Source organism: Phymastichus coffea, unplaced genomic scaffold, assembly GCF_024137745.1.
Source record: "Phymastichus coffea isolate CEN01 unplaced genomic scaffold, Cenicafe_Pcof_1.1 PCOF00005, whole genome shotgun sequence".
Taxonomy (NCBI): domain Eukaryota; kingdom Metazoa; phylum Arthropoda; class Insecta; order Hymenoptera; family Eulophidae; genus Phymastichus; species Phymastichus coffea.
The window spans coordinates 4,594,617-4,666,705 of NW_026706816.1; the positions used below are offsets into that span (position 1 = coordinate 4,594,617).

At 37.9% G+C, this 72,089-nt stretch overlaps 1 protein-coding gene across 1 annotated transcript; it reads right to left on the reverse strand.

The window, feature by feature from the left end:
• Positions 1–15,427: 15,427 nt before the first annotated feature.
• LOC131667948 (uncharacterized) lies at positions 15,428–17,455 on the reverse strand. The gene has a single exon (XM_058941729.1). The coding sequence runs from the start codon at positions 17,453–17,455 to the stop codon at positions 15,428–15,430; it is 2,028 nt and encodes a 675-aa protein (XP_058797712.1).
• Positions 17,456–72,089: the final 54,634 nt, after the last annotated feature.

The window sequence follows — 72,089 nt, forward strand, 5'->3', positions numbered from 1 at the left end:
TTTAGTAACTATTCTTTGCCTTTTATAAAAAATTAAAATGGATAGTGTACAAATAATAAGTACAATAAATGCCATGATTACTTTCATGGTTAATGTAAGTATTTTTATCTATATATTCTATTAATTATTTAAGACAGTTTTTATAATAAATTTTTTATTTTTTCAGACTCCTCCGATCCTGCTAGCTAGTTTACCACCTAGCATATTTTATTGCTTAATTATTGCCATTTTAAGAGTGGTAAGTATTTTTTATATAATATTAAATATATTTATTTTTAATCTTTTTATTTTTGCTTTTCAGCTAAATATAATCGTGACGGAGCCGTCGCATAGGCGACATATTCAACAGATATTAACAGTAGTCGTAAAGGTATGTATATAAATAATTATATTTAAATAAGTATTTTTAAATAAGTATATATATATATTGTTTTCTTAGTTACAGAGCGATGTTCAGAGAATAGAAAGGGCTGCAGTCGAGAGAGCTGTGGCTGAAAGAGCTGTGGTCGAAAGAGCTGCGGCCGAAAGAGCTGCAGCCGAAAGAGCTGTAGCCGAAAAAGCTGCAGCCGAAAAAGCTGCAGCCGAAAAAGCTGCAGCCAAAAAAGCTGCAACTAAAAGGGCCGCAAGCGAGAGGGCCGCTGAGCTCGAAAGGGCCGCGGCTGAAAGAACAGCAAAGGCTGCAAAATATGCAGCTGAAAGGGCTGCTAAAGCTGCGGCTGAGAAGACGGCGAGGGCTGCAAAGTCTGCAGCCGAAAAGGTTGCGAGGGCTGCGAACGAAACGACAGCCGTAAAAGCAGCCAAAAAAAGATGTGTAAACGCTGTTCCGTTAGCAGCGTTTACATCTCTTCCACCAGAGAAGAAATTTCTTAAGGTAAGATTATTTATTATAGATAAATACATTTTTTTATTTAATAAACATAACAATACAATGCTTTACAGTGTCAAACACTGAGGCTTCTTACCTGTGTCGCCTGCTCATTTACATTACTTGATGAGTATGCCGTAAAATTGTTGTCTTTGGAAGAAATACCACTGGCATTTAGACAGTAATTTCGGGAAAATGGTTATTTACATATTTATTTATTTACATATTTATTTATATCGTATGGAAATGAATTATGTTTAGTAGAAATAGATCCAAGCAATAAATAAGTATAGATAAAAATAGTGTTTTGCATAGTGAATAATACAATTAATTATAGTAAGTAAAATAAATAAACTTCATTTTTATTTATTGCACCAACTGATCAACAAAAATCCATAGAAATAAAAAAAAATAAAAAAAACGTGATTTGAACCTGCGATCGCAAAATCATACGGACGCCTTAGCTACCGCAGCTACCGTGACAAGACAGCGACGTTGACATGAATATCGTACAAGTTCATCAAGGGAAAAGGGGCTTAAGTTTTAGTAATTATAATTACTTATAATGTCATGCATTCGATCTCAAGCGAATTGTTACACATAAATTTTCATCAATAATCTTTCTTTCAAATAATGATCTCGACTATGCAATTCTCTTTGGGACAGGTCGCGTCGGTAACGCGGTATCTCGCGTGGTCTGGTCACCGAGAGAAGCGCTGGGGGTAGAGGGTCAGTGCTTGGCTGAGGCTCGGGACTAGCCGGAAATTCTTATACATGGCGCTACCTCTCCTTTATACAGTCTCCATGCGCTACCCCCTCTCCAAGGGCTATACGGTGTACGCTGCTAGCAAGCAGCTAGAGATGCTACCCCCTTTCCTAGGACATGCATCTAGTCAGCATGTTTACCGTTGAAGGAGAGTGAGAGAGGAAGGGAGAGAGAGAGAGAGAGAGATATTTTTTTTTTAATTTAAATCAATTTATTTAATTTTATTACATTACATTAAATTTAATTAAATTACAAAAATTTTTTAATTTTCAATTATTTTTCCTACCACATGGTTTGGTAGGTCGTGTTGGTTTCCTGTTAAAACAAGAAAATACACTAGGGTCCTCGATTATTTTAATACATTTTACCTTAGGTACCACTTTCTGCTTGCTCGTGGTAGGTAAAATTATACTGTTGCTGCTGCTGCTGCTGCTGCTGCTGCTGGTAGCGATGACTGCCGGTGGAAGGGCATTTTCGATGCTACTCATAGGGCATCTCGATGGTTCATTTCGATCCACAGCATCAGTAGCAACATTCATCTAAAAAATAATATTTAAAAAAAAATTTAGTTATTAAATAAAAAAATGTATTTATCTATAATAAATAATCTTACCTTAAGAAATTTCTTCTTTGGTGGAAGAGATGTAAACGCTGCTAACGGAACAGCGTTTACACATCTTTTTTTGGCTGCTTTTACGGCTGTCGTTTCGTTCGCAGCCCTCGCAACCTTTTCGGCTGCAGACTTTGCAGCCCTCGCCGTCTTCTCAGCCGCAGCTTTAGCAGCCCTTTCAGCCCTTTCAGCTGCATATTTTGCAGTTCATGCAAGTTCATCAAGGGAAAAGGGGCTTAAGTTTTAGTAATTATAATTACTTATAATGTCATGCATTCGATTTCAAGCGAATTGTTACACATAAATTTTCATCAATAATCTTTCTTTCAAATAATGATCTCGACTATGCAATTCTCTTTGGGACATGTCGCGTCGGTAACTCGGTATCTCGCGTGGTCACCAAGAGAGGCGCTGGGGGTAGAGGGTTAGTGCGGAGATGTGGGTCGTAAACGTTTTACATGGAGGGAATACGGCCGCTACCTCTCCTTTATACAGTCTTCATGGGGTAGCGTCTCTAGCTGCTTGCTAGGAGCGTGCGCCGTATAGCCCTTGAAGAGGGGGGTAGCGTCTCTAGCTTGCTAGACGCATACGCTGTATAGTGTAGGTGCTGCTCTCTCTCGCTCTCTCTCTCTCGCTCTCCTTTAATAGTAGGGTATTTGGGCCCTTGGAGAGAGGGTAGCATATAGCTTGGTAAGCTATATGCTGCTCTCTCTCTCTTTCTCTAAGCAAGCGCTATAGTATTTTCATTAGATTTCGGGAACCTTTCAACCTCGATTATTATTTTATTCGAATATTAATTAATAAAACTTATAGAATTTTCGTTTAATTATTAATTTATTGTTCATTCAACTATACATTGAATATAATACAGTCTGTCTATAATCTTTATTTTCAGTAGTTGACATCGCTATATTGAAATATTGAATTGAATTTTTATATGTAATATTGTCCACTTCATCAATACCTTCCATTTCAGATTGCTTCAGTCTAGCTTTTATCCATGAAAACAATCTTTGTGCATTTGTAACGGCACATACAAAGTTAGCTGGTTTATTATAATGATATGTACATATTGTTTCTAATGGGTAAGGTAATGCGCTCATTGGCGGACATCTCATCTCGCTTTCAAGTTCTAAAATTTTTCTAAAAAAGGAAAAAAATTTTTAATTAATAATGATCTTAATTTCTAACAAAAAAATAAATAAAAATACTTACTTTTCAGGTAAAATTTTTTGTAACCATTGTTTCTTTGTTAATCCTTTTACATAAATATTTCTAGAATTATTTAAATGATTGTTTAGTACACGTGCTAAATTTTTATATGGAATAAGACCGGATCTCCATAATAAACCATGATGACACGTTTCTAAGAAATGATTCACTTTTCGATACTTGATAGGAAGTTGAAACCAATGATATGGTGGTTCGAAGAAAAACACAGTTGGAACAGTATCTATATCTAATGGTAGATATGCGAGTTCTTTACAAACAAAAGTCTCGTTTAAACTTTGAAAGCCTTGAAAATCTATTACGAAATCCATTTGAAAAGATGCTGAAGTTAATGTGAACTCTACTAGTTTCCAAAACCGTTATGAGAGTAGAGGCACGTGTTTGTTCTATATAAAGCCTATACCTCACTATTCGAAAGTAGAGGGCGCCATAGTCACCATACCTCACCAATCGAAAGTATAGGGCGTCATAGACACTATATAGTATGGTTATAGGTAGTTTTTATTAAATTCCAACAATATATATAATTTATTTTCTTTTTTATTGAAAAGCATTGTATACATTGATTACATAATGTCTTGTTAATTTCAAACTAATTTTTTAACATCACCACTAATCGGGTTATATTGTACAATACGATCGTGTAATATTAAGCAGTAGGCTGCAGTATCTTCAGGAAAATCAGTCCGAGTTTCAAATTCTAGGCGAACATCGACTGGCGCGCTTTTTAATGTTTCATTTTGTTTGGAGCAGTCTATAACTATTAGCGGCACTTTATTAATGAAATCTTTTTTATTGAGTAACGGCTCGTTTTCTTTACCATAATAAGCGTTTTGAAAATTAGTATACATATCGTAGAGAACAGCATACTGATTTTGATTGATATTCAAATTGAGAAATCCATACGGATAGCATTGTGAATTGAGGAATAGCTTCACATTACTAATATTACAATGATCAAAATTACTAAAATTAACACTCGCTGAATTTTCACGTTTAGTTTGAAAAGCTCAAATAACAAAGCGAGGCTTTTCCAATTGATTGGAAGTCTTAACACTCCAAACATGCTTTGATGTACGTGGTAATTTTGGATACTCATACATTTCCCAAGTACGACAACTCATTGTAATTGCACGATCTCGTCCGATCTGATTGAGTAATTTGATTTTTTCTTTGTCTGCAACCAACACATATGGCATCAGCCATTCAACCTTAGTTAAAGTAATTTTTGTTTTTTCTGAAGCAGCAGGATTCCCAATTGGAGCAGATAAAATAGCATTCAAATCATCTCTTGATCTTGTGAGAATAATTATATTAGTAATCTTGATCTTATAGGGACGACTCCTAAGATCAAGATTACTAATATAATTATCAAACATCAGGAGTGGAAAAAATTAACAATAATTTATACTTGTGAGAATAAGTTCATGCTTGACATTGACTACAATTTTCCGATAATCTTCAGCAAAGCCCATCAACATACTGAGAGGTATAGTCACATCAAAAAAACCTTGAGCGTTACATATTAAAACTTCATTATTATCACCATTCCATCCGGCATTTTCAGCGATAGAGCTCTGACATGGATTGAGTGAAAGCCAATTTTTCATGAGAGTTGTTAAGCCTACATTTTTCACTTTATCAATTTTAATAGCATTTATTTCCTCGAACAAATGACAGAGGTCGTTGTTGACTAATAAAGTGTTCTCCACTGGCGTAGTACCGTCCGGCTTGGTTAACCTACCACAAATATGAATCATACTGCGCGATGGAAGCAGAGATAAATCTTGATGTTGAATTGCTATATGAATTTCATCGCTATTATTGAAATATGATAATGAATAAGGCTGATGCGTATGAACTTCATAATGAGCTATAGACTCATCGAAAGCGACAGCTGAATGAATGTCTAGAATTCCCTCCATATTGTTGTTGTTGTTTTATACAACACACTAATATGCACAATATTTTCTTCCACGATTTTCGACGACTTCTAGTCTCAAGCTTTTCAGGAATTGAATGTTCTGAGGTGTGAGCAGTCTGATAGCTCGCTGTTGACTGATTGCTGTTCGACATTTTTGTCTTTTAATATAGCCTCGGCCGCTCTTTATATTGTAAATGATACCCATTACTAAGATATGGTCTTTATATGCACTCGCACTGTGATGACTTCTCCTCGAAAGTTAACTAGGTTTCCGTCTTGATCAACTATACGAATTTGAAAATGATCAATGCTCCTCACAGCGACTGGAAGGTAAATGACGTGAGAGGGAACTTCTATAATCTTATATCCAGGTGGGACTACTGGGAAAAATTCATGTATAGTATGTACTTTGCGATCGTTTATGTAAGAGCCTGTAGTAATATTACACTCTACACGTAAAGCATTGACTTTGAGTATAGTGACAGGTAAGTCAGAACTATGTGTTTCGTTTTCAACGAGCGTGCGTTTAGTGAAGCCTAAAATTGATCCAATAGAATCTTCTGGTTCAAAATGTATTTTTTGACTGCACCGAATGACACTACGTAAAGTATTATTATTTGGTTTTAGGCTAAGCGATATACCTTTAGGTGCTAACTCGTCTATGAGAAAGTTTTCAATATCTTCTATTTCGTAGCTACCAGTCGGTAAAGTGATAGCTTCTTGACCTTCAATGTAAAATTTATTACAACCAACGTCAATGTTTGGTATTGAATTAAATGTCAATAGCTCAACTAGACCAAGAACGTATTTTTTGTTTGCTATCAATTCGATCGGTGGAAAATAATATGATTCGAGTACGGATGATGTTCCCGAGAGACTCAATGTTAGTGTATTCTCCATGACAGATTCATATCAAATGACAGTCATTCTTTGAATGAGTATTTTATATACTAGTCGTCTTTTCTATAGTTTGTTTAAAAGAAATTTGAGACAAAGATGGCCGCAATTATATGTATTAAAATCTTGATATCTAATATAATTATACATGATTCTATTAACTATGAGATAAAGCAATAGATCTATAGGCGGCTGTAGATTACCAAAACTATTAAAATACATAACCTCATCGCCTTTCTTTTTATATGCTAACCAATGAGTACCTGGCCCCCGTTTATTATCCAAATTTACAATAGCTGTCTCTTGATATCGAGGCCCATCGGTCGGTAGAGCATCATGCATAAAAACACCTCGAAAATTTGCAATTTTTAGTATTTTAGCATATTTTCTTATATCATGATCTGTCAGTGCTCGATTAGGTAAAGTTATTTCGAGCTTTTTTTTTTAAACCTTTTCCACTTGAATATGGTTTCAGATGAAAACCATAACCTTTACGATGTGGTTTCAAATAAAGTCCTTTACCAATAGCAATAGCTTCCATAGTTTTATTGTGTCTATGAGCTTCTTTCAATTCATTTTGAGCGGCCTTAGCACTGTTAACGGTTTTTGCTATTGAAGCAGCTCCTCCAGCTAAAGCTCCAGTGGCGCTCAAAGCGGCAAATAATGTAATTAAAAAAGGAAGAGCTCCACCCACTTTACTAGGAATTGGTAGAATACAAGGAATATTTATTTTTCTTCTTCCTCCAGCCTTCTTCACAGCTTCTTTAGCGCCTTTTATAGCCGAACGAATGACAAAGAGTGATTTATTACTATTTTTTCAATGCAATTTATAGATTTTTACTTTTTACATGTGTCTTTCGTCGCTGTCGTTGTTGTTGGCGATTTTTTAATCCCTTACCTCGTTTCTTTCCTCGTTTTAAAATTTTAACACCCATACCAAGTTTACTTTTAACTTTCATTATGTTGGCTACAGCAAATGCAGCAACTTTCTCACCAAAACTACTATCTTTCGCTTGCACTCTATCCCAGGCTTGTTTAGCTAGAATTTTGTCGGCTTCGTTTCTCGCCTCAATGTTCTCTCGATTTTGAGAATAAGCAATATCGTGATCTTTACAAGCAGCGTCTAGCGGATTTTTTCCAGGATCACCACGAGCAAGTCGTTTTTTCAATTTAGTTCCCGGTCCGCAATACTGATAACCAGGCAAATAAGCTTCGAATGGTAAGTTATTCATGATCTTATTCACTAAGCCAGCACCACCAGTCTTTCTTTTGTAAAAAAATTATCATACCTCATCAGAAGACAAAGTCTTAATGAAACTAAAAATATATAAACAGTCTTTTTATAGTTAGTAGTCTCATTCGTCCTTCGATCGGTGATTAGAAAACAATATGGACTTCAAAGAGCAACCACTTAAGTTGCAAGTCATAAATTTTGATAATGTGGTTGAGACGGAAAAACGAGAAAAAAGACATGGTGAACTACTGCCTGATAGTATACGAGCAGTTTTCTGTGGTCCTAGTAACTGTGGGAAAACTAACTGTTTGCTAACACTAATCACACATCCTAATGGACTTAGATTCGAAAACATTTATGTTTATTCAAAGTCCCTCAATCAACCAAAGTATAAGTTTTTAAAAGATTTATTGGAACCGATTGATGGTATACAGTATTATGCATTCAGCGAGCATGAGGCAGTTGTTTCACCAGATAAAGCTAATCCAAATTCCATCATGATTTTTGACGATATAGCCACTGAAAAGCAGGACAACGTGAGAGCATTCTTCTGTATGGGAAGACATAAAAAGGTAGATAGTTTCTATCTCTGTCAATCATACGCTCGCATACCGACGCATCTCATTCGAGATAATGTGAATTTACTAGTTTTGTTTCGACAAGATGACGTGAATATTAAACATATTTATAACGATCATGTTAACTCAGATATGATTTTTGAGAAGTTTAAAGCAATTTGTTCAAAATGTTGGAGAGACGATAATCATGGATTTATAGTTATTGATAGAGATAGACCAATCAATCATGGACGGTATAGAAAAGGATTCGATTCTTTTGCTATAAATATAACGGAGTGAACGAATGAAGATTATTTAACTTTAGAAATTGTAAGCGTCAACATGGCTAATTTTGAAAAAGAAAAGAAGATGCTCGAGCAATTATCTGAGGCTCGTGATGCCATCAGACGTAAGTATCAACTAATAAAACGTGACAAAGCTGATTTAGAAAATACATTGAATGAAACTTTTAAACCTATGGTTGATCCATTGAAGAAACTTGTGGAGGTAGCTATTGATAAAACTAACGATAATACTGAACAGGAAACGAACAAGGAGAAGAAAATTACGTTCGATAAAGTTTTCAAGTCAAAAACAACAGCTGACACTCCCTATAAATCTCGATATTTCAATAGTACTGTTAATGACTTAAATTCAACATTACATCCGCTTGATTCTACATTTGAATCCGGTATGTCTATTACTGATGATGGTGATGAAGACGAATTTAGTAAGACTAGTGAATCAACACTTGATAGAACCGCAATAAATTTAGACAATGTTAGTTCAAAACAACAAAAACAGCTTTTGGATGACTCGATTGTAGGAAACTATATTCGACTATTGCATGAACCGCAACAGAAAAGTAATTTAGACAAGACATTTGGCGTTCGCTTGCATGAAAATACATATGTCATAGGCAATTCTCCAATTTCTTTCCAAAACGATAATGTGATTGTGAATGATAAAGCATTCAGCAAGACGCCTGGATTAATGGAACTTCTCTTTCGTAAAGAACCTAATTCTAAATTAATCAGTTCATCGGATATTGAAAATTATATAAAAATTCTTGAAATCACTAACGCTCATCGTAAGAGATATGAAACTGATGGAGAATATCGCAATAAGCATGTAAATAAATTCAAAAAGTATATTGGTCCAAATTTATCTTTAAGTGGTAGTGCTAAGAAGCGAAAATTGACTATTGATGAAAGAGGTCTTTTTCCTAACTATAAAATAGCAAGAAAAGGAACATTATTTGATTATGTATATTGGGATGATCCAAACGAGCTCGTTGATCGATTGAGATTGCTTATCGCCGAACAAACCGCTGGTAATCCTAGTCATATTAATGAAATTCATTCAATCATTGAAGAATTACGTGAAGCTGGCTATAATAATATATATTAAGACAATTCTAAATATTCCTCAGTAATAAAATAAGTGTTGATGTGTTTGGACGTACATTGAAAAAAAAGGAGGGTAATCAAGGTCCTCCTGGTATAGGGTATAATATCACTAAAGACGGACAATACGACGCGAATGACAAAAGAATTTGTTATATAGCCTCAGAAGAGTAACGATGCTGTAAACTTACGAACGTTGCAAAAAACTATTATAGCTAACGTTACTACGCTTACGAGTATGATAAATGATCTCTCAAAATCATTGGATACAATAAGATTAGAATTAGTAAAGCATCAACTAATTCTTACTCAGTTAGAAAAAGATAATATTAGTAATCATAAAGAGAAAGAGAAAGAGAAAGAGAAAGAGAAAGAAAAAACTATTGGACCGTTTGACATTTTAAAAACTATTGGACCGTTTGAAATTAAAAAAAAAAAACTTTAAAATGAAACATCAAAGAGTGGTGGATGAGTTACACAAACCAGCACGTCGAAACTATCCTCGTCGAAAAGTCGATATACGCGGAATAGATGAGACGTGGCAAGCTGATCTTGTTGAGATGCAAAACTATTCTAGAGAGAATAAAGGTTTTCGCCATCTATTAACTATTATAGATACGTTCTCTAAATATGCTTGGGGAGTTCCAGTAAAACAGAAAACTGCTACAGATGTCACTAACGCAATGGAGTCTGTATTAAAAAAGGGACGCATTCCTAAAACTCTCCAAGTGGATAGAGGCAAAGAGTTCTACAATACAAATTTTCAAAGTTTAATGAAAAAATATAAAATAAACCTTTATTCTACTTATAGCAATCTTAAAGCATCAATTTGTGAACGTTTCAATCGAACACTAAAAAATATTATGTGGAAAAAATTCAGTTTAATAGGAAATTATAAGTGGATTGACTTTCTCCCCAGTTTAATAGAATGTTATAATAATCAAAAACATCGTACAATAAATATGAAGCCTAAAGACGTGACTAAAGAAAATGAAATGCAGGTCTTGACACGATTCTCTTACGATCATCGTCTTTTCAAAAAACCGAAATTCCAGGTAGGAGATAAAGTGCGAGTAAGCAAGTCTAAACACGTTTTTGAAAAAGGATATACGCCTAATTGGTCTACAGAAATTTTTACTATTCATCGTATTTCGAGAACTAAACCTGTAACATATCACCTACTAGATTATCAAGAAAATCCCATTGTTGGAGGTTTTTATGAGCAAAAACTACAGAAAGTTATGTATCCTGATATTTATCTTGTAGAAAAAATTCTCAGAAGACGGGGTAATGAAGTCTATGTAAAATGGCTTGGCTTTGATAATACTCGTAATTCTTGGATAAATAACCTTATATTAATATTAATAAATATACCTTCAACCTCTCCAAAAAAAAAGGATTTGAAGGAATAATTAAATTAGGATTAAAGAGATAATTAAAATTTTAAATATAAATTTATTTACTATTTATACATTTACATATTATAACGAGTGAGATTGCCAACCCGTTATATCTCTCTCTCCCTAGTAATGATATGTAAATATAACATATTTCTCCGAACTTATCCTATATATATTTATGAATTTATTATGTTTATATTCATTTATTATTAATATTTGTATATGTAATTACTTTTCGGCTCGAATATAAGGTAAGAGAGAGAGAGAGATGCGAGTACGCAGGGATACTTCCGCGCGCGACCGCGAGGCGCGGAGAGAGAGAGAGAGAGACATAGTCGCGCTTTAGCGAGTGACCGCGAACACTAATCGACGAGACGCAGAGCAGAAAGAAATCGAGAGCCGAGCAGGCAACACGCTAGGGAGTTGCTATCGTGCAGATTTGTCAGCGGGCAGGTAGATTCCTTCGTCTCAACGACTTCCCCTGCTCGCATCTTCGTGGTGACCTGGTGTTTCCCTCTTCTTCGATCTCGGAGTTGTGGCCTTTATCCGGAGAAGAGTTGCGACATCGCCCGGCCCTGTAGAGGATCTACGCTTGCGTGCTGTAGCTGTTAGAGCGGGAGTTCGTCAGCAGGAAACGAGCCGCGGAGTGCACGTGGTGCCCGATAATTTGTGCGTGTGCGTTGACGCAAACTGTGCGACTCGTTTGCGTATCTAGAGGACGAGCACCGTCATTGTAAGTACCTGCTAGTTGGTTTACTCTCTCTCTATCCGTTTTCTCAGCGTACTCTCTCCCTCCTTCCGACCGCTTTTGTTAACTTATACTGATTAAAAATACTGTTTACCGTTAGTCTCTTTTATTTAATCGTACCCCGACGCCTACACCCGCTTTCGAATCTTCGGCTTTTGCGTTCTTCAGCCAACACTACGAATCTGCGCGGATTCGTCTGTCCTGCCACCGGCGTGACGAACACCGGACCTGAGAAGACGGACAGTCCAGGAGGCTTCAGACTTCGCTCGGACATTCCTCATTTAACTTTAGTTACTTCCTTTTTTTATATTTACGGGGCTAACCGGGCTAAATCCCCGTTATAATATTATGCTAGATTAATTTTTAAATTCAAAATTCGAGCCTTCTCGATGGTAAATAAACAACTCCTTTCTTTCCATGGTCTCGAATAATTTTTTCAGCATATCTTCATCTTTTTCTAATGCTAAGCTTACTTGCTTAGGTAGAAATATTTCGAATTCGTCGTCTACTGTTATAACTACACTAAATCCATAACGAGTATTAAGCCATCTTAATCTCGTTATCATGTAGGTACAGTTATTTTCTAATTGTGCCATCGTTTTTCTTGGTAAAAATGCCGATTTGGCAATTTTATTAATTGATGAAAAGTCCATTCTACAATAACAAAAAATCAATCAATAATTAATACTACTAGGATATATAGTTAGAGAGCTACTAGTATACAAGAAACTTACTTTTAAGAGAAAATTTAGAAGTTTAATAGGAGAACTAGGAAGAGAGACTACTGCTGTTGCTTCAACCTACTGCTGAAGAACTGCGACGGACTGAGGTGTGTTCTCCGTTTTGTACCATGCGTCCCCTCTCGGAGAACTCGAGCCGCCGTAATTTCCCTCTCTTTTTGCCTTATCCCCACTTGAGTAATTTCTCATATGATTCCATTGCCCATACTCCTCAGACTTCAGTCGCCATGTTTGCCGTTGTCCCCCACTCTACCGTTGTCCCCACTCTCTCACTATTCTATCCTTAGTCTTTTCCTAACTGAGCCTTCTTCCTCCCCACTATTACTACTCTGTTTTGAGCGACTTCTGTAGGAGGTTGGAAGAAGCTTACAACTTTCTTGAGGATTTTCTTTCATACTACTCTGTTCTGAGCGACTTCTGTCGGAGGTTAGAGGAAGCTTACAACTTTCTTGAGGATTTTCTTCCATTTCTATGATCTTTCTTTTCCTGCGTTGTTCCGCACTCTTGATTTTAAGCTTTGACGTTTCAATAGTTTTGTAATGACCCCATGGAAGTGTATCAGGATTTTTATCGAATATACATCGTTTATCATCATATGGACTTAGTGCTACTTTCTGCACTCTTTCTGTTCTTACTTGATGTAATACACTTCGTATATTACATTGCTCACGCCTAATAATTTCTAAATCCAATAAACAGTTTCGAAAATCTTCATGATCTATTGTTTTTATGACAGTATGTGTTTTTACGCCTTTTGCCTTCTTTATTGCTTGATGGTTTTCTATTAGTATACTATACATTTTACTTCGAAGTCCAATGAATTCTCTCATAATATTACCATTGCATTCATCTTTCATAATACCGAGAACCTTTTTATTAACTAACGGCATATTAAACTGATTATTTTCTGAGTAATCTGATGTATCAAATTTATTGATATCTTCTTTCATTATTTCATATATATCAACATCTTTAAATTCATATACGAGGCTATCTGTATCAGTATAAAGTAATTTTGCTTTATGAGGTAGTCTTTCTTTTATGTAGCCATAGTGGAAGTGATATACTAATGTTTTTGAGAGATCTAGCACACAAAGTCCAATATATATTGGTTTTTTAATACTAATAGACGTCCATGATAACTGTATTGCTACTAAATTTTCATCAAAGATTGAACTACTATGAAAGTTGGGTTGTGCGATCCGTGCTTCTGCTCCATATCTACCACTCCATGTACTAATTAATTTAACGTCTTTTCGTTTCCTTTCATCCTCCATAGTCTTTCCGTATACTGCATTAATCATGAGTTTATAGAATAACTTTTCAAATTCATTTTTAGCTTGTTTTCTTTTTTCTGTATTCAAATCTACATAAGTTTTAAGCCAAGGCTTTTGATTAAACTGAAGTGCTCTGTGTATTAGTTTTATTTTGAGTCCGTATTTAATAGCCTGCTTTAGCGCTCTATAATGAATGATATACCGTTCTTTATCATACAGTGTTGTTAAAAGTTTTTTTTGTCTTGATCCAGGTGGTGTGTTGTGTTCAGGACAAAGTGGAAGGTCCTTATGTTCGTCGTGTAGTTCTTTTGGATACTCTAGATCAACTTCTAAAATATACCCAACCTCATTGTTATCGGAAACATTGAAAAAATGAGGCTCATCGATGTTAGAGACCCACTTAAAATTTTTATATGGTAATGATTGCGTCATCGCCCATCCATATAAATTGTTAAGGTCAAAGTACATCAAAGTCTTGCTAGGTTCTTTTTCATTATATTCTGAGCCCATATATCGATTATTAGCTTTTGAGTATCTATTACAGCATTGACTAATACCTCCTCGAATGCCTTTTTGGATGAATAAAACCATGTCTATATCGGTTAAAAGTTCTAGCTCAATTTTTGTACACTTTAACATAGCATCCCATGTTAATCCAGGAGTAGTATAATAGTGTGCCGGATCGAGTTGATACGCGTCCATACACGTTTTACGAAAATTTTCAAAAATATCGGCCAAGAGTAATACGTCAGTTTTTAAATATAAATCAGAATACTGTCCTAAATCAATGATGTCAAATGCATTCCCCACTTTTTGAGCATGCTCATAGTCAGCTTCAGAGATGTTGCTATCTATCAATTGACTATGAAAATCTTCGATAGGTGGTAATTGAGTCTGTTTTAATCTTTCAAAACTGTTAACATACTCATATGGAAAAACGCCTTTTCTCTTCAATAATTCTATTTGTGTTTTTGTATATTTATCTATCTTGAATTCATGCTCTACGATATTTAGTTTGGTTAAGTATGAAGACAGTTTTTCGAGAGATGATGGCATAAAACGAAACGAATCAATAAATCGAAAAGAGTGACCCAAAATTTCGCCCGTTTCGTCGACCTCGGGCATTCGATTAAAAAGTGGTCTAAATAATAGCTTATGGCGATACTTTAGAGTGGAACAAATTTCAAGTTGAGCGTAGGTTTTGTTTTGGAGATATGACGAGTCGAACCTGTTAGTTAACCTGTTCACGCCGAGATGAATCAAACATTCTTGACAATCTTGTTCATTATGTTCAAGGTTCTCAAACACGCAAAATATATTCCTATATAAAATCTTCTATTCTTTTCGAATCTGTCATTAGATATTGTTCAAGTGAGGTATAGCCGATTTTACAGAAAAAAAAACAGGATTTTTGCCGAAAATATTCGATCAATCGGTATCTTTATACTATAGAGTTAGCAAATCTTGATAGATAATCCAAAGTATTCGAACGGGAGGCCTTTGAATTAATAAGTAAATGTATATTTCTAAGAAAGATTAGGTTTGGTTATATTACTGAAATGCACATTATTTCAATAATATATAAGCCTCTTCACCACGACACGGTACTAATCCACGAAGAGGTTTGTTTTTTTTGTATTTTTTTTTTGTAATTTTTACTTGTTTTGTTGTTTTTTGTAATTTTTTTTCTTTTTTCTTTTTTTAGCCTTTTTGTATTTTTTTAAAATTCACAAATAAATTAATTTCTGAAGCGAATCTTAATAGCAAGTGTATTTAAGTATGCGAATCTACTTCTTTACGTATAGAAATAGATATGTCACAAATATCTGGATTCGGTATATGAACTCCTTCATACTGTGCGTAACCCAGATACCAAACGATTGTCATAACATGGCTGCAACAACCAACTGTCCGTGAACCACTTTCACAGGTACAGTAGTACTCCAGGATTGAATCTCTTCCAGTCTTTGCTTTATCGACTAGGATAAAAATGTGATGATATTTTCCACTACGATATCGGGATTTCATGTAAGCTTTGATAAGTAAAGGATTTTTGACATCAATCTCATATCTAGCATAGTCTATGGTAGCTGTTCGGTGTCTCGGTGGTGGAGAAAACTTTTGTACTAAGAATATGCCTTCATTTGTATGCTCTGCATAGTAAGAAGCTGCATTTCTTGTTTGATAAGGACCTAAACCTAAGTGGTACAAGTGATCTAAGGTTAGTCTAGGGAATTGCAATCTTTGATTATTCTCTTCATTATCCAATGCGGTGTACTCCATGTCAAGATAGGGAGCTTTAAGTTGAGAAAGATTAAAATCCTGAGCAATAAGTTTCAGACGGTTTGGGACGTTTACTCGTGATTTCATTATTTGAGCAATATCCTGATGAAGCTTGTCACTTAAGACAGGTTTATGAAATAAATTCAAAAGTGCAAAAGCAATTAGTAGATAGCCGAAATCATGATTTAATGTTGCATTATGGGCTGGCAAAGCAAAATATTTGAACTTTTTTTTGAGGCGGCCGAAAACTTGTTCAATAATCCAGCGACATCTTGTGACAAATCTAGACATATTTGCTTCCATCGTCTCAAGTTGGCCAAGTCCAGGGCAATGAACATTTAATTTCTTACTTTCTGTTAAAAAATGCAAAACGTCCCTAAAACCTCTGTCAACCAAAATATGATCACCTTCTGCAATCGTATGCAATTTGTCTGCGAACCTACAGAAACAATCTTCTAAAATAGTTGCATCATTATGTCGTGCGTCAAACGGACCCAGTACAAATAGAATATATCCATCAGGCGCACAAGCCACCATGGGTTTCACTAAAGGCATCTTCTTTTGTTCACTCCAAAGTTGTTTCTGTCCTGCGAAGTTAGATGATTTCTGAACTAGCCGATACGTAGCATCAAAAACAAGACATGCCTTGTCATCTGTTATATCAAATAATATTTTTGCCATTTCAGTGTTATGTGATAATAACACTGAGCGATAATTATTATTTATGAATTGGGGAACTAAGTTCTTTAGAAGATCTTCTCTGGCTAAATTCATATAATTGGCAATAGTTTGATCGCTAACTCCGAAGAGAAATGCTAGTTGATTATTAGAAAGACTTGTACGTAACTTGCACAAGAGAACCGCTATGTGTTTAGGTTGACAAGTTTTAGCATAAGAACAAATTCGTTGAAATTCTATTATACTATAAGCAAACCAATCTTTAAATATTTCATCACCAATACGATCTATTGCGTTGATGTCAAATACAGCTTTTTGAGAGCTTTTCATTTCTTGATAGTATTTGTACATTATATTAGAAACACTTTCTTGTTCCTTTTCACTGACAATTGCAGATATTTGCTTAACAAGTGGCCAATAATTAGGAATACCAATATGTGAACTACACATGCGTGAGTCTGGGAGAATCAAGAATTTGTAGTTCATAAGGAGCTCATGGGAAATCGCTTTCGGTACAGAAATCAAGTTCTGAATATTCTTACAGCCAAATGTACATCTCCCGTGAGAGCTATTGCCTCTACGATAAATTGACAAATCAGGCGTGTGTGATTCAGTTAATTGTGATATTTTCGGTTTTTTGGATATTTCATAACAACTTTTACATAGCTGACCATTTTGCGGCATATCACGTAGAACTTCTAGTTTTCGTTTCTTAGCATTTTGCGTTTGGCGTAAACAATTAATCGTCAATAATGGATTCTCTAAATGACTCATTCCATAAAACTTGTCATTTTTTGAGCGTTTTTGCTCGTTACAACCTAAGCATATTTTGAATGGCATAGTAGATGAAAAAAAAATAATTGTCTCAAAGTATATATATATAGATTTGCGCCTTCCGAGAATTGACACGTCGCAGTTTTCGGTTCAGAGGAGCCGCGAGGCCAAAAGGGGAGGATGTGCCTTTCATAGCGTTTACATTGCCCTGACTGTTTACGTTTGGTGCCCCTCAATTGGAGTCGAAGGTCAGAAACAAAACCGAGCTGAAAAACTTCGACTGTATTAAAGATTTTTTTTAAATTGATTTTGATGTAGGCGAGCCTGTTGAGCGTCTGGGCGAGCAGGAGGCGCGTCAGGTCGCCCTTGACCTACAGGGTTCGGGGCTCCTGGCGAAGCTGATCAGATGTTCTTGGCCTGGGCGAAGGAGAGCGCTGAGAAGCACTGGTTGAGGGGATAGGGAAGAAATAAATAAACACGAAGTGATTATTTAGGAAACCAAAAATCAAGTTGTTTCGCAAGAGAGCCTGCGGGTGGGTTATTACAATTCTATTGCATGCATACAATTATGTATCCTTACAATAGTTTGGATAAGATTAGATATTATTTAAGAAAACATCATATCGTGATGAAATCCTTCTAGAAAACTATGATATTCATTTGTCGAAAGGTGAAAACAACTACACTTTTTGCAAGCGATGAGTTTACATTTTCATCACTCAAACTATGTAAAGTAATATACGCAACTATTTCTTAAGAGAAGTTTTCCACCGTCGGCTCGACAGCACCTAAATTCAGCGGAGATCTGATTGTTCGCTAAACCCAGCAACTCCTAGAAATGCTTGGTATATAAATCCATCCATTTGGTATGTTTTTAGTATAAAAATACCGATTAATCAAAGATTTTTAGCAAAAATGCTAATTATTTTCTACAATACAAGTTTAACTCGTCATATCTCAAAAATAGAAACTATGCTCAACTTGACATTTCGTCTACTTTAAAGTATCCCCATAAGCTATCATTTAGTCCATTTTCGAATTGAATTCATGAGGTCGACGAAACGGGCGAAAAATTGGGTTTTTTTTGGGTCACTCTTTATAGTACTACCGTCCACGTGTTTTGTGAAAGCTATATATCTTTCCTTGTTTTCAGCTAAAACAGTCACATTTCCCTCAAGATCAGAGCTAGTAGCTATTTCTTTTATTATAAAATGAGAATCATATCCAGTAAGGTTATGGAAGACAACTGGTATAAAATAAGGATTCTTATAATTTAAATTACAGGATGCGTGAGCAGCACCTCTAAATCGACCCGTCAAATGACAATGATCTCTAACTCTTGTTTCATCAGGTTGAAAATATTTTCTACAAATATGACACATTTTGCTCATCTTGAAATCCATTTGATTACGCCATGAAAGATTCATTTCTATTGCATTCTTATATATTTGATTCATTTCATCTAACAAAATCTGAAATTGTTTGATAATCCATTGTGCGGGTGATTGTTCTTCATTCAGTTTTTTTCTATACATCTTAAAGACTGATTTGGAATCATCATAACTACATTTTATATAAAGCCCCACACTAAAGGCTTCATGATCTTGGAAGGATCGTCCGTTATTTACTGGTTTCAATAAGCACTCTAAATCAGCATAGATAATAAACGGAACCATTTCTTTTCGATCATAATGATTAAATTTCAGAAGAGGAAAATTGGGTAGATTAACTCTATATTTATTTAATTTTGAACAATCTGTCTCATGAATATTTAATTTTTCTTTATTATTAAAATAGTGGAGACAGCGTTCACAGAGATAAATTTGTGCAGTATGTTTCGTTACTTGACTTCTAACAAGAGCAGATAAGTTTTTAATCCATACATAGTGGAATTTTAATTTGAAATTATCACTGTTATTTGATCTATTAGATTTTTCTGTTTCATTCTCATCAATAAAATCGCTTTGTAGTAACAAAAGATTTACATGCTTATCTTGTTTTAAAGTTGATATATAATATGGTGAGACTTCGAATTTAAAACCGTATTTTTTTAGTATGTATAGATTTATTGAAATACTATTTAATTTTTCAAATTTAGGAATATTCTTTACCTCAACAGGAAAGTTTATATCATCGAATTTCAATTCATTCGCAAAGGGCATATAATTTTGAACTCTTTCGCTATGAAATCTAGCTGGATGAAGACAGGCAAGCACAGCCCATTTAAAACATTCATTATCTGTATTTTGAACGTTGATAATTGCTTTTTTATCTGCTATTTGTTTTGGTAGTTGAATATATGAGCCAGGTTTTAAAGGATTAAATTTATTTATATTAACAGTAATACCGATGATAGTTTTTAATGTCCAACCGGAATCTTTTTCTTGAAATTCTTCTAAATTTTTAAGTATAACATCTTCAATATTTTCTGTAAACCATAATTTAAGATCTGTCGTTTTATAAATAGAAACATTTTCGGTGTTGAAATACTTTACTTGAATGTCCTCTACATTATCTTTTATTACGGTAAATTAAGCTGACATTTCTATATTTATTTTTAGAGCATTATGAATTGAAAGATATTTTGGTATTTGTAGTTGTAATAATTTATTTGCTGCTTTTAAGAATGACTTTATATCTCTATGTTCTTGATTGGCTATGATTGCAGTAATGATACGTTTTTCAAATGCTGAATTTATTTCACGCCAAATAACTCCGTCCCCTTCAATTTGGTTTGGAATGACTCGTAATGAATTAACATTTCCTCCGACTTTTATGGAATTATTTAAATTAATTTCGATTGAATTCAAATGAGTAGCGCATGTTTGACATCTCTGTCGTATTGCTCTACTTAAGTTAGGCCGTAACATATATTCTTCAAGAGAATGCAAAGCGGTAATTATTATATTTTTCCATCTAATAAAATCATCCTTATTAGCGTCTGAGTTGTAATAGGCTTTCCATAAATCGCGTACTGTATTTTCAAAATAAGAAATAGAAGCCATTGTAATGAAAATGCCCGTAGGATAACTAGTAATACTACTACTACTACTAGTACTACTACTACTACTACTACTACTACTACTGCTGCTTGTCACTGCTAAGAAAGCTAGTGAAGCGGGCTGTCTCGAAAGACTGCGCTCTTTTCCCATCGAGCACGGCTTTTAAGCACTATGGTGGCGCTGAAAGCAGCGGTTTCGGCGCTGTAGGTTGAAGAGGGAGTAGTCAGACGAAAGGTAGGAGGTGGGTGGGTGGGTGGGTGGTGGCTGCGCCTAGCAAGCTAGAGACGCTACCCCCTCTCCGAGGGTCCACACTCAGCCAGCATAAGCATATAGTTTACCAAACACCCTACCGACTTCTACAGCATCCTACCTTAACAACCTCTGTGGGTGGGTGGGCGGGTGGGTGAAGCGCCCTACTATCGAAGGAGAGCAAGAGAGAGAGATAGAGAGAGAGAGAGAGATAGAGAGAGAGAGAGAGATAGAGAGAGAGAGAGAGAGAGAGAGAACAGCATCCTCACTATACGGCGTACGCGCCTAGCAAGCTAGAGACGCTACCCCCTCTCCGAGGGTCTACACTCAGCCAGCATAAGCATATATTTTCCCAAACACCCTACCGACTTCTACAGCATCCTACCTTAACAACCTCTATGGGTAGGGGGGTGGGTGGGTGGGTGAAGCGCCCTACTATCGAGGGGGGGGAGACTGGCCCCCTCGAAGGGCCCACTGGCACGCGGGAGGTGTCGAAGGAACATCAAATGCAACACTCAGCATGGGGTCTCACCTTATCGCGATTAAAAGGTGTCACTACCTTCACACCTTCATCGGGCGGCTCCTTTGTGTCCCAGAACATACACGTATCCTTATACATTGGCGGCGCGCGCGAGGGGTCAAACCAACATCAAATGCCCCTTAACACTCAGCATGGGGCCCACTTGCACGCGGAAGGTGTCAAAGGTACATCAAATCCCTTTTAGACACTCACCATGGGGTCTGACCATTAATTAAAAGGTGTCACTACCTTCACACCTTCATCGGGCGGCTCCTTTGTGTCCCAGAACATACACGTATCCTTATACATTGGCGGCATCCTTTGTCGGCTCCTTTGTGTCCCAGAACATACATTGCTTATCTACTTTTCATAGGCCTCTTTAGTTTTGGGAACAGGAAAAAGTCATAAGGGGCTAGATATGGGGAATACGGTGACTGCGGCGCCATTATTGTATTGTTTTTGGCCAAATATTCGCGCACAAGCAACGATGTATGAGCAGGGGTGTTATCATGGTGCAAAAGTCAGTTTTTGTTCTTCCACAAATTCGGACGTTTCTGGCGGATTGCTTTTCACAAATTCCGCATAACTTACAGGTAATATTCCTTATTGACCATACTACCCTGTGGCAAGAACTGATGATACACCACGCCCCTGTAATCGAAGAAAACTGAGAAAATCCTTCACGTTCAACCAAATTTGGCGCGCTTTTTTTGGTCTTGACGCATGCGGCAGCTTCCATTGAGATGATTGAGCTTTGGTTTCCACATCAAGACTATAAATCCATGATTCATCACTAGTTGTGATCCTCTGGAGCACATTTGGCTCGTCGCGGACCGAGTTCAACATCTCCTGAGCAATGTTAACGCGATGCTGTTTTTGGTCGAAATTGAGCAGTTTTGGCACGAATTTCGCGGCGACCTGACTCATGCCCAAATCATTGGTTAAAATCGAATGACATGAGCCAATCAATATGTTTAGATTCTCAGAAACTTCTCTAACAGTGATTCTACTATTGGCCAATACTATTTTCTTCACTTGATCAATGTTTTCATGTTGTTGACGTACTCGGGCGTCCGGCACGTTGTTCGTCGTTCACTTCTTCTCGGCCCTCTGAGAATATTTTGTACCACCGATAAATGTTGTTTTGGTCCAAGGTAGCCTCACCGGAGGACGGAACGGAAACGGAAACGGTGACTTGAGCTCTAAGAGTGGGGTAGCCACTAATAAATTCGAGAGCTCATTCTTATTAAGCAGAGTTGTTCAGACTTCGCTCAAAACAATAGTCTTGTTCTCAACCTACAGTATATTCACTACCAACCTATAAAACGAGTAAGTCACTTGAATAATTTATACTATTCATTAATACCCTTGAAATAAACAATTAATTAATTCTTTGATTTTTGACTTTTGTTATAAAATAAATGTTTGGACAATAAATAAGATTGCTAAGACGACTATCATTCTCAGGAAGATAGTGTCCCAATTAGCTAGAGATACTCTACAAAATCACTAAAGTCAGATGGTTAATAACTTGATATAGATATAACATTGTTATTACTAGTTAGTTTATTTATTTACAACTTATATGTTACATTTGGTTTACATTTCTTAAATTTCTATTTGTGTCTCGTATCCAGTTTGTGTAGTTGATTATGTATGTGTTTTGTGTGTGTGTCTGTGTGTGAGTGCGCGCGTGCGTGTGTGTTATAACGGGGTTTTGACCCAGCGCGGGTCACTCGTTATATAAATTACGAGGGAATTGGAAACAGCTCGGTGTGGGCCTCGTAATAGGCTGCGCAAAGCCTAACCCAGCAGCAACAGGTACGTCGTGGTGCGGCGTCCGTTACCTTGGCCCGCGGAGAGCGTCGTGTAGTCCTATGGGCGCTTTGGGGCGATCACGAAATTCAGGTGCGAAAGCCGGACGGAACGGGATTGTTTACGATAGGTAAAAGGGAAGCGCAAAGGAAGAAAACAGATATACGAGCGGCATTGAGTTTACTACAGAGAATAGTACAAAGTTAGTACGCAGCGTAAGCGGGAGAGAGAGCGGCGGAAAGCTAGCGAGAGAGACACGTATTCGAGGTGGTACTTACAATGACGTCTCGGAGTCAGCCCTGGAGACGGTGTTCTCGGCCTCGCACGTGGTCTGCGAGGACGCGCAGTACGCACTCGAATGCGGTCAAAAGGCGGGCGGCTTTGAAGGCTCGCACGCGTAGTCGCTAGAATTGGTTCGCCAAAAACACTGGGGCACTCTCGACACCAAACCTCGCACCGAGGGGCACTCGCGTACTCGCCAGAAACACCACGGAAAAAGTCGCTGATCACAAAAGGTCGCAAGCGCGTATATCTGCTCGTCACACGTCCACGTGCTTCGAAGTCACCGGTACAAGAGAGAGTTCTTATCGCGGGGCTTTTTCCTGCCCCACTCTCCGACTCGCGTGCGTCGTGCCGGCCTCCCGAATTCTCTATCTCTAGCTCGCCCTCTATTAGCGCTCTCTCTGACTTACCTTTGGCTGCCATACATGTGAAATAGTTATATGACAAATATATATATATATATATAAATAATTATAATTATGTGTGGGGAGAGAGAGACATAACGAGGGTCTGGCCGCTCGTTATAGTGTGTGTGTATGTGTTGTGTAAATATGTGCCTTTGTAGGTGTGTCTGAAACTCTTGTGTCCCTGTCTTCTGCGCCTGCCTGTTCCTCTTTTCTTCTCATTTTTCTTCTGATTAATCATCTCTTCCTCTTTCTCTCTCCAAGATCTGCCTTTTCCGGTCTTCTGTTTTCTTTTCAGCTTTTCCTTTATTACTTTCTTTTGCCTTTTCACCTTTGCCTTTCCTTTGCTTTTGCTCTCCTTCTTGCTAATCATTTCATCTATCTTTCTTCTTGTTAAGGCTCTGACACCTTTTTCTTGTTTCCTATTGCTCCCTCTGCCTTTCCTTTCCTCAACCTCACTTATTTTTCCTTAGTATCTTATGATTTACCTTCTAGTTTACCTTTTTCTTTCTCTTCTTCGATTCTTCTTCTTTTCCATTTTGCTCCATCCTCCATTACCTACTTCCTCTCGCTTGTGTAATTGCTTTTACTTGTGTCTTGTGTGTGTGTGGGCATGTGTATGTTTATGTTTGCGCGTATGTTTGTGTTTTGTGTGTATGTGTGTGTAGATGTGTCTGCGAGTCTTGCTTCTCTGTCTTCTGTTTCCGTCTCTCCTTAGGGTCTTGTAGCTTCGTCTTCTTGCTTTTCCTTTTTTCCCATTCTTCCATTCCTTTCTGGTTTTTTCACATTTTTTTACCATGTGCTTCCAATTTTCTTCCTCTTTCATACACATTCTGCATCTCTTATTTTCTTCTTTTTCCCAATACCTGCTTCCTCTCGTTTCATTACCTTATTATTATTTGCTGGCCTTTTATTCTTCCCTCTCCTTGAATTTCCTTTAACCTATACCTTTTCATTTCTTCTTTCACCTCTTTCCACTCGTTTATGTATCTTGATTTTTCTAGCTTTTCTTCTAATTCTTTTTCATCTTTTTTCTTCAGCTCATGTCTTATTTCTTCCCAAAACTCTTCCCTCATTTCATCTCCCTCTTCTCTCTCTCTGTATATTTTACTTTTTTCCAGCCTTTCCTCTCTCTCCTCCTTCTTACCCTTTTTATCTTTTTCATTTCTTTCCCTTTTCTTTAATTCTTTCCATGCCTCTTTTCTTATTGAGCCATTTCTTTCTTCTCTTATTTTGTTTTCATACTTCATTGCTCTTTCTAATGCTGTTTCTTTCATTTCTTGTCTTCCTGTTTCCCATCGTATTAGGTAACTTGGCGTGTTTCTATCTAATCTTAATACCCACTTTATGTATTTTAGTTGTAGTCTCTCTATTTCCTCGTATCTCTTCCATCCCCAGATTTCTGCTCCATACATAATCACGCTTTTCGCTAGAGCATCGAACAGATTCATCCTTAGCTCCCAGTTTTCTCTAAATAGCTTTTCTCCTAGCTCCCATAGCCTTCCGAGTCCCATATTTATTTTCCCTTCTACCTTCTTTATCTGCTTTTTATTTCCGTTATATCTGCTTATCACATATCCTAAGTAGTTGTACTCTTTTACCATCTCTATCTTCTCATCTTCCCATTCGAATTCTTCTTCCTTCCCCCTTCCTCCTCCTCTCCTGCATTTCATCATCTTTGATTTTCCTACATTTAACTCTAGCCCCCTTTCTTCCAGGTATCTTTTTAATTTTTTCAGCATTGCTTTCATTCCAGTTTCACTCTTTGCCATCATCACTATATCATCTGCGTATCCTAATGTCCATATTTTCTTCCTTCCTATCACTACCTCTCCTTCCTGCACCTGCTTGATCTTCACTTCCAGGTCGGCGAAGGCAAGATTAAATAGCGTGGTGCTCAAAGGGCACCCTTGCCTTACGCCTTTGTATGTCTCAAACTCCCCAATTATTTCTCCTCCAACTTTTACCTTACTCCCTGTTTTCTTGTATATTTCTTCTATTTTTTTCCTAATTTTTCTATTTATCCCTTTCTCTTTCATTGTTTCCCATATTTTCTTCCTCTTTATTTTATCAAAAGCGGCCTTCATGTCTGCAAAGAATACGAACAGTTTTCCTCCTTTTTCCCTTATTTCCTTTCCTATTATTGTTTTTAATATAAATATCACGTCCATTGTTCCTCTTTTCTTCCTAAATCCCATCTGCGTATCACTTAGCGTTTCTTTAGCTTCTAGTTCTCTTTCCAGCTTTTTTCTCAGTATTTCCGCATATATTTTATATCCCGTATCCATCAGCGTTATTCCTCTATGGTTTCCTACTTCTTCTTTTCTCCCTTTCTTATATATTGGTACTATTATTCCCTTCCTCCACTCTTCCGGGTATCCTTCTCCGTTCCATATTCCATTTAAGCATTTTGTCATATCTTTTATCAAGCCTTCCGTGCCTTCCACACACGCTTCATTTGCTATACCATCTTCTCCTGTCGCCTTTTTTTTTTCATTTTTCTTATTACCTCTTTTACTTCTCTTTCTTTAATTTCTTCACCTTCCGCTCCTTCACTGTATTCGGTTTCTTCCCCTTTAATTTCTTCCTGTTCATTCTCTCCCAATTGTTCCTTGAAATGCTTTTACCCATTCTTCTTTTCCTATATTTTCGTCTAATCCAATTCTTTTCTTCCTATTGCCATTCACTTTATCCCAGAATTTTCTTCTCGTCTTATCTGTTCTTATTTCTTCTGCAACTCTTTTCCCTTCATCTTCTTTTGCTTTTCTTATTTCCTCTCTGTATTCTCTCTTTGCTTCTAGGTATTTGCCTCTGTCTCCTTCCCCTTTTCTTACCTTATTTAACTCTGCCATCATCCTATCCCTTTTTGCCTTACATTCTTTTCTCCACCAGCTTTTTTTTGATCCTTTTTTTTTCCTTATCTTCTTTTTTACAACTGCGTTCTTCACTCTACTTTTTATATCTTTCCATTTATCTGTTCCCTCTATTGCGTCTAACCATCTCTGATACTCCCTTATACCTTCTTCACTCCAGTCGTCTATCATTCTTTCTTCCTCTTCTTTTCTTTCTCCCGCTATTTTGTCTCCCAGTTCCACCTCTATTGGTAAGTGGTCCGACTTTACCCTTTCCTTTATTTGAACCTTTTTTATCGCCTCATCACCTTCCTTGTTACCTACTACATAGTCTATCGTTGACATTCCTCTCGCTCCTATATATGTTATTTCTCCCTCTTCATCTCCTTCTTTTCTCCCATTCGTTATCACTAAGCCCATTTCTTCTAGCCATTTTTTCATTTCTTCTCCCTCTGCGTTTAACACTTTATCCTTGGCCTTAATTTCTTCTAGGTTTTCTTCTGTCTCCCATTCCCTTCCTTCGTTTCCTGTTCTTGCGTTGAAGTCTCCTCCTATAATTATTGTTTTTCCTCTATTCTCCTCTATCTCTTCATTTAGGTATTCATAGTTTTCCTTCTTCTCATGTTGCATATACACCGATGCTATCATGTATTCCCTCCCTCCGATATTTATTTCTCCTACTATTACCTCACTTGTCCTTTCTTTCTTCCATTCAATCTTACTCATCCCTTTCCTCTCTCTTACCGCCATTATTTCTCCCCCTATTTCTCTCCCCCTTCTTCCTTCTCTTCTTGAGTCCCTCCACTCTATGCTATACCCTTTCAGTTGTTTCTTCACACCAGTTCTTGCCCCTTGCCTCTTCCCCCAGGTTTCCGTTAGCCCTATTATGTCGAATTCCCTAACATATTCCCAGTCGTCTTCCTCCATGCTCCTCACCCCTGCCACGTTCCAGAATAGTATTTTTACTGCCTTTCTCCCCTCTCTCTCTCTTCTCTTCTCTCTTTCTCTTTTATCCCTATTGTTTTCGAAACCCTTCCACCCCCTTTCCTACCATTTTTCCCTCTCTCTCGCTCCACCACCATTCTTCTTCCTCTGATTTCACCCCGTTATGCCACATCTTTACCTCTTTACCTTTACTTCTTATTTCTTTCGCTTTCCTTCTTACTTCCTCTCTTATCTTTCTCTGCGTCCACGTCCAGTCCTGATCTATGTATATCTTTTTCTGTGCCAGACTCTTTTTCTTCTTCATAATTCCTTCTTATTGTTCCCATGACACGCATCTAATTTGCCACATGTTTTTTCTTCTTTCTCTCCGATCATCTCTCTCCGCTGTTCCTCCTATTTTTCTCAGATTCACTATCTCTCCTTTCATTTCTAATACCTTCCTTAACCAGACCTCAGCCTCTCCCTTCTTTTCCCATCTTAACTCACCCTCTAAGTCTGTTACTATTATATTGTTTATCCTACTTTCCCTATCCATTTTTTCTCTCATGTGCTCTAATTCTTCCTTATTGCCTACTTCTGTTCCTCTTTGTTTCTTGTTTCCTCCTTCTATGCTTTCTTTTAGTTTCGCGCACTCCTCTTCCAACTGGTCCATCCTCTCTTCCCATTTTTCCTGCAGTTTCTTTTCTCTACGTTCCGCTTTTTCCCTTTCTTCTTTCGTCTCTTTCTTTCTTTCTTCTCTCTCTCTCTTGTTCTTTCCTCACTTTTCCTATTTCCTTCTCCCACCTTTCTTCTCTTCTTTTCCCCTCTGCCTCCATTCTTTCTATTTTTCCCATTATTTCTTTAAACATTTCTGTCCATTCTTTCCTTTCCTCCTCCCATACCTCTCTTAATTCCCTTATGTCTGTCCGTATCTTTTCCATTATTTCTTCTGCACCACTACTTTTTCCCGATTCTCTTAACGTGTTGTCCAATCCTTCTCCCCCCTCCCCATCCATCTCGCTTCCCTCGCTCTCACTCTTGCATCTCTTTGCCTCTCTCATTTCTCCTCTATTATTCTCCCTCAGCCCCTCCCCGCTTTCTCTCCCCCCTCACCACCTTTACTCTTTTCTTCTTTTCCTCCTTTGGGCCTTTCTTATCCAACCTTCCACCTTTATCTCTTAATTTTTCTGTTGTCACAAATCTTTCCATCCTATCCCGTACGCCTTAATTCGACTCTCTATAACTACCCGTGATCCCACCTTTATTCCCTTTCTTACCTTTTCTGTCTCTGCCTTTACTTCTTACCGCCCCTCCTCTCTGCCTGCTTTTCCCGCTTTCTGATTTTCTCTCTTAACCTCAACTTTTATTTTTTTCTTTATTCCTTTCTCTCTGCTTTTTCCTGCTCTTCTCCAGGCCTCTCTCTCTCTTCTCCACTCCTCCTCCACCTCCACGCTCTTTTCACCTCTATTTCTCTCCTCAAACACTTTTCCTCTTTGACTTTATCACCAAAACTCGCGCTCACTTCCAAGATACGTCCACACTCCCCTCGAGTGAAATCTAACCTCAACATTGTTATTACTATATATTACTATATATTGACGACGAATTCGAGGGTTTTTTTGCCAAAAGGGTGAGCATACTGCTTGAAAAAGACGTATAAACGCTTAAGAGTTATATTAAAGCAGCAAGAAGGAAGAGCTGTTTATTTTAGAAATAATAATCAATACAATAGTGTTCTTCCTTTATGTAACTATCGTTTTATTTCCTTTTTGTAGAGAGGTAAAAGTAGTCAATAATGTAGCTCTTTCCAATATGTTTCGACTCATTTTAAAGATTTCTTGAGTACGATTCGAAAGGAAAACGTCATTCTGTTAAAAAAATCATCACCAAAAGGATTATTCTACTTTTGTATGTTAAATCTTCTATTTGTACTTGTAAATAAAATGGCATAATAAGCAGTTAAAACTCGTTATCTGGAACGCAAACCCTATTATATAAAGGCACATTGAATGAAAAGCATTTTTAATCTATTAAAATATAGACATTATGTTAATATAAAAAACACACTTTACAAGTAAAAACGATTTTAATATACTAAACTACACTGTACATAAAACCAATCACTCGCTTAATAAAGTACACGGAAGTACTGCGATTATAATCAAAACAAAAATAAATCATTACATCCACACTTACACTAGTGAAATGTATTTACAAGCAATCAATGTAATCATCAAGGATAAAGACCGACCAAGAAAAATATGAGCTATTTACTGTCCTTCTAATAAAACAATTACAAAAGAAAACTGAACTGACTTTTTCAACCCATTTGGAAATCGCTTTATAGTAGGAGGCGATTATAATGTGAAACATCTGTGGTGGGGATCAAGATCATCAATTCTAACATACAGAGGCAGAGTACTCTATGAACTACTATAAAAAATAACTACATTCCGATATCCACTGGGAAATCAACATATTAGCTTACTGATACAAACAATCTTGCGAATTTGACTGAATTTGCTATAGTATAAAGTATAAAAAAATTATATTAAAGTGTCATCATGTTTAGATTTATCATCAGATTGTTCGCCGTTACTAATTACTCTACACCACCAAGTATTCAATAAAGTAAGCAATAACATAAAAGTCGACTGGAAAAAATATGCTCTTTAAAGAGAGGAACGGATAACGTGCAATGCTCCTCTTAAAAGAGCTAATAATATAGAAAGTAGCATCAACTCACTCAACGTAATTCTAACTGAAACTATTAATAAATGCTCTTCTATAAAAAATAGAAATAAAACACAGCAAATCACGTCCACTAAAATAACTCAAAAAAATTAAAGAAAAGAGATTATTAAGGAAAAGGTACCGGATAACTAGATCGAGTCAATACAAAACTAAAGTAAATAAAACAACCAAAGATCTAAAAAAATGTTATATGAAGAAAAAAACACAAACGTAGAATTATCTCACATCACTGAAACCGACAGAAGCAACAGATTACAAGCTGAAACGTTCGCAAATCATCTTACTACTGTATTCAAGCCTCATCAAAGAATAATCACCGAAGAAGAAGAAATCTTACTTGAAGGCTCTAATGTCCAAGACAGAACACCAATCGAATCGATTAAAACAAAAGAAGTATTAAAAATTATTAATACGTATATCGATTTTTTTATAAGATGTATTTTTTCAAAACAGTGCATAATATTCCAAGAAATGTAATTATGCAAATTTTTGATAATATAGATTTAAAGGTTTTGTATTTCTCTATAATATGAAAAAGGTTTTATCTGATAGCGACTAATAACGAATAAACTGCAGAGAGTCAAAATTTTTTTTTTTAAATTCAGTTCTGGTGTTCCATTTTAGAAGTGCATTTTCGAAATGCATTATTAATGCAATTATCCATTGAGGGAAAAGAAAATTGGTATTGCTTTATTTTTTATATAGAATCGCAAAAAAATGGTTTGGTGTAGTTCTCTCATTGGTACCTATGGAGCTCTGCATAATCTAAAATTGAATCGGCCAATCATACATCGGAAATTATAACAAAACGCGACTAACTACTAATGCACGACAAACTCGATTGAAGTATTATTACCGACTGTTGGTAAGGATGCGTACCCACTGGTCGCTGTTATCACTCTATCCTTCAAGTATGGAAGGAGGTAGAATTAATGAAAATTTAGAGTGAAACTAGACGACCAATTAAGACATGAATGTCGTGCCCAATAGGAAAAACCCTATCGATCATTGTCTAGGCAAAATAAGTAACACCGTATCATCGAGCTTAGTCAATCTTGTACCTTTTATGAGATGTTGCCGAAAGATCTAGCTGCTCTGAATGATATGCCGGCTGAGTATATTGATTCTAGGTGGCTGTTCCTGATACGTAGTGAACACGTCACCTAGCGGTACCCGCCCGTACCTAGAGAGTCACAAAGTCTCTACCAAAATTAAGAATACTTTAAACGAAGATAAACGTTATTTTTAGAATACTTTTCAAATTAAATAAGTTTATTGATTTGAGTCACCACAAAGTGCGAATTTGAAACAAAAAAAATGTATTCTATAAATTCTCTTGTATTTTAATCTTAATTCAACACTGGCTAAAATTATTTTTATTAAACACGACGAAACAATGATATCAACATCATAATAAATGTTTTACCTTTACCACCTAGCTATGATATTATCATTAAAAAATTGAGACTGATGAGTGTAATTTTGAATAAAAGTTTCTAAAATGATAGATATGGTTCTGTAGATTTTTCCATACACAATACTGTAACAGGAGGGATATATTTATTTTGAATCCGCCGTGTGAATATCTAATCTATTCTATCACGCAAGGTGCGCAGATTCATATTCAAAGCAGGCACAAAACAAAATATGCCAATAAAAGGCAGACATTGTACGTACGATTTATTTTTTATGGAATTAAATACACTGCTCGGATTTCTTGGCCAAGAGACTTTGTCATACGCACAGAAATGTCAAATACGAGTATAATGAGAACAAAGAAAGCCAAGAGAAAACACGGTGCACCGATCATGGACGCAAGCAAAACTCCTAGCATGCAGGTAAGTTGCCTGGTTTAGATACGTTCGCGACAATGTAAAGTATACTCTTACTTACGAGTACCAACGCTTATGCTACTACGAAGAGTACAAGATATGTAGGGCTTGACAAACGTCGTGTGCAATCTCAGATGCTATCCACTCCATCGCGCTTGCTCATTGTTGTTCCTTGCTGCACCGATCTGTACACTTTTCTGTGTGTACTCGCCTGGTTAATGCATGTAACTGGCTCAAAGACAATGATGAAAATTGAAGAATAGCGTCACTCGTGGAAGTTTTCTTCTAAAAATCCTTATCGCTTACATATACTCAAGGGATAACATGGCCAATTTGTCTATGGCTCCTCAGATAATGCCTGTTCGTGCCGACTCTTTCTCTCTCACGCTCGGGTATCGCGCTTACTTTCGCGCCTGAAATATGAGAGGGTTATTTGAAAAGTTTGAGAGTTGCTCTTTTCAATGGTGTCCATGAAAATTTCCGAAAAAATTTTTCATTATTGTAAAACGCAGTTTCAAAAATAAACATCATTTTTCACCCATTTTTTTTTAATAGGAGTTTTCAAAATGTTTCCCGTATGTAATAAGCTTGGAACTTCATTATTCAGTGAATAAATGTCTGACTATTAGAGATCCATGTTTCGCCGAAAAATTTTCACCTAGGAATGTTCAAAATGGTGCTTTGATTTCAAAATTTTTATCAATTTGGTTATAAATTTTTTACTTAATAATTATCGTGTTATGAAAAAAGTGCCAAGAAAAAAAATGTTCTTAGAATCACTCAAAAAAAGCACTCGAATTATTTCAAAATATTTTTTTATTTTTGTAAGAGGTCAATTTATACAAAATTAAATAATTGTTTAAAAAGATCTGAAAAAATTCTTTTGTTTTCTACGATGAATTCTAAAAATAATTCATTCTTATCAATTTTATCGTTAAGTGCATTCCTAGCAAAAACATTTCATTCCGTTCGTATCAAAGAATCCATCGTCTGTCCGCCGTAAACGAAATTCACGTTGCCCAACTATCACCATCGCGGAGATCAACGAATATATATAGTCTTATTCTTTCTTTTTTTATATTTTCGTGATTTTTATATTTTTTTCTGTTATATTTTTATTAATTTTTTTCCTATTTACTATCGTTTGAGTAAAAAAAAGAATTATTCTTTACGATACAAATGAAAAAAATTGTGCAAGAAATTGTACTTGTAACATTCAGTGCAAAATCAAGTAGTTGTTTAACAATACTCCTCGATTTCTTTCCATAAATATTTTATTATTAAACATGTAATTTTGTAGTTATTACAAATTTTCCAAAGTGTTAAAGCATTTATGACTGAAGCTTCAATGATTCGTACAAAAATTTGAAATGACCATTTTTTTGAACTTATGCTTAAGGAAGCTTTTTTACATCGAAGATTATATAAATCTACACCTCCTAGAAATTTGTTATACAAAGGAAAGGCAACCGGAAATACTGTTTCTGTTATATATTTAGCAGTTCGAGAATATTTTTTCATCGATTTTATAGGTTTAATACCGACTTCTGTAGTTAAAATAGATACCTCTTCAGAGTTACTTACACTTATTGTTAGAAAGTTCATGTTGCTGTTTGTGTTATAAATTACTTTAAGATTTCCTCGCAGGAGCTTTCTTTTCAAGGATATGCTTTTCTGTAACTCTATCTTTACGAACAGTTTCCGTTGATTACAATCCAAATTTATTCCAGTTGATGACTAAATCAGGACTTGTGAAATAATTATCAAAATATAGGTATTAGTCTAATAACTTTCTTATTGAAAGGCTAAGTAGAAGTGAACTGATCATTTGTATTACTACTGTGGAGCCAAGTGGACATGATACTAAATTTATTTCAATACCAGTATCATTTTTAACACAGTAAAGGTCCAAATTGAATATATATCCATATCCTCCACACAAGTCGCCGAGCTAAGTTTCGTATGTGTCAGGTTTAGAAGATAAATATTATTTTAGGCAGATGCGTCCAAAAAATCGGACCATCATTTTATTTACAGAAAGAGCTGTCATAAAAAAAATTAAATTGTTGAATATTTACTTCAATAAATCTATTTCGAGTCATCGCTGAAGAAATTACGGAGCACTTTACAAGAGGGTTATTTTCCTAATACTCCCTTTGATCATTCGTATGTTTTACAATGATACTAATAATATTCCTACAAAAGTGTCAAGTGTTATATAGATAAATTCAAGCCATTTTCTTTATTATTTCAATGATTCAATTTTTTATTTTTTTAGAGAAAAAAAGGTCAAATAATACAATTACCCAAATAACTAGGCATGAGTACTCTGATACAGTGTGACTTATACGAGGGTGGTCCGATAAGTACTTAGTCTCACCGCCCGATGGCGCCACTCTCGCAAAAGAAATATTCTATTACGTAGTACAACCTTTTCGATGGTTACTGTCAAGATTTCAGCCGAATCGGAGTTGTAGTTTATTTTTGAGAGCGCGTGAAAGCAAGTGTGTCCGTTGATTTTTGAAAAATGGAAAAAGAGCAGTATCGGTTGGTGATTCAATTCTTGTTTTTGGAATGGAAATCGCGCAGCAAAATCAAAAAACGCTTGGATGCTGTGTACGGTGACTCTTCTGCTTCGATCGCGACCGTCAAAAATTGGTTTAACGAGTTTCAACGTGGTCGCACGTTGATTTTTGAAGAGCCACGTCCTGGTGCTCCGAAAACGGCTACCACGGAGGATAACGTGACAAAAATTCACGATCTCCTATTGGCAGATCGACGATTGAAGGTGCGCGAGACAGCTAACATCGTAGGCATCTCAAAAGGCCGCGCGGGTCATGTTCTGCATGAAATTTTAGGCATGAGAAAGCTGTCGGCGCGATGGGTGCCGCGTTTGCTCACTCCGGACAACAAACGCAACCGTGAGACAACTTCAGAGCAATGTCTGACGCTATTTAAGCGCAATCCGAAGGAGTTTCTGCGTCGTTTCGTGACAGTCGACGAAACATGGATACACTGATATACGCCAGAGACCAAGGAACTGTCAAAACAGTGGACTTTACCTGGTGAAAGTGCTCCGAAGAAGGCGAAGACTGTCCCATTGGCCGGAAAGGTGATGGCCACCGTTTTCTGGGATTCACAAGGTGTGATCTACATCGTCTATCTGGAGAGGGGCAAAACGGTCACATGTGATGTTGGTATCACTTAAAAATAAAATAATTCGAACTCTCGTATCTAGCTAATGAGTAAGAATTTGTTTCCAATAATTTTACTCTACTTGTCAATAAAATAGATAGATAAATCAAATGTAATCTATAAGTAAATCAAATATATATAAATAAGTACGATATTTCGAGGAAAGTCAGAGAATGCCCTAGTTTCTTATGGTGCTAATTGTCCCATAAGCAGAGCTAAAGTCTTTCTTTGATAGGATATAATTCGGCCCAAGTTTCTTATAGCGCGAGATGTTCTATAAGTCGAGCTTAAATTATAAGGAAGGAACAGTCTTGCTCAGTTAATTACAATGAGAGAAAGAACTTAGGTATAATCCAAATTTATTCAGACTCATGCGCTCACCTTGCAAGGCTAGAAGTGAATGCTAGCCTGTGCAAAGGTGAGCGCATGAGTCTGAATAAACTTGGATTATACCTAAGTTTTTATATTATACCCACTTGAAAATAGTAAGTCGAATAATAAGAATAATAAAGCAAATAAAAATAAGAATATTGCAAAACCGATTTTACAAGATGTACCGAGTACCTCCTCGGGAAACGAGTAAATGTTGCTTCTCGGAAAACGGATAAATGCAAAAGCTTGCAACGAGTTGCAACAATAAAATCAAGTAACAATTTATTATCAAAAGAATTATTAACTATTTTTGAAGATCCTAGACGTGAAATTAACGGTGAATTATCAAATAATGATAATAGCAATGGGGGCAGAATTTGTCCTGAAATATTTCTTTTATTAGAAAACATTCCAGTAAAAGCTCAACTTGATTCGGGTAGTGAAGTTTCTGCTATTTCAGAAGAATTTTACAATCAAAACTTAAGTAATTTTAAAGATAAACCTACTCTTCCGATTAGTGGACACGTTATTAAGGTAGTTACAGGCCAAAAATCGGTGAGATTGAAAAAACAAATTTATTTGAATGTAAAATGGAGTCGACAATATATTGATATTATCTTCATAATTATTCCTAGATCAATAAAAGATTGTATTATCGGTTATGATACTATGAAAAATATAAAGCTTAAACTTGACACATATTGTTATTGTTATTGTTATTACTTCTAGAACTACGTCCACGTGGAACGCTGCAGAGGTAAACTAAGTACCTGTACGCATTAGTCTTGGTTCCCTATAGTCATGAATATGCAGACTCACCTTCTCTATCATTTTTTTTAAATGATGTAGGAGGATAAAGTTGAACACAATCATGACTGGACCTACAGTTTAAGGTGGACTCCGAACCACCGGAATCACAGTAACACACATATGAAAATTTCATTTCTGAAAATCTTCACATATCCGGGGCTCGAACCCGCGACATCTTACACAGAAGCCTGGGCTCTTACCCACTGAGCCACCGTGACCCCTATAAAAAAAATATATATATATATATATATATATATATATATATATATATATACACGTATAAAGTGCAAATTTATTTTGAAATTAATAATACTTTGAAAAACATGAAATACGTATAACGATGCATTTATTGATGAAAGTACATATCAAAGCTTAACTATTCAATATGATACTGTCTCGGATTTTGGGGATGACATACCATCACTCATTGATCTAACTCGTAATGAAATAAATGCAGGCATCACAAATGATGATTCTGAAAATCTAACTCGAGGGGAAATTGATGAGAAAATTGATGAAAGCTCCAACCTTACCGATGATCATCAAAAAATGAGATAGCTTCGCTTGTGTACGAATTTAGAGATGTATTTCGTAAAAAATTAGGTTTATTGAAAGTATATACTCATAAATTAATTTTAAAAGATAAAGAGCCATATTTTTCAAAACAGTATCCTATACCGTTAAATTATCGAGAAAATGTTCGAATTGCAATCAAAGAAATGCTAAGAGATGGCATTATTCAGCGATCAATTAGTAATTATATTAATCCAATTGTTATAAGCATTAAAAAAGATGGATCAGTGCGATTTTGTTTAGATGCTAAAAAATTAAATAAAAAATTAGTTAAAGATTATGAAGCCCCACTACATATGGATGATATTTTTCAACATTGTTTCGGAGTAAAGTTTATTTCTAGTTTTAATTTTACAAGTAGATTTTGGCAAATTCCTCTCGATGAAGAAAGTAAAAAATATACAGCATTTATTATCGAGGGTAATACCTACGAATTTAATAGTTCCTTTCGGTACATGTACTAGTACAGCAGCTTTAGTAAGAGCTTCAAATCTGTCAATTGAGGATTTAAAACAATTTATTATACCATTTGTGGATGATATACTATGTACTTCTAAAACTTTCAATGAACATATTTATCATTTACGAACGTTATTTACATGTTGTCGAAGAGATAATTATACATTGAAATTTTCAATGTCTAAATTAGTTCAAGAAGAAATTGAATTTTTAGGACATATTATTACTCCACAAGGTATAAAAGCTCAAAAAAGTAAATTAGAAATAATTCAAAATTATAAAGTTCCAAAAAATTTGAAAAGCTTGCAAAGCTTCCTTGGATTTGTTAATTTCTATACAAAATTTGCAAAAAATTATGCTGAAATATGTAGACCTTTAATGAATTTATTGCAACAGAGTAAAGGCTATCAATGGTTACCTGAGCATGAAACAGCTTTTAATAACGTGAAAAAAATATTTATTGATACAATTACTTTAAAATTTCCTGATCCTAATAAACCTTACATATTAACAACTGATGCCAGTTATCATATTATAGCCGCTGCTTTGTCATAATTAAATAATGAAGGTGATGAAGAAGTTATAACATTTATATCTAGAACTCTAAAAAGTGCAGAATTAAATTACTTTACTACTGAAAAGAACTATTAGCTGTAGCTTGGTCATGTTTAAAATTAGAAACGTATCTAAGAGGTGCGCAAGAAATAATTATTCGTACTGATCACGAAGCGTTGAAATTCTTAACAACTTGTAAATTTACGAATGCGAGATTAGTGAGGTGGTGCTTGCTTCTTCAAGACTACAACATTACGTATGAGTATCTACCAGGAAATAAGAATAAAGCCGCTGACTTTCTATCTAGACATATCACAGACTGCAGTAATAACTATACGGATGAAATTCAGATTGCTATGTTGATGAAAGATTCTTCTCGAGATTTGATTAAACATTTCAAGAATATGGAGTCATTACAACAAAATGATGGTTTTATACAAAACTTAAGGAATAAAGAAAATTTTAATCCTAGATATATAGTTTATAACAATTTAGTATATAAAAAAAACAAAATTAATAATAAATTATTATTGCCAGAAATAATTGTTCAAGAATTGATCCAAGAAATACACGAAGTTTATGATAATATTGGAAAAAGAAAAATTACAAAGATGTTACAGGAAAATTTTTATATATACAAACTTCGTAAAAAAGTAGCTGTAACAATAAATCGTTGCGATTTATGTCAACACACGAAGTATTATACAAAACAGACATTACCTGTAAATCCATACCAATTTTAGCTACTAGAAGATTTATCTTCACTTCAAACAAATTTACAATATATGTAAATATTGGAGAAAATGTGCTAATGATTTTGAGACAAGGAGGGATAACATCAACTTAGACGGTTATCTGATCTAAGGAACTTTATCCTCTTCCCTCAATATAAATTTTAAAAGAAAACAATAATAAAAAGCTCATAGAGAACTGAATCATGAGACTTCTTTCTCATAGATCATTCAGTCTCAAGAGAGGGCTATGTAACGGTCCTATTTATGAGCTATTTATTAAATCACTGAATTACTGCAACTAGTCTAACGTATCTATCTGTTTATTCAAATCAATACATTACGCGGCGCTACCTTACTGCTTACGCGATTGTATACAAATAAGAGTCGAATCAAAATAAACAGCGTGACGTTACAAAGCAATAGATATAATGATTTTGGATATTAAGAAAAATATGTTAATTAGAGATAATTTTAATATAACAAAGTATTGATTATATAGATTTTAGCATGTAGATTCATAATATAATAACAAAAATTACATTCAATTATGAAATAATAATGAATATCAATATGCAAAGTTGATTTATTTATTACGTTAACATATGAAATATTAGAAAAATGTAAATAATTTATATGCAAAGTGAATAAGCATAGAACATGAGTAAGAATTGGTTTCATTAATAACAGCTGAATAATAACTGTTATTAGTAAATAAACAGTTAATAATTCATTTAAACAATAAGCTATATATAGAACGAAAATATTAAGTTTTGTAACAGGCCGCCGTTTAGCCTATAATATCTCTTGAACGTACCTATATAATGACTAAACGACGCCTAGTTATCTATGTGCTCGAAGCACATCAACCTACCTTGTCTTGGAGTGCGCCTGCGCAGAGTTTCTTCGCTACTGCGAGTTGGGTTCCCCCAACTCGCCGCTTGGCGGCGCTGTCGCCCTTGCTTAGTAGCGCTCACGCGGCCGCTGCTGAAAACTATGTTGACGATTCCCGTCTACCGGTATCCGCGTGATCCGTGCTACGCTACCGGCTTATTTGAATCGAAAACAAATAGACGCGACCTCCGGACAAAGGAAAGACAAAATAACGATGACTTGATTTAATGATAACGATTGACCGATTTATTCAATTAAACCAAATATACGGGGGATTTGCCGAGAGTCTTGCGCACGCTAGCGCGAATGACAATACACGCTGTAGGAGAGAGAGAGAAAAAAACCGCGATCGCCGCGAACTACCCGCTCGCACGAACAATTAATTTCTTCGCGCACGCTGCGCGGGATCGCACGCTATCAACAGTAATGGGAAGGTGCACCTACCGCGAGATAGTTGAGGATACGGTGGCCAACCGTATCCGATCAATAAGCCGCCGATAAGCTGCTTCGCTGCTCGCTGCACCGCCGCGATTACTGTTGTGGTTGTTGGCGCTACGGTTGTTGCTGTGGCTGTTGTTGCTGTCGCTGCTACTGCTGTTGCTGCTATTGCTGCTGCTCCCTACGCACTCAGCACCCCGCACTCAAGTTCACGATGTTCGACCTCGCACCACCACCAGAAACGCGTTGACGGCACGGAAGAAGGTTAGCTACGATGCAGGCGGACTGAGTGACACAGTCATACTGCCTGTTGAACTCTCCCCTCCCGGCCATTGCCCCTACGCGCCCTCTCTCTCTCGCGAACCGATCGCGGCTTTTCTAGTTCAGCCGCTTATTAACCTAGCGCGAGTAGAACGATTTTCGGTAATCGTTGCAGTTTATACTTGATAATGATAACTTTATGATTTAGAAATCTGAGATAATTAATCTGATAATTGTATAATAAGATTAGAAAAAACCGTTACAAATATAAAAAATTAGTCATAATTCAAATGTTATTAATTAATTTAAATATTTATTTTTAGTGAATACTTCGAAAATTAATCAACTATAAAGTTATAAGAAAATTTAATAATTTTCTATTGTAAATATTGTAATATCACGTTAATTAACTTTATTAGTTAATAACTTTTGACGACACTATTGGCGATAATTGTATATTGTATAAAATCAACAAATAACAAACTGTGTAAAGTTTACATGTGTTAAAAGCTTAATATTAATGGTTATTTACTTGCAAATTAAGAAAACTCAATTCTCAAAATTCGCGAATGTCTCTCGAATTTTCGATGACATCTCTGCTGCAAAAATAAGCGGGAAAATCTGTGTATAAATAGGCCCACCTTTGCACAGGCTAGCATTCACTTCTAGCCTTGCAAGGTGAGCGCATGAGTCTGAATAAACTTGGATTATACCTAAGTTCTTTCTCTCATTGTAATTAACTGAGCAAGACTGTTCCTTCCTTATAATTTAAGCTCGACTTATAGAACATCTCGCGCTATAAGAAACTTGGGCCGAATTATATCCTATCAAAGAAAGACTTTAGCTCTGCTTATGGGACAATTTGCACCATAAGAAACTAGGGCATTGTCTGACTTTCCTCGAAATATCGTACTTATTTATATATATTTGATTAAATTATTGATTACATTTGATTTATCTATCTATTTTATTGAGTAGAGTAAAATTATTGGAAACAAATTCTTACTCATTAGCTAGATACGAGAGTTCGAATTATTTTATTTTTAAGTGATACGAACATCACATGTGACCGTTTTGCTCCTCTCCAGATAGACGATGTAGATCACACCTTGTGAATCCCAGAAAATGGTGGCCATCACCTTTCCGGCCGATGGGGCAGTCTTCGCCTTCTTCGGAGCACTTTCACCAGATAAAGTCCACTCTTTTGACAGTTCCTTGGTCTCTGGCGTATATCAGTGTATTCATGTTTTGTCGACTGTCACGAAACGACGCAGAAACTAAGGTTAAAGAAGTTGAAGCATCGCTGGGCCAAGTGTATCGAACTAAAAGGAGACTATGTTGAAAAAGGCCACTTTTCCAAAATTTTCGATTTTCTTTTGTAGGATAAGTACTTATCGGACCACCCTCGTATGGTATGATTAGAGGTAGTTTGTATTAAATTCCAACAATATATATATATATATTTTTTTTTATTTTCTTTTTTATTGAAAAGCATTGTATACATTAATTACATGATGTCTTGTTAATTTCAAACTAATTTTTTCACATCACCACTAATTGGATTGTATTGTACAATACGATTATGTAATAGTAAGCAGTAGGCTGTTGTACGAGGTGTGATCAAAAAGTAAGGTGAATTTTGAAATTTAGCGGGCTACGTCCGCTCGATCTTCGACATTTTTATTTGGTTATGTTGTAAATTTACGAATGCGAGATTAGTGAGGTGGTGCTTATTTCTTCAAGACTACAACATTACGTACGAGTATTTACCAGGTAATAAGAATAAAGCCGCTGATTTTCTATCGAGACATATAACAGACTGCAGCAATGACTACACCGATGAAATTCAAATTGCTATGTTGATGAAAGATTCTTCTCGAGATTTGATTAAACATTTCAAGAATTTGGATTTATTACAACAAAAAGATAATAATACTTGTCGAAAAACCAAATGATCTATTATCGTAGATTTCTATGTTCATTCTAACAACCATAGATTGTTTTAGTAAATTTGTAGTAATCTATACTATAAAAAGATCAACTACCTATACAACTATAAAAAAGATCTTTGAACATTATATACCCAACTATGGAAAACCATTAGCAATTATATGTGATCATGAAACACAGTTCACAGCAAAAGCATGGAAAGAGAAACTTTCATCTAACAATATAAAGTTAATATTTTTTAGTATTCGTCATCCACAAAGCAATATAGTGGAAAGAATTGACAGAGAACTGGGAAAATTTTTAAGAGCGTATGCCAACGATAACCATAAAGATTAGGCTCCATTAATTCCCAAAATACAACAAATAATGAACTGTGCGTATCACGAAACAATTAAAATTACTCCTATGGAATCACACCTCCATATTAAGTCGGAGAGGTTTTGGCATCGATGGATACCAGATACCAAAACGAATGTGCCAACGGATTATAATCAAATAGAAGGAATAAATAAAAAAAATGCACTCAAAACTTATAAAATGTCCAAACAATTATAATAAAAATATCTGTCATTATCAATATAAAATTAATGACAATGTTTAATTACGGAGTCAAAATATAAGTAACAAAGAAGAAGAAATAATTAAAAAATTCTTAAACTTATATGAAGACCCGTATATAATTAGAGCTATAATTGGCTTACAATTAGATACGTACTTACTAAGATATAAGAACGGTAAGGATAGAGGTGTATTTCATACATCTCTATTAAAGCCGTACCAAATTTAGCTACTAGGGTATACATTCTCTCTCCAAACAAATTTGCATATTGATTTGATATATGTGAATACTGGAGAAAGTGAGCTAACAATTTTTGAAGATGAGAAAAAGTCAAGGAACACAGACTGATACGTCTGACCTAAGACACTACATTCCTTTTCCGTCAACTAAAATTTTTGAGCCATCGCAAAACATGGTGCCTTGGTCCTAGTGCAAAAGCACACAGACACTATCCAAGCCTTCTTGGATGGCGAAAGCAGAAATCAAACAAAAATCCACGATTGCTTTCCTACCGTCTAGTGTACCCCGTCCAGTTGCTCCTGTGCCTTCCATATCCTTACTAACAACCTCAAGGAAACGGAAGCGCAGGATGCAAAAGCAAATCAAGAAACTGGCTGCGAGGATTGCCAAGACGGAGGAAATGATCGAAGAATTAAAAAAAATATAGCCTCCTACCCCAGGAAAATTTTTAATAGAACAATGTCAATAAATAAATAAATAAAAAATAAACCAAAAAACAAACAAAAAGAATAATAATGAAAGCTCATAGAAAACTGGATCATGAGACTTCTTTCTCATGGATCATTCAGTCTCAAGAGGGGGCTATGTAACGATCCTATCGATGAGCTAGTTTATTATTTTACTGAATCACGGCAACCCGTTAAACTCATATATCTGTTTACATCAATAAACATATTAAACGGCGCCACCTCACCTATTATTTGATTGCCTTAGTACAAGAGTCTAATTTCATGACCATATAAGGAGCGTGACGTCACAGACTTATAGATATAGATATAATAGTTTTTGTTAGTTTAATAAAATATTTTAATTAGATGTAATTTTGATGTAACAAAACATTTCTTATATAGATTTTAGTACATAGATTTCTATTATAATAATACGAATTGTGTTTAATTATTAAATAATAATGAATTTTAATATGCAAATTTAATTTGTTTATTACACTATAAATATTAATTATTAGAAAAATGTGAATACTCCATATTCAAAATGAATATCTCAAGAACATGAGTAAGAATTGATTTCATTAATAACAGTTTAATAATAACTGTTATTAATAAATAAATAATCAATAATTTATTTAAACATTAAGTTGTATATAGAACGAAAGCGTTAATTTTATATTTAATAATGATAGCTTTATAATTTATAAATCTTAGATAATTAATCTAGTAATTGCGTTATAAGATTATAGAAAAAACCGTTAAAAATATGAAAATTTGTTATAATTCAAATGTCATTAACTAATTTGAGTTGTAACGGGGTAAAACCGTTTAATTATATTTTATTCGCGCAATTAAATCAAAGGGGCGAAAGTAATTATCTATGCTCAGAATGCAGTCCGGAGAGCATGTGAAGACAGGCGTCAGTCAACCAGTAATTCTTAATAACCTATAATAAATTGAGTGGAAGCAAAAGAAGTAAGCGAGTCGAAAAACACTTATTAGTAACACGGACAAAACCTTTTATTATTACTCAAATACTACATAAGGTCGGCCCGCGCGTTTGTTTACATCGACGCTCGCTCATCGACAACGCGTATTGTCGGGACGCTCGCTGCGCTTTGTTGATAGCGCTATTACATGCACGCTTCGGAAACGATAATTTATTTGTTAACCATGCAACCGCGATCGCGAGATTAAGCTGGCCAGCTTACCTTATATTTGCAGACGTACGGAGGTGACACGATAAAGAATCGCACTGCGCGAAACTGTTTTTGTTTGTCTTTGCCGGTCGCGAATGCGCGCACACACGGTTTCGCCCTCGATGGCGAAACCATACACACTCTGCCAGTCTCCTGGAGGTCTGCGCTTCCTCGCTGGGTCAGGTCTCTCCTCTGGGCTGCTGAAGGGCACCTTGACGACGGCGGTCACGGCTAACCGGTACCTATCTGCACGTCCTTCTTTTGATACGTTGGCGTTAACGGCACGTAGATCGTCGATAGCGAAATAAAAGCGGGCGAACTCAAGGATGGTCAGTGCTTCACTAGTTCGGTTTCAATCGCGCGCGTTCCGTCTGCTCGCGCGCCGAATTCCTTCGTTACGTATTTCGTCCCCCCTGTAGGTGCTGCCCTCCCAGGCAGCAATTAAGTTAGGTTATCAGCGCTAATTTGACGTTTACCGTCACAGAGTATTTCTTTTTATAAATTGCTTCTAAAATTAATGAATTATAAAGTTATGTAAAATTTAATATTGTTCTATTGTAAATATTGTAATATTGCATTAATTAACTTTATTAGTTAATAACTTTTGACGATACTATTTGTGATAATTGTAAATTACACTAAATCGACCAATAACTAATTTTATAAAGTTTACATGTGTTGAAACTTTAGTATTAATGTTTATTTACTTGTAAATTAAGAAAACTCATTTCTAAAAATTTTCTAATATTTCTTGAAGATTCGAAAACTTCTCGAAGAGAACTCTCCTGCGAAAATAGGCGGGAAAATCTATGTATAAATAGGCCCATTATTGCACAGGCTGGTATTCACTCCTAGCCTTGCAAAGTGAGCGCATGATATTGAATAATCTTGACTAATACCTAAGTTCTTTCTCTCATAGTGATTAGCAAATCCTCTCTTTTCCTATTGTAATTCGTGCTCAACTCATAGAAAATTTCGCGCTATAAGAAACTTGGGCTGAATTATATCCTTTATAAGGAAGACTTTAGCTCTGCTTATGGGACAATTCGCACCATAAGAAACTAGGGCAGAGTCTAACTTTCCTTGAAACATTACTTATATTTGCATATACTTGATTTATCGATTTATTTCATATTGAAGTTAGAGTAAATTTGAAAAGAAACGAATTCTTACTCATTAACGCGACAAGACCACGAGAGTACGAACTATTAATTATATTATAAGTGATACGAACATCACATTTCATAATGAGCTATAGACTCATCGAAAGCGACAGCAGCTGAATGAATGTCTAGATTTCCCTCCATATTGTTGTTGTTGTTGTGTTTTATACAGCACAGTAATATGCACAATATTTTCTTCAACGATTTTCGACGACTTTTAGTCTCAAGCTTTTCAGAAACTGAATCTTCTGAGGTGTAAGCAGTCTGATAGCTCGCTGTTGACTGGTCGCTGATTGACGTTTTTATTTTTTAATATAGCCTCGACCGGTCTTTATATTGTAAATGATACCCATTACTAAGATATGGTCTTTATATGTACTTGCACTATGATGACTTTTCCTCAAAAGTTAACTAGTATTCCATCTTGGTAAACTATACGAATTTGAAAATGATTAATGCTTCTGAGAGCGACTTGAAGGTAAATGACGTGAGAGGGTACTTCTATAATTTTATATCCAGGTGGCATTGCTGGAAAAATTCATGTATAGTATGTACTTTACAATCGTTTATATAAGAGCCTGTAGTAATATTACACTCTACACGTAAAGCGTTGACTTTGAGAATAGTCACGGGTAAGTTAGAACTATGTGTTTCATTTTCAACGAGCGTGCGTCTAGTAAAGCCTAAAATTAATCGAATAGAATCATCCGGTTCAAAATGTATTTTTTTACTGCACTGAATGACACTACGTAAAGTATTATTATTTGGTTTCAGGCTAAACGATATACCTTTGGGTGCTAATGCTTCTCTGAGAAAACTTTCAATATCTCCTATTTCGTAGCTAGCAGTCGGTAAAGTGATAACTTCCTGGCCTTCAATGTAAAATTTATTATAACCAACGTCAATGATTGGTATTGAATTAAATGATAATAGCTCAACTATACCAGGTTGTATTTTTTGGTTGGTGTCAGTTCGATCGGTGGAAAATAATGTTTCGAGTACTGATGATATTCCCGAGAGACTCAATGTCAGTGTATTCTCCATGACAGATTCATATCAAATGATGGTCATTCGTTGAATGAGTATTTTTTTTACTAGTCGTCTCCTCTATAGTTTGTTTAAAAAAGAAATTTGAGATAAAGATGGCCACAATTGTACGTATTAAAATCTTGATATATAATATAATTATACATGATTCTATTAACTTTGAGATAAAGCAATATATCTATAGGCAGTTGAAGATTACCAAAACTATCAAAATACATAACCTCATCACCGTTCTTTTTATATCCTACCCAATCAGTATCCGGTCCACTTTCATCATCAAAATTTACAATAGTTGATGTCGCGGTCCATCGGCTGGTAGAGCATTACACATGAAAATACCTCGAAAATTTGTAATTTTTATTATTTTATAACATTTTTTTATATTGTTATCTGTGAGTGCTCGATTAGATAAAGTTACTTCGAACTTTTTTTTCTATTAAACCTTTTCCATTTGAATATGGTTTCAGATGAAGTCCATAACCTTTACAATGCGGTTTCAAATAAATTCCTTTATTTGAGCTCCAGTGCACTCAAAATGGCAAATTATGGAATTAAAAAAGGGAGAGCTCTACCTACTTGACTAGGAATTGGTAGAATACGGGGCATATTTATATTTCTTCTACCTCCAGCCTTCTTTACAGCTTTTTTGGCACCTTTTATAGCTGAACAAATGACGAATTCTTATCTATCACTAGGCACAACACTTTTCCAGGCAGCGTTAATAATTTTTTTGAATGCAATTGATAGATTATTTATTATGTTCGCTACATCAACCGCAGCAACTTTCTCATCAAAATTACTATCTTTCGCTCGCACTCTGTCCCAAGCTTGTGTAGCTAAAATTTCGTCGGCTTCGTTTCTCGCAAAAATGTTCTCTCGATTTTGAGAATAAGCAAGATCGTGATCTTTACAAGCAGCATCTAGCAAATTTTTTCCAGGGTCACCCCGAGCAAGTCGTTTTTTTAATTTAGTTCCCGGTCCGTAATACTGATAATCAGGCAAATAAGCTTCGAATGAAAAGTTATTGGTGATCTTATTTACTAAGCCATCATCAATCTTTTTTTCGTGATGAATGACCATGCCTATTTAGAATATAAAGTCTTAATGAAACTAAAAATATATAAGTAGTCTTTTTATAGTCAGTATACTCATTCGTTGTTCGATCAGTAACTTCTGAACAATATGGACTTTAAAGAGCAACCAATTAACTTGCAAGTTATAAATTTTGATAGTGTGATGGAGACGGAAAAAAATCTTATCATAAGAGATACGAATAAAATGGAGAATATCACAATAAGCATGTAAATAAATTCAAGCAGTATATTGGTCCAAATTTATCTTTGAGTGGTAGTGCTAGGAAGCAAAAATCGACTATTCATTGAATAGATCTTTTTTCTAACTGTATAATAGCAATAAAAGAAACATTATTTTATTATATATATTGGGATGATCCAATCGAGCTATTTGATCGATTAAGATTACTTATCGCCGAACAAACCGCTGGTAATCCTAGTCATGTTAATGAAATTCATTCAATTATTAAAGAATTACGTGAAGCTGGCTCTATATATTAAGAGAATCCTAAATATTCCGCAGTAATAAAATGAGTATTGATGTGTTTGGACGTAAATTGAATAAAAATGAGGGTAATCGAGGTCCTCCTGGTATAAAGTACCATTTACCTCTCCATAAAATAAATTAATATAATACAATCTTTATGCACGTATAAGAAGATATAAAAAAATACATTTAAATAATCAACTGAAATTGATCACATCAATGATATTAAATAAATAGTGCATATTTTCAAATCAATAAAATCGGGCAATACGAGTGGATGACAAAAGAATTTGTAATATAGCCGATGGATTCGGTCGCGTAAGCGTAATCAGAGTCTTCGCGTCTGAAACCGGGTGCGTCTTTTTTTCGTTCCTACATTTCATGATTAGTTGACGGAATAGCATTGGCAACGTGATCGTTTGCTTACAAATATTTGAAAGTCGAAACGCGGCTTAGGAAAATTCCCTTGATTTAAGAACGATCGTTTAAAATTTTGACGTGCGAGTTTGCGAGACATTTTATTTCTTTTTCTTCCATTGTAATAGGGGACTAACACTTGGCATTATCCCGTACCATTCAGTTATTAAAATTTCCCTTAATTATTTTTATTTTTACTTTTACTACTAAAAGCATTTATTAATTTAAGAATAATATATTTATTAGGAATAATATTTTATTAATATAATTTATTTATTGATTGATGGAACAATACCAATTAATTATTAAAATAAAACTTATATATATATAATAAATTGTAACTGATTGAAGATAATAATTGGTATATTATTGGTAATTATTATTCGAATAAATTATTAATTGTTAATTATAATTAATTAATAATTATAATTGGTATTTTGGTGATAATGATTGTTTGAATAAATTATTATCATTGTATTATCGACTTTACTCATTTATTAAAAAAAAAAAAACAAAAGAAAGAAGAAAGAAAAGGAAGAAAAAAAAAAGGAAGAAAAATATAAGGCTTAGGACCATAACGAAATGAAGTCGGCGACTCTCCAGTTATTGACTAGTATGTCGGCAAGTTTTACCCTACAGAATATAATACAAGGGATTACGGAGTTCGATGGAAAAAATGTGCCGCTCAAGAACTTTATCCAAGATATCCGCAATGGAAGAGCGTTGATTACATATCCACAGGAACAGAATTTTGTCCGCTTACTAATTGCTAAACTACGAGGACCCGCACGTGACTGCATTTATGGAAAATCCATTAAGGCAGTTGATGACTTAATCAGGATCTTGAAGGAACGATTCGCACCTTGCAAAAACTTCGCTTACTACGACTCCAAAATCCATAGCCTGCGTATGAAACAAGGGGACACTGTTGGGGACTTTCATGACAGGATAAACATCCTTTTGAACTGTGCACAGAACGCGCTGAAAGAAGAGCTCGGAGAAGAGTACACTGAGGCGATGATGACTCCAATGCGCAACTCAACTATTAAGACCTTCATAGATGGATTGCCAAAAGAAATTGGAGACTTAGTGGATATTAAACAGCCTAAAACCTTGGAGGATGCTTATAAAGAAGCATTGCGTATAGAAACGAGAAATAAGTCAAGGGCGAGGCATGGGGAGTGGAACCCTAATAAATGGACGAATTTATTACGCAGCCTCAATGTTAACTTCGTTCAAGATCAACAAAATGACCAAGAGGAACAATTAGAGCATGAGTGGGATGAATTACCCGCAGAAATCCAACAATTATTTGTACAAAGAAATCAAGGACAGCAATCGTATATGAATAATCAAGGACAGCAATCATATACGAATAATCAAGGATAGCAACAGAGTCGATCTCAAGGGCAGAAACCAAACCAAAATAGGAATTGGAAGCCTCGTTACAAAAATCCTCAGGACGGTGGACCACACGCAGGACGGCTATATAACCCAGATACGGACTCTTATCATCATCCGTCTGGAAAACGCTATGGAATAATAGCTTACGACCAGCAGCAAAGAGGCGAGCTTAGACCTAATCCAAAGTACCAGCAACATAATTATGCTAGTAATTTAAACTCAGATGGGGCTCGCCCAGCAGCGAATGGAACGGGCCCCTGTCAGACGTGCCGCCAGAATCAAGAGAAAGTTCAACCGAATGCGAAGACAATGTTGACCGAAATTCAGGAAGTATCGACGTCCGAAAAACCGGGAGTACCCCCAGCAAACGTAATGACAATACTAAAGAATCCACAATCGTTAATGAACCAGTCATCGCAGTTGCCTTAAATTGGGGACTTGGCACAGGAAATAATCAGATCTATGTGCCAACAAGAGTAAGGTTTTGTATACCAGAGACCAGTAAAAAGTGGACCGTGTTCATGGTTGATAATGGATCGGCCGTGAACTTAATTAAGTTTAGTGCATTAAATTGGACTACGAGGTTTGATCCGAGGGAGGTCACTACCTTGAGCGGTATTACGGCACACACCGTTCCGACCATAGGTACGGCGATATTAACGATCAATGGAAAATCCGCAAAATTCCACATAGTATGGAATAGTTTTCCTATTGAAGAGGACGGGATGTTAGGCAGAGATTACCTAATCGATACCAATGCAGTGATTTCGTATTATCATAACAGTCTAATGGTAAATAGCGACGTAATGAACCCGATATCGTTTTTACCGAATGATGTTCCCATTGACCGATTACAAGATGACCTGATACAAGCTATGAGTATTAGAGCTCGTGAAGATGAGGTATCGGATATTGAAACCACAGCGGACCTAGACAGAGGAATAGAACTACTGGGTTGTAACGAAAACGTGAATAATAAGATTACCAATGGGAAAGAGGTCCTGCCGGTTGGCACGGTACGATATACCTTAGCACCAAGGACTCGCCAAGTTATACAGATTAATTTACTGAAGAGCACACTCGCGGAAGGATATTTACCTAGAATAAATGTGGCGGATGATAAAGTATTTCTTGGGGAAGGCATAGTCATTAACGATCATGAGACCTGTAAGATTATGGCCATCAATACCCACGAGAGAGAAGTAACCATAGAAGTGGACCCAAAGGAAATTATTCCATTTGAATATTACAAGTCGGAATTCTCTAGTGACACGAATTCAGATCAGGAAGGTAGCATCCAGGGATCGCGGACTATGGACCAACCCGAGAAACGGCGTGATCAATTATTGCAATTGATTAGAACAGGACACCTTAACTCGCACGAGCTCAAGAGTATTAAACGGCTATTGAAGAAATATCCGAATGTGTTTTTACTTCCTGGAGAACCTTTACCATGTACTAACTTGATAGAACATGAGATACACTTAGAAAACAGAGTACCAGTTAATACCAAACAGTATAGGCATCCTCCTGTGCACCGAGAATTTATATCGGAACAAATAAAAAAACGCTTAAGGGAAGGAATAATCGAAGGATCTAACTCACCTTATAACTCGCCGCTCTGGATTGTTCCTAAAAGCCCGGCAAGTGATGGCACACCGAGGTGGAGGATGATCATCGACTTTAGAGAATTAAATAAAAAGACTATTGGTGATGCCTACCCTTTACCTAATATTGCTGATATTCTAGATCAGTTGGGAGGTTCGATGTCTTTCTCGACGTTTGACTTAATCAGTGGATTTCAACAAATTCCCTTAAGAGTTGAGGACAGGGAGAAGACGGCATTTTCAACTTTTGATGGACATTTTCATTATATCAGAATGCCGGAAGGACTAATGAACGCGCCAGCGACGTTTCAACGAATGATGCTGCGAGGACTACTGAATGTAAAAATGTTAGTGTATTTGGATGACGTAATAGTTTACGCTAAGAATTTACACGAACATGAAGTTAAGGTAGGGAAGTTGTTTGAGAGACTTACCGACGCAGGGTTAGTCTTACAACCGGACAAGGTAAATTTCCTACGTCAAGAAGTAAAATTCTTGGGACACATTGTTAGTGCGCAAGGAGTTCAGCCGGACCCTAAATTGATTGAAGCCGTAAAGAAATTTCCAACGCCTAATGGAGTGAAAAGTATCAGATCTTTTCTTGGACTCTCCGGATATTACCGTCGATTTATCCAGGACTACTCGAAGGTAGCCAAGCCTCTCAGTGACTTAACGAAAAAAAATCAAGCATATAACTGGGGACCGCCACAGGAAGAGGCTTTTGAAAGGCTGAAGTGGATGCTTTGTGAGGCCCCTATCCTAGCTTTTCCTGATTTTGAGAAGACTTTTACCTTAACCACAGATGCTTCGGATTATGCGATAGGAGCGGTTTATCACAAGAAGTGGATGGTCATGAAAGGCCTGTAGCATATCTTTCCAGGTTGTTAAATAAAGCAGAAAGAAACTATACTACCACGGAAAAGGAGTGTGTTGCAGTTTTATACGCAATGAATCAGTTTAGACCTTATCTTTTATGCAAGAAATTTACCCTGATTGCTGATCACGAACCTCTAAACTTTATGCATAATCGCAAGGACCCAGGACAAAGGCTTATGAGATGGATGTTTAAGTTCACAGATTACCAATATACATTCAAGTATAAACCTGGAAAATTAAACTGCAATGCAGACGCACTTTCAAGGAATCCGATTAACTTACAGGAGTATTTGGACGAGAAGGCTCGGAAAGAGAAAGAGCTGAATGAAAATATTCCGAAGATTCAGGTAATGATGCTAAAACGTAAGACCGGAGGAAAAGAAATTGACGAACAAGAGACAGGAGAGCCACGGGAATCGATTGGTAAACGTAAGAGGGTTCATACGATTTCAAATGAGCCAAGAACAAGAGGAAGACCTGTTGGGGCCAAGACGAATAAGGAAAGACCAAATTTAGATCATAGTACCGTTGCTGAAAGAACCCGAAGCAAGAAGCCTGTGAAAAACACAGAAAAAACTCTCCGATTACCGAATGAGCCCAGACCCGGCAAATCTAAACTCAAATTGGGAGTTGAAAAAGGGACTAAACTAGACAAGGATAAACCCTTACCCAAGAGGCTAAAGGCGTTACGAAAAACTACATCGGATGCGGCAATAGATGATCCCGGATTAAAAACCGGTGAATCGGACAAGGAAACCTCGCCTAAAGTTACAGAGCGGGAAGGAGTAACGTCGACTGATGAATCTGCCATCGAAGTTGTCGTGAAGGAGATCGATAGCAGCGAGTTCATTAAAGATTCATCTTTTGGACAATACCTGCCGAGTGGACGACACAAACGGGTCCAGGATATTTTAGATCGACTGGAGAAGGAAAACATTAGTGCCAGTGTTTCAGACTCCGACAGCGAAATCGGAATGAAACGAACGAGCACCTCTCAGGGACCCTTGTTCTCCTCAACTAGGATGGAGGATAAAGGTCCGAAAAATGTCCAAGACAGTACGGATGACAGACCCCCGATAGAAGATTCGCGGCATAGTGGGCTGAGAAGAGAAACCGAAACGGAAGGAGACGACTCAAGCGATGAAGGTCAGAGTGATAAATCAGAATCCACTGAACGAATAGAGCTAGAAATTAGTGGACCTCAAACTAGCAGGAATTCCGGGGAAGACGATGAATTATCAGAAAATGAAAGTTCTACTAAAAGATGTGAAGAACGGGCCCCGGCACAGAGGACTAGTTTGTCGGCAAACGAAGTGTGGGAATCGGCGGAAAAATTCGAAGCCAGTTTGCAAAGACATAAAAGTTTAGATAATGAATCGTACTATTGGGACGAGATGGGCCTTGCGCGAGACAACCGAACCATAGAAATGCCTTCTCATTTCTCAGATGGAGACGAGCCCCCCCAAGAACTACAAGAGACATTATGGAGGTTTGACCCATATGATGAAATAAATGATTCTGATGAGGTAATGGCGAATAGGATAACGAAGCTAGTGGAAGATTCGCAGAAACTAATAGAAACTCATCTAGACCATGACAGTGGCTCGGACACAGATCGCCCGGATGAAGGTAAAAATCGACGTCTCTCGGATAGGACTAAGGAAGAAAGTCCCGAGAGAATTGAGAAAGCTGAAGAAACCTTAAGGCAGCCACGATATCGAGAGATATCAGTAACCCCGACTATTAAGACAGGGATACGGGGAGCCAGAAGTACTCCTATGGTTAAAGGACCTCGACTCATGGAAAGATTCGGAGGGCTTGAGGGTATACCCGAAGAGTCAGACCCTAGAAACAAGAGCCCTGTGGAGTTACATTTCTCGAAAACACCCGTAGATGATGAATTATTCTTCCCGTTGCCGCCGACAGGACCGATTAACCAATATCGAAGACCGGATGACTATAAGAACCCGAGTTCAAGCAGTGAAACCGGGAGCGTAAATTCTTCAATAGGACCTGCAAAATATATCTTACAAAATAATGTAAGCACAAGCCAACAATGTCTAACTTATCGACGAGATAACATTGTACATTTTATATCACGAGACTGTAATAAGCTAACTGCTATCTCGAAATTATTAAGTGAAATTGGAGCCATAGACCTACGCAATATGAAATCTTTGAAACCTAAGGTCGGACAAATATTAACGACCAAATATAAAAACCATAATATTTTCTCTGTAGTTATAAAAGACAGATATAATGACTCCATTACTATAGAGGCTATGAAAGTTGGACTTATATATTTGAAGAAGGTACTGATTAAAAGAAATGTAGTAAGTTTCCGGATTGCTAGACGAGGGGACTATACTGATGACCTTGGACTTGGATTACTAACGGAAATATTAATAAGAATTTTTGAAAAGAGTTCTATAAAAGTAATTGTTTGCTATGGGAACATGGTTCTCCCACCGGCAAACCAGCGGATGGAAATAATTAAAACACTACATGACAGCCTAGTGGGTGGCCATAAAGGCATTAACCAGATATACCAAAAAATTCGAGCAAGATATTATTGGCCAGGACTACGAAAGGACATATTAAATTATGTACGGAAATGTCCAAGTTGTCTTGAGAAGAAAATTGATCGCCACAAGACTAAGGAACCGATGTTGATTACGGACACACCAATCGAGGCATTCAACAAGGTATCAATAGACACCGTAAGAAAACTACGAACCACTCCTGGTGAAAACTCTCACCTGTTGACCATGCAATGCAATCTGACCAAATACTTAATTGTAGTACCAATAAAGGACCTTAGAGCGACTACTATCGCTGATGCGTTAGCCAGACACTTAATATGCCAATTCGGTGCCCCTAGAGCGATATTGTCGGATCGCGGGACGAGCTTTCTTTCAGAAATTGTAGAATCATTATTACACTTATTCTAAATCCACCATTTAACAACTTCCGGATATGGACCTCAGACCAATGGGTCTCTTGAAAGAAGCCATGCACCATTAATCGATTTCTTACGAATATACTCGGAACGTTTTGACGATTGGGATCGATTAACCCCCTTCGCGGTTTTTACGTATAATACGAGTATACATAATGGAACTGGTTACACCCCCTTTGAACTAGTTTACGGACGAATCGCTCGTTTCCCCATGAAGATACCTAGGGAGGAAAAATTAGGGACTTATAATCAATACCTACGCGATCTAGTCTTACGTTTGACAGAACTAAAGATAGCGGCGGGTGATAATCAAATTCGTGAAAAGGAAAAATCTAAAGACCAGTATGATAAACACGCTAGACCCTTTAAAGGGAAAGTCGGTGATGACGCCTGGATACTAAACGAACCTCGGGTAGGAAAAGCTGATAGTTATTATAATAAACTACTAAAAATCGTTGAAATTTTGAATCATAAGAACGTTTTATTAAAATTACCCGATGGAAAAACAATACGGAAGCATATGGATAAAATTAAACTTCAGGCGTAGCTATATAAGTACGATTACTCACTTACCTTATCTGTTCTATATTCTTCGTCTATACTATTTACTTTGTTCTGTTCTTTCAGGTACTATTTCTTTTAATATACTTCCTTTCATTTAGTATATATCTAATCTTACTTTCCTTTCTTTCCGTATTTGCCCCGTCTATTATGGACCCCCAAAGTTATTCTATAGAGAAGTTAAACAACAACCCAGGAATCTACTACGAAAGAATAGATCCAATGAGAATAAAAGGGTGGATTGGAAAATATACATATCTATCAACTTCAATTTGTTCTTGGCGAAGACCACTGCTATAATTGACCTACATTCATTACTGAAAAACTGTACTGGGTATTTCAATGAGGAAACTTGCGGTAATATAATCGGCATGGATCACATTGATCTGAAGACAATCGCTCTTGAACAAATACGAATGAAGATTCAAGGAGCCATTGAAAACATGGGACATATTCAGCCACCCGATGTCCAAGGACCTAAAAATATCAGGCCGAAAAGACTGGTACCTTTTGGAGGCATAGGAAGACTGAGTCATAGTTTATTTGGATTAGTGACCATTGACGAAACTGATAAAATAGAAGCCAACATAGATCAATTATATGCAGACAAAAAAGATATCATTAAACTCTTTAATGATAGGACCCATATAGTTACCACGGGAATGGATAAACTATATAAAATGATGAACGTCCACGGGGACAGGATTTATAATTTAAACCTCCAAATACGACATAAATTCAGGAAATTAGAAAATGAAAATGCCCGGCTGGAGTACATGTTTTCAATACATTCACTTGAAAGAATGCTAGAGGCAAAATTAGATCATCTTATCAAAAGCTCGGAAAAACTTCTTGAAATTATTCATGCGCTAAAAAGGGGCAAAATACATCCGGATCTTATAGATCCTAACATGTTGTACCAGATAGCAAATGATATAAAATTCATGGTAACGGACCTCAATTTCCCAATTCCAACGGAACACCGCCGAATTGAAGAAATTATTAAAATCTCCAGCATTGACGCGATCCAGCGAGAAAGGAAGACATATATTGTCATTCATGTACCCTAAGTTGACAAGAATTACTATAATCTATACCGCCTGCACTCAGTACTGGTACCGTAATCACCAAACTCAACCGGAAAATCAGCATATATTAGACACGAATACCCGTACTTGGCATTAAATTCGGATCAAAAACAGTATATACAGATGGACCACCATTCATTGCAAAATTGTGTGCGAACACACTATACCTTTATATGTTCGGTAGGAGGACCTGCTTTAGATGCTAATCTAAATAGTAAATGCGAACTAGGACTACTACTACAACCATCCAAGCATGAACTATACCATTGTGATATAGTTCTGAGAATACAACGAATTACCAGTTGGAATTATATATCAACGAATGGGTCATGGATATACTCAGCCAACCAACAAGATACAGTTCGAATTGTCTGTCCGAACCAAGTGGACCAAAAAACCGAGATACAAGGGGTAGGAATATTAAGAATTGCCCCGGGGTGCATCGGTTATACCAAGGATGCGACCCTGTTTACAGAAGTGAGGAAAGACAATACAAATGTTTACCTATATCAACCGAATTTAACCCTTAACTTAACGAATCTTTACCCGACATTAACCTACTTATCTGAAACGGATATTAAATTGGAAGAATGGACCCCACAAGCTGAAACCTGGACCAGCCAAGAAAAAACATTAAGCGACATCATGGAAAAGACGCAAATGATAAGAAATCATAAAAAATCACAACAACGTAATCAGGACTGATTTATGGAGGATTCAGTATTAATATTCTAATCATCATGATTATCAGTATAATTTATAAATGTTGCATTGTACGCTCAAAAGCACTAAATGATACCAGAGTACACGAGTCACCTCACGTGCATACACCGCATCCTCGACGCAGACCAATCCTTCATAGCCTCAGACTGACTACGAAGAAGCAAACGCCTGCCCGGATGCCTGAAGAACGATCCGAGAAACTAACTCAAGTTGAAACCCCTCACATTCAACCCTCGAAGAAACCGAAACCCTCCGCGACTGTATCTAATCTGTCGGCAAAATCTGAAAATTCTTCGGGTTTACAAATCCAGACAGCGGAGTCTGTATGAATTTTAATCAATAAATTATTGATCATTTGTTTCAGTACCCAATATCGCCATGAGTAACATGTCCGACCACTCCATGATAGACCCGACCTGCATCAAGATACGGTACTTAAAGCATAAGGCGCTAAGCGAACTCCTGACACGATTAGAGAGTATCGGACCCATGGAGGAGTTTCATTCACTACAAAATCTCACGAACAACAGTACAAGAATTATTCTCTGCAAATTTACTAGAATTATACATGCAGTTGAAGCAAGAAAAATAAAAAACTGGAATATAAGCGAAATAAGTCGTGCCCATATTGGAAAACCGAAACCGTTACGAACAAATGATACCAGGTCTACGGAAAAAACCCGACTATTTTGTCGACTTCCCTGGACAATTAAAGAGAGTTATAGAGAAGCCTCATTCTTCCAACACTTCGTACAGTTCGTACCCTTAGTGTATTATAAAGTGGTGCGAGATAACAAAGGAGCCTTTTCTATAAGCTACGCTCAGTATTACAAAGCTGATGATGCCGCAACAGCCTTAAAAGAATGCGACCCTATTTACGGCGCTAGATACGCTGATGTAAGGAAAAGAAAATGGAACCATAGTGATGAAACCAGGCACCACTGGCTTTGCGACGAATGGATAGACGCATCAATCTATGAGGAACATGATACTACCTGCAAATGGCAGCACCAAAGTAAACTCAGGGAAGGAAAAGTGAAAAAACAATACCCTAAATAAGGAGTGAGAAGAGTGTATAAAAAAAACTCTACCGGAACAAGCGGACCTAATATAGGATTAGACAAAAATGGACCCTTTACAGATCTTGTTACGCTCGCAGAAATTAAATCAATGGACCCTACTCCTAATGCACGGGCAACTTTATGAAAAGCCCGACGAATTGACCTCTCGAAAGAAAACAGGATAACAGAAATCGACCCTGAAGATAGAATATACTTCGAATCAGCTGTATAAATTATAAGTCATAGGAAAATTTATTGACCTTTTAAATTGTATTATTACTATGTTATTTAGTGGACCCATAACTTTTGATCTGTGACCTATCTCTTCATTCTTGTCTATGTCTAGTCTTAAATCTATGTACTTTTCTCTTGACCACGCAACTAACCGGACCATATTTTACCTTAGGATGGAAGAAATTAACGGAATTCGCCTCCGAGCTGTTGCACCGGTAGACAACTCCCCCACCGCAATTCGAGTCAAATTTGATGACCCGCAACAAGAAGCTGCGGTCATCAAACTATTCAGTACCGTGGGGACCATACGGTCCGCTACAACGGTAGCAGGCCCATCCTCCTCACATTATGGAGAAACCATTATTGAATTTCTTCACGAGCATGATTACGTTGCTGCAGTATTACAATTCTTTCCGTGTACCGTAGGGGAATGGTCATCTCACACTTCAGATGAGTACTCTTTGGAGGACGAAGATGAAACAACGAACCCGATTGGGTTCGCACGACGATCGACCGCACCGGCCTCTGTGAGAGAGGATGATGCCGATCGACGCTTGCATTTCCTCATACCGCACCGAGATGAACGAAATGAACCATGGCCGGATCAACGGGTCGACAATGACTTCACGCGGTTTGGACCGGTTGATTACATTAAAATATGGCAAGGCTCTTGCGGGCCTATGGGAGTAATTAAATACATATTCGGCTGGAGTATCACTGCAGCATTGAGTAACCTAAATAAACGTTCCAAGGCGAAACATTCACCACCTCGTCGTCTCACAGCCAAACTCAGGAACAGGTCCATGTATGTCTATCATAGTGCCTGCGGACATTACGTTACTAAAACAGAATTGGAAGCACATGGGACCATTTGCCGATACCAAAATAGAAATGTGCTGAGAACGCATTGGTTCTGTGGAAGGCCAGTGTACCTTTCCGATTGGGACCAACATTTACAAGAGTGTAATTTGGGGACCTACGATTACAACGGGTCCTCCTTTGACAATATAAACAAGCTGACCTTGTTCTTGCAAACTCCCTCAACCAATCCAAAGGACCAAGATTTGTTACTCCAGGATCCAGCTTCCTGTCTACTAGATTTAGAGGGACTAGATTTAACAACCGGAGACGATAACCGTCAACTTGCGTTGCGCGAGTAACAATTGGACCGAATCACCGAGCTTTTTCCTTCCTCCATTAATCATTTTGTTCATATATGAATAAAGGAGACCATTTACATTATCTTATAACCATTTATATTATCTATCATTATTGTGTATATTATTATTTTATTTTTGTACTATCCTAATTGGATCCAAAATGTTACCGAGGATGGCAACGATTCTAAGGGGGGAGGGATTTTACGTGACGGCCTATTATATTACAATTATATACTATCGAATATTATTATGCTTTCGGGATTTCCGTTCGGACATAGTATAGCTAGTAGTATTCGTATGCGCGACTCGGTGGGAATGAGCGGCAGAGGCTGATTCACGCTGCGTCAGCATGCTGCAGTCGGCGTGCTTAGCTAGGTAAGACGAGCCGCTACGAGAAGCGTAAACGTCTAAAGCATATGCGCAAGAGAGAGACGGTATGCTAGGGACAAAGGCTATATAATAAACCAGCGAAAGCAGAGCGACAGAGAATTAGTAGTTAGAAGCGAGCGCTCAATTAAGAAGGCCGCATATTTTTTTCCTACTGAAATCAAAACCATAATAGAAGTTTTGAATACTTAATTGTTTGAGTCATAATTAAATATTAGAAGTGTTAAGTACGATTGCTTTAATAATTTTGCGTAAACAAAAAGCCACAGGAATTATCATTTTCTTGCGTGTTGGTACGCTATTGGATAAAGAAGATATTAGGCAACTAAAATCATAGGAACTAGCATTGTCTAGCGCGTTACTACAGCATTGTATAAAAAAACATATCGGACCAGTTGATCTGATCAGATTTAAAGAAAAAGTGATTGGCCATTTCACGAAGCGAATAATAATCTGGACCAATATATATTTACAATAATAATACAAAGTAAGTAATACTTTTTATGTAACCGAAAGAATTTTAGACATCGCGACGCGAAAATTACGCGTCTGAGAATATATATATATATATATGTATCTCTATTCTGTTTAACTTATTTAAGTTGTGAAAGAAACTAGAATAAATATTATAATTGTAAACATCCATAAGTGTATCCATATGCTTCCCCACTATATTAAAGAGAATCGCTATTACATTTTCGGTTTTAATAAATAACACCGTCACACAAAATAAAACGAAGTGTCTGACCTAGGTAAACGACACATGTATTCCTATGTATTTTGTCTTGCTGAACACAAATCCGGCCTCAGAATTGCTCCATCACCCTCCAGTTTTTGTTAAATTGCAAGTATTGATTAGTGAATCTGAGAAATGGGGTATTTGGACAATTTATCGATATTTACTAAATTTATGATATAATATTGTATTAAGAATACATTTTTCTTATGTATTTTGACCTGCTGAATACAAATCTAAAGTCAGATTTGATCCAAGACCCTGGATTTTTTTTTAAAGTGAAAATTCATCAAAAAAAATGGAAGAAATCGTCTTTTTTTATCATTTTTGTGTTGTTTATTAAGTTTAAAACTTGAATTATTCATTAGACAGAGGTTTTTTCAGTTCAATTTGAGTCTCTGAGTATGATTTTATAGTCAAATTTAATCCATGACCCATACATTCTTCTTCCTAATCGAAAAATTAATGAAATAACTGGAAATTGTACACATAAAATGTTATACCGTATCTTGTTTTGCAGTTTTATTTTCGGAAGAGTCCCAACGATCTAACATTTTATAGCAAGCATTGCATACGATATGCGGAGCATATGATTCTAGCTGACTAAATCCTTCCATTTAAAAAAATCTGCTGTATATACCTATCAACCTATCATTCATTTCTTTGCGTAATTTACTTACTTCAAACTTTCCACAGACGTAACAAAATACGTCTTTATCCTTGGCACAAACGTGGAGTGGCCTATTCCTTCTTCTTGTAATTCTATACTCTCCAGCGGCCAAGTTGCTAACCGATAGAGAGCTACGGTCGCTGGATGACGACGACTGCGGGCCCGCTTTCCCACCCTGACCAGCCGCCGATACTAGGTCTCCTATTCCTTGCATCGTAAGTGATTCATTTTCTGTTGTACATGCCATAATTTTCAAGTTTCTTCTTGTATGAAATGGTATCTTTCTATCAGCCAAGTTGCCAACCAATAAAAAGCTGCGGACGCTGCAAAACAAGATACGGTATAACATTTTATGTGTACAATTTCCAGTTATTTCATTAATTTTTCGATTATGAAAAAGAATGTATGGGTCATGTATTAAATTTGACTATAAAATCATACTCAGAGACTCAAATTGAACTGAAAAAACCTCTGTCTAATGAATAATTTAAGTTTTAAACTTAATAAACAACACAAAAATGATAAAAAAAGACGATTTCTTCCATTTTTTTTTATGAATTTTCACTTTAAAAAGAAAATCCAGGGTCTTGGATCAAATCTGACTGTAGATTTGTATTCAGCAGGTCAAAATACATAAGAAAAATGTATTCTTAATACAATATTATATCATAAATTAAGTAAATATCGATAAATTGTCCAAAAACCCCATTTCTCAGATTCACTAATCAATACTTGCAATTTAAAAAAAACTGGAGGGTGATGGAGCAATTCTGAGACCGGATTCGTGTTCAGCAAGCCAAAATACATAGGAATACATGTGTCGTTTACCTAGGTCAGACACTTCGTTTTATTTTGTGTGACGGTGTTATTTATTAAAACCGAAAATGTAATAGCGATTCTCTTTAATATAGTGGGGAAGCATATGGATACACTTATGGATGTTTACAATTATAATATTTATTCTAGTTTCTTTCACAACTTAAATAAGTTAAACAGAATAGAGATACATATATATATATATATATTCTCAGACGCGTAATTTTCGCGTCGCGATGTCTAAAATTCTTTCGGTTACATAAAAAGTATTACTTACTTTGTATTATTATTGTAAATATATATTGGTCCAGATTATTATTCGCTTCGTGAAATGGCCAATCACTTTTTCTTTAAATCTGATCAGATCAACTGGTCCGATATGTTTTTTTATACAATGCTGTAGTAACGCGCTAGACAATGCTAGTTCCTATGATTTTAGTTGCCTAATATCTTCTTTATCCAATAGCGTACCAACACGCAAGAAAATGATAATTCCTGTGGCTTTTTGTTTACGCAAAATTATTAAAGCAATCGTACTTAACACTTCTAATATTTAATTATGACTCAAACAATTAAGTATTCAAAACTTCTATTATGGTTTTGATTTCAGTAGGAAAAAAATATGCGGCCTTCTTAATTGAGCGCTCGCTTCTAACTACTAATTCTCTGTCGCTCTGCTTTCGCTGGTTTATTATATAGCCTTTGTCCCTAGCATACCGTCTCTCTCTTGCGCATATGCTTTAGACGTTTACGCTTCTCGTAGCGGCTCGTCTTACCTAGCTAAGCACGCCGACTGCAGCATGCTGACGCAGCGTGAATCAGCCTCTGCCGCTCATTCCCACCGAGTCGCGCATACGAATACTACTAGCTATACTATGTCCGAACGGAAATCCCGAAAGCATACTCGACTCGCGCGAGTTGTCATCTATCAATGACATATGGAAATACTTCTTTAAATTTCAAATCTTTAAATATTAAAATTGTATCATCAGACAGATTTATTCTACACTTATTATGTAACGGTCCTATCCATGAGCTCTTTTCTTATTTTCACTGGATTACCGCAACCCGCTAAACTCGTCAATCAACTTACATCAATTAGTATATTAAGCGGCGCCACCTCACATAATATATGATTGTATTAGTCCTAGATTCGAATTTCATGACTATATTGTGAAAGGGTTCTAGCGATATTCGCTAGCCCTGTGTGCGGCACTCTCCTCGCATGAACGCAGCGACCAAGTGTATGCTATATAGCGACTATATACTTGTGTCGTTGCAGGATATGGAGAGAGGAGCGCGCGACGATCGGCGAAGACTCGCCGTGAGTGCGAGTGAGAGCGAGAAGAGCGAGAGAGAGAGAGAGAGAGAGCGATTTTGACTTATTTTTGATGGCGAGAGAAGTGGGAGCGCGGCGGCGCGAGGCAGAGAAATTAAGAGAGAGGAAGGGCAGTTAGGCGTGAGCTCTCGAATAATTAGGGCCGCCTAAGGAGAGACCGGTGGAGACGAGAATTCGGCAGAAGAGGAACTACTGCCAGGAGTGCGACTGCCACTTGCCAGGAGAACCAGGTGTTCAAAGCTGAGCCCGGACAAGCAGCGACCATTCGCCGTCCACGGGGCAAAGGCCGTGTTGCGGCCCTTCCTGCAGCAACCTCGACCGTCGCCAGGGCACCGTTTCCGGTGGGTCTACGCTTTCGCCGGAGTCGCCTCTCTACCGACGGACCGTCGGCATCCGGTGGGTCTAAGACCAGTTTATCTCTCTCGCGCCAGCTCTCACTCGATTACAGACATTAGCGTATTTTGGAAATTTATCGCGCACGCCGAGTGATCTCGCTCGCGTGATCCCGCGAACTCTGGTCGTGGAAAGGTTGAGCGAGCGTGCTCACTGCGGTGAAGTAAATCTTGTATCGATATTTGTGAAAAGGCGTCAATAAATGAGATTGCCATATGTAGTATAGGTCAATTAAAGTGTCTGATTATTTGTATCAACCTCCCCAACCAGAGCGAACTTCGGCCTGTGAAAGTCAGCGCCGGCTTTCTTTACCGAGAAAGAACCCCGAAAAATTATCAGAGACCAGCCCGAGGCGCACGGTGGCTGTCTTCTCTCGCATGGCATCCCTTGTTTAATCTCGGCGGGTTTCGTTGTTCGCATCGCTTTGTTCTGGTTGGGAAGAGGTGATCGCGATAATTCCCTTGGTGATAAGTTTTAGACAGTGCGGTGTCTTGGCCGATCCCGCGTTTTAAAGCGAGATCTCTTTGAACGGCAGACCTCGCAAGTGCCATCTGCTCCGCCTCAACGGGGTGATGCGGTGAACACCCAGAAGGGTGGCCAAAAGGCGGCTCTGGCTAAGCTTGCCAAGCAATAAAGGCCGTGGATAGCGACCACGATAAAAAATGTCGAACTTGAACGCGATGAACCCTGTTTTTGACCCAACGACAGAGTTTTGAAAGATCTGACTTTGGGACGGAACGGGGTAAAAACAACCTTTCGAATGACGGATCCCCACCAGCGTGAGCGGGTTTGACCGAAACGCAATGGGGAGACATGCCCCGGCACGTGGAAGCGATGGACCTGTGAGTCGTGGGAGAAATCCCTTAATACAGGAACGCAGGGTGGGATGTATTTTGAACGCGAGCCCAGGAGGGAAGGCTTAGTTGGTTGATCGTCTCAGGAATCTTCCTCTGGCTGTCCTGGCTGAGTCTCTCCTCTGACATCCCAATTTAGGGTTGGCCTCTGCGGGGTAGTGGTACCAGGTCAAGCAAATCTCGTAAGATTTGTATGCTGCGTGCTTCCGACGCAGTAGACGTTGGGGCAACTAGAGTCCCGTCGCGCCCAAACCGAGGGTCAAACCTTTAGTTCCGTTCTCCTTGAGCGTCGAACCGTGAAAAGATCGGTACTTCTTCCGAGGAGGTCGCCGCCTTAGATTAAAAAGGTTCCGACTCGCTGAGTCGCGCCAGGGATGTCGTAGCAAACTTGACTTCCGGATCCCCAATATATTTGAAAGCGAAGGGGTGAAAGACAGTGGGCTATGCCAACTTATTGGCGCCCAGAGAGAGGGGTGGTCATGTCTTGAATGACGCCATACCACCCTCAAATCGGAAAAGTGTGAAACAACGCATACACTAGCTGTCTTGGCCGATCATTGCTTTTCGGCGAATTCGTGGAGTAGCGAGCGAGAGCCGTGGAAATAAGTCGGAAAAAGGAAAATTTTAGTTGCATGGGACATTTTGAGTTTTCGTCATTATCGTATCGTCAACACATTTGGCTCCAGTTACGCGGAAGCCCGGAGCTAGTGAAACGGGCTGAGGCGAGTATCGTGGTGTTGTGATTAAGCGATTACGCTGTAAATTGGTGTGCTGTTATTGTGCAGATTGCGATTACTCGAGCCGGGTGTTTTGGCTAGTTGAAATTCGTACGTTTGAATTGTGTGTTTGTGAAAGTGAAAGTTGCGAGAATCGCAACGATCATTCTCGGCTGTTTGGATTGTTGCTAAGTGAGAGCTCAAGGTTAGACGTGTTTAGAGGCTGGTCTTTATGTTGCGTATTCGCACCATAGGCATGCCGGCTTGTGCACGTTGAGCTGTTCTCGAAAACAAAGAGGACAAACGCGCTTAGGCCAGTTGAAGGTGAAATAGGCAGAGGAAAGCTTGGGTCTGTTTTGGTGCCTGTTTGTTTACCGCGCGGGGTCACGTGAAATACGATGCCGGTGACGAGATCGCCCAAGCATTGGAGAGCTGCAGAATCGCGGCCGCGGCCAGAAGCGTTTAGAAGGCGGGTTATGAAAATTCTTGTAGTAAAGTCAATATAGGAGCACATTCAGGAATTAGCAAGTTCAGGAATTACTGATATGGATGACGTCGAACGGATTAGTTACGGACGGTACGTGATCGTGCAGGAGAGGGCATTTCGCGCGCGTGCGTTGCCATCGAAGACGCGAGTTCGCGCCACAGATGGTGCGATTGCACGTGAGGAGGTGCGCGGAAGGGATCAAAGAGCGGGCTTGCATCGTTCGGTGCCGACGGACTTCGCGTCGGCTCTGGGTACTGTGAATACGCAAACAGAGATTGTGCGAGCGCGCGCGGAGCGGCGACCGGAGAGTTTCCACGGTCAGGAGCCATCGATGTGGCAGCGCGCAATAAGAACGTTTTGGCCGGCATGGTTGATTTCGGCACCATCTAGGGTAAATAATACCGAGAACCGGGGCGAACGCGAGGATGTATCGCAGGTAGCAACGCGAGGCCCGGGAAGTACGAGCACGCCGGTGCGTGATGGCGCGCAGCCGGGTGCGAAGTACCGACCCAGTGAGATGATTTACGATCAGAAGCGCGGGAATGATACCGCGGGTGCGCGGTTAGGCAAGCGTGAAGCCGATATAGAGCCTGATGAAGCAGAGGACACGAACTACGATTCGGCGCTCGACGACGACGAAACGTGGCTGGAGAGCGCGCCAGATGAAGAGCGCGCGAGCAAACCGAGGGGCCGATTTCTTAATGGGCAACAAGCAGACGTGGTCACGGCGGTAAAAAGTTGGTCTTTAGCATTGTCGAAGAAAGGCGGACTGACAGCGGAGCAATTTTTGAGGCGATTGTATGAAATGCAATCATCTTACAGATTCAAGGACGCAGAGATATTGTCGGCGTTAATGTTGTCGTTTACTAGCGTAGAAATGGCTTTATGGTGGGAAACGAATCGCCCGAGCTGGGATACATTGCAGGATTTTAAAGATGAATTCCAGCGCCAGTTTTGTCCGCGGCGATCGCGCGACGATGTTTACGACGCGCTACGCCGCCGAACTCAAGGCGAAGATGAGCCATTTGCGGAATTCTTCACGGCCTTCCTGTATATTGCGAGTAGGTTAGAACCGAAGCTTTCGGAATGTAGACAGCTTGAGTTGATTAAAAATAATTCATATCCGAAACTTCGCAATTATATCAGGGCGAAAAAGGTTCAAACGCTCAAAGACCTTCGCGTTTACGGGGAGAGATTTGAACGCAGACGGGACATCGAGAATCGCTACCGCCCGCCGCCAGCGCCGCAGGAATCGTTGATGCCAGAAGTTGCTTATCGCGGAGATTCGTCAAAAAGAATCGCAGTAGTTGTGCGAACTTCGCGATGGGCGAACGGGTTTATGCGGTTGGAAATGAGAATAGTAAGGACCGCCAAGGAAATAAAAATAAGTCGGCAATAAAACCCGTAGGCAGAAGCCGCCATCCGGATAGTGAAGGTGTAGCTCAACGAGAGGATGTGGATTCGTCAAAAGAGTTGCCGAGAGATATGGTGGCCGTGTTATCGCAGCTAGTTCATTCGCAGAGGGGCCCGCCCAGGGGAAATGCGAGCCCTGCTGCGAGGAACGCTGCAGGGCGCGTGACCTTTCAGGGCGTATACCACAAATGCGGGGGGCTGGGACATCGGAAGGCCGAGTGCCCAAGCCCAGAGAACTTGAAGTCGACGCGAACAAGTTCGGAGCCGTTAGGGGCTGGAGGCGCGAGTGGCAGAGGGATTTCTGACCAAAGTGCGAGTTGTAATCGGGGAAAGAACCCAGTGCGCTGCTACAAATGCCAGCAGCTAGGACATTACTCGAACCGGTGTTCACAAGAAAGTAGAGTGGGGTTAACGTGCCAAGGCTGCGGTAAGGAAAATAAGACGTTGGAAACATGTCCGCAATGTCAGGTGCAGCTCAAAGCTCTGGAAAACTTAAAAGCGGGACCCAGTTACCCGACGGATTCCGCGTAGTTGTGCGTAATAGGGCACCTAACGGGGCAAAAGTCGCGTTCATGAGGCTGTTCTATAGCAAGTTCGCAGAGTTTCAACAGCAGGTTGACCGAAATGAAGCTAGATTGGGCGCGAATAACGCGAAAACGGAGGCCTCTATGCAACGCGAGGGCGCGACAGGTAGAATCAAGGAGAGTTCGAGGAAAGAGTTCGACTGAATCGAATTCAACGAACAATGGCTAAGAATGCGTGAAGCAGGTCCTGAGTTCCAGCGAGGAAAGCGAGCGTTGGAGGCAGGGGATTCACGCGAATTAGAGCGAAATCGAGGAAATGGCCAAGGGAGTCCGACGCTCGGGCATGGGTCGAGAGGTGAATCGACGAGAACGCGCGGGGTGGATCAGCCGGACAGGAACTCGATGGAAACTGCAGAGACCGCGCGGTCTTCGAGAAGTTCAGAGGGGAATGCGGCGCGTGCGCGGCCGGTTCCGGAACAAACTCGGACTGAGAGATCGCCTCAGCAGGCTGGAAACTCAAAAACTGACGACTTTGATGTTGTAGACGAGACGTCGGTGCGATCCGTCACCTCGTTCAGGGAGTTTATGGTGCTGATGCGAGTCGACACGCAAAGATTTGACGGATAATCGGGGAAGCGAGAAGCGTGGCGAGTCATCGGGGACCGGTACGGGTCTCTCGCGCCTTTGTGCTCGTGTTTGCGTGGGTGAACCAAGAGTGGACGTGGTGGAAAATAGCGAGTTGCTGGTAGTCCATATCGCGGGGAAGCCATACAGTGCGCTGTACGATTCAGGAGCGATGGTGACTATCGTGGGCCCGTGGATACGCGGCGACTTTACAGACAAGATTGAGCCGTGCGACTTCGCGTTGTTCGGGTTTTCGGGAGTGAGAACCGGGATCGTGGGAAAACTTCGGCTCAGGGTTGAGTGTCACGAATAATCGTAGCGCGAGTCGTGGATGTACCAGTGCAATATGACATGATAATCGGGATGGACTTCATTCAGGAGTTCGGCATTGGCACGGATCATGCGAATGGGAGATGGCATATAGAGGATGGCCCGTGGCACTGGTTCGTGGAGCTGAAGCGCGAAAGAATGATCCTGGATTTGCGCGTGTTCGCGTTAGAGCCGAGGTCGCGGGTGCGAAGGTTCGTCGCCGTAAAGAAAACCAGCAGGCGAGGGCTGCGGAGGCCGAGGTAGCAAGATCGCAAACACAGCCTCAAAACGTAGACCGGAGTCAGCTCGAGGTAGCGCACCCGCAACGGCAGACTGCAACGGAGGAAGGTGTGAACCGTGATCCGGTAGCAGCAATATTGATAGAGTTAGCACGTTTAACGCCAGAACAACGGGAAGAAGTGACCAGGATCAAGCGCCAGGCGTGCGAGCTCGCTGCCAGGGCGATTGGCAAGGGCGCAGCTCCAGATAAAGCATGAGAAGGCTGAGGTACCAAATCTGTTCCCTTTAAAAGGGTTTTATGTTGCTTTGTTTTATTTTATTTTATTTTTCATTTTATTTTGTGTATGGTATGTTTATTTATGGTTGTTTATTTTTATTTTTTATTGATTTTGATGGTTTTGGCGAGCTGAATTATTGAAGTTTTATGATTTTGATTTTGTACTATAGTTTTGAGTCGTTTTCTCGCTGGTCCTGTGTTCGAGCGAGGAGGGTGGCGTTGGGTAACCCACGGGTGCCTACGGCTTCCGCGGCTTAGCGGGGGGCTGTGACAGGGTTATAGCGATGTTCGCTAGCCCTGTGTGCGGCACTCTCTTCGCGTGAACGCAGCGACTAAGTGTATGCTATATAGCGACTATATACTTGTGTCGTTGCAGGATATGGAGAGAGGAGCACGCGACGATCGGCGAAGACTCGCCGTGAGTGCGAGTGAGAGCGAGAAGAGCGAGAGAGAGAGAGAGAGAGAGAGCGATTTTGACTGATTTTTGACGGAGAGAGAAGTGGGAGCGCGGCGGCGCGAGGCAGAGAAATTAAGAGAGAGGAAGGGCAGTTAGGCGTGAGCTCTCGAATAATTAGGGCCGCCTAAGGAGAGACTGGTGGAGACAAGAATTCGGTAGAAGAGAAACTACTGCCAGGAGTGCGACTGCCACTTGCCAGGAGAACCAGGTGTTCAAAGCTGAGCCCGGACAAGCAGCGACCATTCGCCGTCCACGGGGCAAAGGCCGTGTTGCGGCCCTTTCTGCAGCAACCTCGACCGTCGCCAGGGCACCGTTTCCGGTGGGTCTATACTTTCGCCGGCGTCGCCTCTCTACCGACGAACCGTCGGCATCCGGTGGGTCTAAGACCAGTTTATCTCTCTCGCGCCAGCTCTCGCTCGATTACAGACATTAGCGTATTTTGAAAATTTATCGCGCACGCCGAGCGATCTCGCTCGCGTGATCCCGCGAACTCTGGTCGTGGAAAGGTTGAGCGAGCGTGCCTACTGCGGTGAAGTAAATCTTGTAGCGATATTTGTGAAAAGGCGTCAATAAATGAGATCGCCATATGTAGTATAGGTAAATTAAAGTGTCTGATTATTTGTATCAACCTCCCCAACCAGAGCAAACTTCGGTCTGTGAAAGTCAGCGCCGACTTTCTTTGCCGAGAAAGAACCCAGAAAAATTAGCAGAGACCAACCCGAGGCGCACGGTGGATGTCCTCTTTCGCAATATAAGGAGCGTGACGTCACTCTACTTATAGATATAGATATGTTAATTTTTATCGTTCAATTAAAATGCGTTATTAAGAGTCATTTCAATGAAACAAAGTATTTTTTCTATAGATTTTAGGGCATAGATTAAGATTGTAATATTTTTAATTACTTTTAACTATCAAATAGTATTGAATTTTAGTGTGCAAATTTAATTTGTTTATAACTTTGCAAATGTTAATTATTATAATAAAGCGGATACTCTTAGGATGTATATCTGAGAAATATGAGTAAGAATTCGTTTTATTGATAACAGCTTAGTTATTACCGTTATCAATAAAGAAATAATTAATAATTTATTTAAACAAATAATTATATATGAATAAAAAACGTTAATTTTGTACATAGCAACGACATCTTTATAATTTATTAATTTTAATTAACTGATTTATTATTTACATTATAATATTTTGTACAAATACGGAAATTGATTGTAATTCAAATGTTATTAACTAAATTGAGTAGTTCTTTTTTGGAATTACTTCTAC

Coding starts and splice junctions, on each gene's coding strand:
- LOC131667948 (XM_058941729.1), bottom strand. CDS start 17,455: ATGCCATTCAAAATATGCTTAGGTTGTAACGAGCAAAAACGCTCAAAA.